The following is a 54,639-nucleotide window of genomic DNA, read 5'->3' on the forward strand; positions in this document are numbered from 1 at the left end:
AAGCCAAGCCCGAGCTTAGTATTTCTTTTATTTGGATCAGACTTGAATAAAATTTTAATTTCATTTTAGGGCCAAACTAAACCCGAACTTAACATTTTTTGTTTAGATCAGACTTAGATAAAATTTTAAATTTATTTTTTGGATCGAATCGAGACCAAACCTAAAAAATAAAATTAAAATTTTACATTAACCAGCAGTAGTTAGTGAGATTTTGGTTAAGCCACATAGCGACTCCCCCTCTGCTTTGTTTTTCGTAATTGATTAAAATCCGTACGAAAATGGGGACAATTTCTGACTTCCAACATCGCTGTAATATAATTTGAAATTCAAAACTCTTAGACGTAAACGGCTATAATTGTATAGGGACTAAAATCGCAGTAAAATAAATGGTAATTGATTTTTGTGCTTATTCATATAATTTTGGAATAATAATAAATGATAAATTAACTCTTTTCCTTATAACCTTGTTTCATATCTTAACAAGTATAATTTTTTTGAATCAATTAACTCTTCAATATTACATCAATAGCAACAAGTACAAAAATATTCAAAATTGTTATCAACAAGATTTGAATCAATGTTCTAAGGGAAAAGAGCAAGCATCTTAACCAACTAAGCTAAACTAATTAATTGACATATTATAAAAATACTGTTATTATTTTAATTATATTACTTACGTTCTAACGATTTATTGGACCTATTCCATACACGTGTCAAATCAAAAAAAATAATACAATAATTCTGTAAAAAAAATCCGGTGTTTACTTCAAATAAATAAGTAAAATAATGATTTGAATGTTTCAAAATTCAATTTTAAACTGAAAAATCGAAATTTAGGGGCAAAAAAGGATCTTTTTCGACGAAAATTGTGGCAAACCGCCTTCGGCTATTTGTCAGCGCGTAGATCTCGAAAATTTATTCGAAATCAAAAAAAATTCGTCTCAATCGGAAAACCGAACGAAAAGTTATGGCCGTTCAAAGTTTCCAAGCTAAAAAACATAAACTGTTCATGCCACGTCAGCAAATCGCGTACTAGGGGACGCGATTTGTGTCCACGACAAATTATTGCCGACGTGGACGCGATTCTGGCGTAACTCGACATCATACGACATGGACGCGATTTCGCGAAAAACGGGTCATTTCGGTAAATAATTACATAAAGGGCCCATTTCGGTAAATTTTGAAAAAAAATGGCTTCTTTTAGTAATTTTCCCGTGAAAATACATAATAAATAATAAATTTAATAAAAGTATAAGGACTAAATTTTAAATTTTTGAAAAGTAAAAAAGCTTATGACTTAATTTAACCTAAAAAAATTTTAAATTTATATTTCATGTATCAAAATATTAATAATGAGTTACAATAAATTATTTTTTTATATTGTATTATAACTTAAGTTGATATATTTCATATATTATAACATTAACCAATTTTAGTATCATTTAAATGTATATTATTTACAAAAGGCTGTCGATAAGTGGTGTGCCCAAGTTCTTTCGTCTGCCGATAGTGGCACCCCCAAGTTCTATCGTTTGCCTATAAGTGGCACGTTTTGAAGGGTTTTTCTTCTATTCAATTATTTAGGGTTTTTTTAAGAAAAAAGCTATTTGTCTTATAATGCCGCCAATGGAGGAGGAGTTGGCAAATCTCAATATTGTCGATGATGAAGAAGAACCAGTTCAGGCGTTTGATGATGAGGATTATGCTGAAGAAGATTTTAATTTTTGCCTCATAGGGAGGGTATTGACAGATAACGTATTTCACTTTTTATCAATGAGAAACTTGCTTACAGAATTGTGGCATCCAATTGAAGGGATATCTATCACAAAAATTGAAGATAAAAGAATTTTATTCAGATTTTACAACAAGGTAGATCTACATAGAGTATGGGATGGTATGCCATGGTTTTTCAATAGACATCTTATCATTTTCCGCTATTTATTAAAAGGGGAAGACCTTGTACAAGTTTCTCTAAATTTTACGACATTCTGGGTACAAGTCTATAATCTTTCATTAGGACTTATGCCAGAAGGGTTTAGCAAGGTAGTTTGGAAATTTTATCGGGAAATTCATAGAATATGATGTCGCATCAATAGTAAAGGGGGTTAGAAAATTCATGCGAATTAAGGTTTGATTAAAAAGGAATAAGTGTCTTATATTTGGGCAAGATAAAGCTACATATGTGAACTTTCAATATGAGAAACTATCTCCATTCTGTTTTCTTTGCGGTAGGCTAGGGCACGGAGAAAGTTTTTGTCCAAGTCGTGTAACTTTGAAGTCATAGGAAGTAGCATTTGGGTGGGATATTTCTTTAAAAGCCCCACTGATGAGGGCAATAACAACTAGTAGCAAATGGTTACGAGAAGAGCCAGTGGAAGTAGGAAATTCGAGAATGGATTGGGAGGAAAATAGGAGAGTGAGATACATGAAAATCTTTACGTTCAAGGCCATAATAAAGAAAAGTCAAATTCAGAGTCGGAGGAAAAGCCGATCAGGTTAGTAGATGGAAAAAAAAAGGCAGAGAGTACATTAGTCGGGAACTCCAAACCAATGCAACCTCAACTCGGAGAATATGGAGACAAATTATGAATTATCGACGATCGCTAATAAGTAGGTCAACCAGTCACAATGAAAGCCTTCAGTTAGAACAAATTATGAATTATCGACGATCGCTAATAAGTAGGTCAACCAGTCACAATGAAAGCCTTCAGTTAGAATATCTGTGGTCTAGGGCAACCACGGGCAATTAGACGTCTTAAGCACAGGCTGAGACAAGTTAAGCCCCAGGTATTGTTTCTTATTAATACAAAAGTTAATGCAAGGAGTATGGAAAGAATAAAGAAGAGTGGTGGGTTCGGGAACGGAATTGATGTTGGGGCAAATGGGTCGAGAGGAGGTTTGTCTTTAGGATGGAAGGAGGGTATATCTGTTATGTTAAGAAATTTCTCCCATTAACATATAGATGTTGAGGTAAATAAGGAAGATGGAAAGGTTTTATGGCGGCTTACTGGTTTTTATGGATCCCCGATGGAGAATCAAAGGAAGGATTCATGGAATATTTTAAGGCAGCTAAAGAGAATTTGTAACTTACCATGGATGGTAATAGGAGATTTTAATGAAATAATGCTGTCCTTTGAAAAAAGGGGAGGATGTTTGAGTGATAATAGACAAATGGGTGCTTTTAGAGATGTTTTAGAGGAATGTGAGTTGGTTTCACTGGTCAATGGTTTATATGGGAAAGGGGCAAGCTTTCTAACAATAACGTAAGAGAAATATTAGACAAAGGAGTTGAAAATGTAGCCTGGTGGGAATCTTTCCCAGATTACATGGTGAATCATCTACAACACAGTTTTTCAGATTATTGCCCAATTTTAATTTATACAAGAAAAGGAATGAGGGACATGACAGTACGGGGGGAGGTTCCATTCCGATTTAATGCTGATTGGAGTATGGAAGAAGGTTTTGAGGAGCATATTTCAAACATATAGAAGGAGGATGAAAACATACTACCAAGGAAGCTTGAAAACCTTGGGAAATTGTTAAAAGAAAGGGCAATGACAAATATGGGCAATAAAGATAACAAAAAGAATGCACTAAACAATAGACTGAGTGAATTAAATGAGAAAGATCCAGAGGAGGATACATTGGCAAAAATTATGGATGTTAAATTGGCATTAAACTTAGAAACTGACAAAAAGTAATTATTTTGGGAATAAATGGCAAGAATAAATTGGCTTTGAATGGGAGATTGCAACACAACTTTTTTTTTTTATAATTGTACCTCAATCAGAAAGAAAAGAAATAGAGTGACTACTTTAGAGGACGATAATGGAGAATGGGTGCGAAAGGACAAGGCCTTAATTGAAATGGCAACAAAGTATTTCAAGGGACTATTATCATCAAAAGAAGTAAAAGATAGTGATAAGTTAATGGTAGGAGTGCAACCATGTATTTCAGAAAGCATTAATGAGAAGTTGATGGTTGAACTCAAAATTGACGAAATTATTGAAGCAATGAAGTCTATAGCTCCTCTTAAAGCTTCAAGTAAGGATGGATTTCAGGCATTTTTCTATCATAAATATTGGCATATAATATGGGGTGATGTAGTTAGCTATTATCTGGATGTGCTCAATGGTCGTAAGGATATGGAAGAGATTAATAGAACAAACATAGTCCTAATACCCAAAGTTACTACGCCAAAAAATATGGGTCAATTCAGGCCCATAAATCTTTGCAACGTCATTTATAAAATTATATCAAAGGTTGTCGTTAATAGGTTTCGCAAATTTTTGGACCTTTGTGTTTAGGTGTTCGTACCCAAAAGGCAAATTACCGATAATATTCTTGTTGTATATGAAACCCTGCATTCATTCAATAAGAAAAGAATGAGTGTTGTAGGGTCATTTGCTTTAAAACTAGACATGAGTAAAACTTATGATAGAGTTGAATGGATCTTTCTTAAAAGAATGTTGCACAAATTAGGGTTTTATGAAGCATGGATTTATTCGGTCATGAAGTGTGTTAAAAGCGTTTCTTATTCAGTGGTGCTAAACGGAGTGAAAGGAGAAGAATTTTGACCCACAAGGGGACTAAAGAAGAGAGACTCACTGAGCTCATATCTATTTTTAATCTGTGCAGAAGGCTTCTCTACGTTGTTGAATATGGCTAATAGAGAGGACAAAATTAAAGGAGCAAAAGTGGGAAAGAGTGGAATGGCATTAACACATTTATTTTTTACAGATGATAATATTTTATTTAGAGAGGCTACAGATAGATGGGGCAACAACAATGAAAGAAGTTATAAATAAATATGAAGAAGTCTTGGGGCAGATGGTAAATTTTGAAAATTCACTTACTAATTTCAATAGTAACGTGAACAACAAAATAAGATATCAAGTAGGAAGTGTGTTGGGGGTGAGGATTTTGAATAATCTAGAGAAATATTTGGGCCTCCAACAATGGTGGGATGAAGGAAAAAACATGCATTTGTGGAACTTAAAGAAAGATTCTTGAAAAAAATAAGTCGTTGGAGCGTACGCAATTTATCTTTAGGAGGTAAAGAGGTATTTCTCAAATCCATTTTACAAGCGTTACCAATTTATACGATACAATGTTTCATTTTACCTGTGTCCTTATGTCGTGAATTAGAAAATATTTTATATAAATTCTAGTGGTGTAATTTAAAAACCAAAAAAGGCATTTATTGGTGTAAATGGATTACTTTGTGTGTCCCAAAGGCGCAAGGGGGATGGGATTTAGGGAGCTTTCAAATTTTAATTTAGCCCTGTTGGCAAAACAAGGATGAAAACTAATCTCAGAACCCGATTCTTTACGTGCATGAATATTGAAAGAAAAATATTATCCCCAAGGGGATTTTATGAATGCGAACTTGGGGTCTTACCCTTCTTTTACTTGGTGGAGTATTTTGGGAGCACGCAATATTCTAGAACAAGGTACGAAATGGAAAATTGGTAATGGGCTGATGGTGAACATATGGAATGATGCGTGGCTGCCGAGTCCTGGGGAAGGAAGAGTAAAAATTCAGCATATTGATATCATATATACATCAGTAGCAGATTTGATTGACAAAGAAAAGGATTACTTGTAAACAGGACATAATAAAGGACCTTTTTACAGAGGATACATCAGCAGCGGCTGAACTTTATATTTTAGTCCCTGAACTTTAATTATCCTTAATTCGACTAATTTACTTATCCATAATTCAATTTACCTATATAAATAACCTCGTAGATATTTTTATTTAATAGTTATGGACTCAATTTACGAAAATAGGGTCTCAAAACCGTATTTTTCAACACCATTAGAAACTGAGTCGTTACTATTATGAACCTAGGGATGGCAATGGAGCAGGATAGGGATAAATATTGCTAAATCCACCACTGTTCCCTAGTTGGCACGCTCTATTCCACTACCTACCCCTCTCCACTATGGATTTATAATATTGAAAACCACTATCACCTCCATGGATGTTAGATACATCCATCTCCGTCCCACCCAACCCCGCTTCAATTTAATTTCTGCTACTTATTTTTAACATTTTCAATCTTTTAAAATTAAAATAAATATTTAAACATAATTTTTCAATTTTTTTAAATATATAGTATATGAACATTTTTCTATATTACATTATTCATTTTTTACTTTTTAATAGTTTATATATATAAGAATAAAACGATAATTTCATATAGTGGAACGGGTCAAGGTAGGGCAGGCAAGTACTATAACCGCTCCATTCCCACTATCGAAAAGAAAAAATCCACCATGCCCTGCATCCACCATTCAAAAGAAAAAAAGTTTACTTCATTTGAAGCGGATCGAATTGAAATCCATCGGGCAATTCGAGTTTTGCCATCTATGAACCCAATTAGGTCAATTTGCAAAAATTATACTATTTTGAATATTTTAGAATTACTAATTATTAATATAAGATAATATCAACTTATTTAATGATTTTAATACTATAATACCCGATTTTGGCCCGGGTAAAAGGCCCAAATTACAAACAGGCCTATGTGGCCCAAAACCCGAAGTACAACAGGGGCCCAAAGCTCGGTGGCCCAAATCATTTGCAGAAGCCCTTTGCGCCGCAGCCACAAGCGTCCCAATACCTGCGCATCAAAGAGAAACAAAAAAGGAAACACAATCAAATATTTGAAAATCAAATAATGAAGCAGATATGTTTCTTCTTTAGATTGGTTTCTGCTATTATGTTTTCATTTGGCTATAAAAAGCCATCAAAAATATTGTAAAATGGGGGGATTGACATATACTCGATACAAAAAAAAAGCAATAAAATACATCAGTTTTCTTTAAGGTGATTCTCAAAGTTTTTATTTTTTATTTTTATTTATTTTTTGATTTGTTCTTGAATAAAAGAAAAAGAAAAGAAAGAAATTCTTACCTTCATACCAGCGTCGTCGAAACCTCGTTTACTCCGTCAAAATCGGGGTTTGATGAAGTTTTGGGTTTGAAGGCGACAGAAGAGTGTGAGAGGATTTGGTTTTTTTATGGTTTAATGAGAATGGAAAAGATTCTGATTTTAGGGTTATAGATAGCTTTTATATTGTGCTTTTGGGTAATTTGTGCATTTAATTCCTCTTATTTTGTAGTGTTTTCAAATCATATTTTATTTATTTTAAATTTCAGCTTACATTTTTGTTTTTGTTTCACTTAGATCCTGAGCAATGTGCAGTGTTTTGGGGGCGAGGAAATATTTCCAATCTGCCCCCATGTAATTTGTATATTACACTTAGCCCCTCATCTTATTTATAATGCTATTCTTTTCTTGTTAATTTAGATTCAATTGTGATTTAATGTGTTTTAACATTTGTTTTTTTATTAATTTATTAATTATTTTTTATTATTATTGGTGGTATATTCGGCCATATTTTCATTTTTTATATACAGTATCCTATTATACACTATTATTTTGAGTTTTACTTATATTATTATTGTATTTTTTATTTAACTCAACATAATATATGCTTTTTTGTGGTTTTATTTTTATAATATATTTTTAAATTCATTTTATATTTAAGTACTTTATATTTAAGTATTTATACAATAAATATTCTTATAATATTTTTATACGGGTACAATTTATATCAAATTATTTCTTATACATGCATAATAAATCATCGATTACATGTTATTATATTATTTCCATTTATTTCATATATAATTCATTTCTTCTTAAAATACTCCATTATATACTTCATTTATTTCAATCTTTTTTATACGTACTATTATATATACTGTTATATGATTTTTTCAATCCCTATGCATAACTGATTTAAATATATATATATATATTATTTTATGTATTTTGATGTATTTTGTATATAATATCTACTTTTAAATTTATTTGGAAACTGTATTTTTAGATGGTATTTATTTTTAACTATATTTTTATTTATTTCAAATTTCCATATATGTATATATTTATATATTTTCTTGTTTTCATAAATGCATTACGTATTTTATATATAAGTTTTATAACCCTAAAATTTTATGTATAAGTTATGTTTACGTTTTCATAATTTCCATGAATATATTTTGTACCTTTTTTTCTTTTTCTCTTTATATATTTTTATTTCCTTCATTTGCTTATTGATTTGTGTTTTCATTTATATTTTATTCATTTGATACTTTACATGTCGTTTTTTATATACATTAATTTCGTTTATTTCTATGCCATTGTTGTATTTATTATTGTATTTTACACTTAATGTAACATTACGTCATTTTTTACTCGATTTTAAAATTTTCAAAATTGAGATAATACTTGAATTTAGGATTTTCAAGAAAATTGAGCCCTAACGTATTGAGTTCCAATTTTCTTTGTTAAATCTAACAATCGAGAATTACTCTTTGATCAAACAAAATAAAACTTGTCATCGGGAATTCAATATGTTGTGTCCTAACGTATTGGATGTGACACGTTGATTTCTCGAGATAAAGATTTTTTTTTAAAAAGAAGAAAATATTGAATGTTTGGGATTTTAGGAAATTGTGCCCTAACGTATTAGGCTGCGATTTCTTCATAAATTTTAAACAAAAGAAAATATCATTAGCCCGAGCCCGGCCCGGCCCGGCCCATTTTAAAATAAACATTAAAAAATTATTTTAAAAATAAAAAAATAAAAAAAATTATTTTAAAAGTATTTTAAAATTAAAAATTAAAAATTAAAAATTAAAAAATAAAAATATATATTTATTATATTGGTAGGGCCGAACCAAAAAGTGGTTCGAGGCTGGCCCGCTTTTTAAACAGCGATTTTTTGCCCAAGCCCATATTTTGGGCCTATATTTTTACCCGAACCCTCCCATATTTCGGGAGGGCCGTCGGGCCAGGTCGGGCCGCCCGGTCCATGGACAGGTCTAGTTCCGATTTTATTTGTTAAATCTAACAATCGAGAATTAATCTTTGATCAAACAAAATAAAACTTGTCATCGGGAATTCAATATGTTGTGTCCTAACGTATTGGATGTGAAACATTGATTTCTCGAGATAAAGATTTAAAAAAGAAGAAGGAAATATTGAATGTTTGGGATTTTAGGAAATTGTGCCCTAACATATTGGGCTGCGATTTCTTCATAAATTTTAAACAATTAAATATTTTCTTAAGTTTTATTACACGAATTTTTTGGACCAACTCATCTTGAAAGGAATAAAATATTGTGCCCTAACGCATTGGGTGTGATATTTTCTTTTTTTAAAATGAGGAAGTCTTAATAAATAACTTAATTTAATTAAGGATCGTATTTTTCAACTCTCGACATTAAGACATTTATTAATCAACTTGGTACCAATTTTTGGGCGTTACGAGGGTGCTAATCCTTCCTCGTACGTAACTGACTCCCGAACCCGTTTTCTAAAACTCGTAGACCAAAGTTGTTTTTAGGTGATCCAATCACACCTTAATAAAAGATTGGTGGCGACTCTAAATTTTCATCGACAACTAATTTTTGTTTTTTTCCAAAAATAAAAATGGTTTCGACAAATACATCACTACTATTTATGTTATCTTATGTTCAAGACTTTATTGTTCAAGACTTTATTGAAAAACACTTTTTCCAAAGTTAAAAAATAAAAATTTCAACTTTTAAACTTAGATTAAAATTTTGGTTTAAAATTACATTTTGATTTGATAAAATGCTTTTCGACCTTACTAATAGAGGTGATTATGGGCCGGGCCGGGCCCAAAAAATTTTAGCCCACGTCCTAGGCCCGGGCCGACCCGAAATATGAGCCTAAAATTTTGTCTAGGCCCGGCCTGAAAAATTCCTAAGTCTGAGCCCGATCCGGCCCGACCCATTTTTTTAATAAACACTAAAATTTATTTTAAAAATAAAAAAATAAAAAAATTTTAAAAATAAAAAATAAAAAATATATTTATTATATTCGGGCCGGGCTAGGCCCGGACAAAAAAAGTGTGCCGAGGGCCGACCCATTTTCTAAACGAGCCTAATTTTTTTGCCTAAACCCATATTTCGGCCCTATATTTTTACCCGAATTATCTCATATTTCGAGCGGGTCATCGAGCCGGGCCGGGCCGCCCGGCCATGATCACCTCTGCTTACTAATAAAGAAAGTTTTCTTTAACGGCGGGGTTCAATCTAAGAGATGATATTTGTTCCTTTCTGTGGAAGTTTAGAGGTCCTAAAAGTCAAAGGGTACAAAACTTCTTGTGAGTAGTTGTCAATGACCGAATTTTGACCAAAGGGGAGCTGAAGCAATGTAGGAGGGGGTTGATTGATAGCCTCGTTTGCTCGTCATGTGGTGAGCAGACCGAAAGATTGCAGTGTTGGTAGCAGTATCATTACTGCGTCCATCCCACATATTTTGGGTTTGTTTTTTTAAGAAAATATTGAATTGAAAATTTAAATTTTAGTCATTTAAAGAAATAAAAACCTATTTAAATTTCATAATCATATAAATTTACATAATGCATAATTTAAAATAAATATTATAAATTTAAAAATGAGTTCAACTAGGCACAAACTTTGAATAATAAAATTTAAGATACATTTTCGAATTTTTGACAAATAATTTAATTCTTAAATTCGTTTAATTGACATTGTATAAATAAAATTTATTTATTGTTTATTTTCCAGGTGCAATTTTCTTTTTAGTTTTTCAGGGTTTAGGTTTAATTTTCAATATTAGAGACGATATGAAAAGTAAATATATATATATTTATTAATTTTCAAATTCTTTTATCACACAATATTAAGACCAAAATGAGGACAATTTCTGACTTCCAAAATCGCGGTAATAGAAATGGTAATTTGAAATTCAAAACTCTTAGACGTAAACAGCTATAATAGTGAGTGCGGCGCGCTTCTCTTTCACTCTTTGTTTTTTCCTCTTCTGCGACAGTGTGCTGTCTCTCATCTTCTTCTGTATCGTTTCTAGGGCAAAAGTCAAAAACCTCAAGCCACCTCTTTGTTTTTTCCCCAGTTTTTTTTTTTGCAAAACTCAAATAAAAAGACCCTTTGTCTGTCATTTCTGTTTGGTTTCCTAGAAAATGGCGGAATCAGAGTTAAGCTATGAAGAAACGCGTAAAAGGAGATTGGAAGAGAACAAGAAGAGGATGGAAGAACTGAATCTCAAAAGCCTCTCTCAGGCTTTGAAGAGCAAGAGCGTCAAGTCATCTCCGGTGAGTATGTTATATTTTATGCACACTTATTATTTTTATTATTTATCTATAACTTTTTTGAGCTTACAGAAGTTCAAATCACGCAGGCAAAGCCCCGAACACCTCGGAAACAGGTGGAGTTGACGGCAGTGAGACGGTCTAGTCGTGTTGCTGACAAACCCAAACCGGACTACAAAGACGTAAGCTCTCTCTCTCTCCGTCTCATGACAACAGTCAACAGGATTGGAATTTTTGGAAGGCCCAGTTTTTACTTCCTTTGATTTTTCATTAACTTTGTAATAACCTCACCCAATCTAATTTGAATATAAAACTAATCTGAACTACATATGATTTCAACAGCTAACTCGAAATGTTCTAAACCTAAACTCATCACAACTTCAAATATTGTAGCTTCAATCTCAGATATACTAAACTAGAAATAATTCGAACAATTTAAAAGGCTAAGACAACCAAATTTGAAACCGACCAAAAACTCGAAATGATCTAAACTTAAAATGATAGGGCTTGATCATAATTTGAAATGTTATAAATATATAATGACTTAAATAATTTGAACCAAAAACAGTTCGAACTCAAAATGACCTAATATTGAAACAACCAAATTTGAAATTGACTCGAAATCAAAAGGATGAAATGACAAGAACCTAAATTGAACTGACCAACTTGAAATGTTTTGAATTTGTAATGACCTGATTGAAAAAACCAAGGCCTTAAGCTTAAATTATGGTTCCAAATTAATATTAATTGAATTAATCAAAATTTTTAATCCTTTAATCGTCAACCGAACTGAAATTTATATGTTTTTATTTTTTATTTTGGCTAAAACAAGTATAAAACATATAAAATAAATAAATAGATCATGTTCATTTGACCAAATTAACTGAACTAAAACTACATATAATTTGTATTATTAATTATCAAATTCAGTTAATTCGGTAAATTACCCGATTTCGAACCGAATTAATTGAATTTTCAATAAACCATTAACCGACCTCCGATCGAATTAGATCAGTTAACCAACCAATTAACCGAATTAGATCAATTTAAGCGGGTAATTCAATTTTAGCCTAAATTTGAACACCTCTATTTGAACTTGAAACAACTAACCTAAACCAAAATGATATTTTTAATCCAAAATTAACAAAACCTACCCAATACACAGTTCTGTTTACTATATTGGTTGTTAATGTTTCAATGACGACGGCACAACTGGATTTCTGACCCAATTTTCTTGATGGTTGGTATGGCAGGTTCCTCTTGAACCTTTTGAGAGACTCAGAAGGTTAAGCTCCAATCGGATATTCATATATATATTGTGTGTGTGTGTGTGTGTGAAGATTCTTGCTTTCTCAGATTGTTCCAGTCTTACATAGTGTACTAGTGCAGGGGGTACAACCGAGGCCACAGCCACAGAGATCTATTTAATCGAGTTTATGCTTCGGCTGAAGAAAGAGCTTATGCAATTGAAAGAGCAGAACACCTTGAATCTACATTAGATTCTGAGTACCCAAGTTTTGTGAAGCCCATGCTTCAGTCACATGTAACTGGAGGGTTTTGGCTAGTAAGATATCTTAGCTACTCTTTCATTTTTCTCAGTCTCTTGATTTTTGCCCTCCTTCAAAGTAAAGATAAGCCCATGAACTAGTATCTTGGAATGTGACATATTGAATAGGGTTTACCGAACCAGTTTTGCAAGAAAAACTTGCCTCATCATGACGTGATGGTAACTTTGGTGGATGAGGAAGGAGAGGAGTTTGTAACCAAATACCTTGCAGACAAAACAGGTCTTAGTGGTGGTTGGAGAGGATTTTCAATTGACCATAATCTAGTTGATGGGGATGCTTTAGTATTCCAGCTAGTAGCTCCTACAGAGTTTAAGGTGACTAACAATACTCCCCAAACTTCAATTTCATGCTTTAACATTGATCAGCCACTATAATACTACATATACTACATAATTTCTAGCTATGTCCTCAAACATGCCACTTTTGGCTCAAGATCATACGGCAAAAAGCTGTTTTAATTATGTCAACCACTACTGTTCCATAGGTGTATATTATCAGGGCATACGAGTCAGACGACAATGGAGGTGGAGAGGACGAAAAAGGAGGAGAAGATGAAAGGGAAGAAGAAAATAGAGAAGATGAAAAAGAAGAAAAAAGAGAGGATGATGGCAAAGAGGCAGATGTTGAGCCAGATGTCCAAAACAGAAGATCTAAACGAATCCGTGCAAGTAATTAATACTTACCAACTTTCAATTTACATATTATATCTGCTACGGATATTTTAATTCTTTTTCATATATTGTATCTCATATCTATGTTCATATATATTCTGATTTGTAACTGGTTTTTGCAGGGAAGTAGTAGATCTTCTCCAGTCAAGGCATGAGACAGTACTGATATCTTTTGTTTTCAGTTGAAAAAGAACATGCAGACATTTAGCTGATGATTTTGTATGGTATTTGCTACCTAAGGGTGATAAAAAATATAAGATTATCATCTTACCTTTAGCAATGCTATTGACAGTATTTGTCTAAACCTTTATTCAAACCATGTAACCATTTTCATGGAACTTATTATGTTTGAGGATGATTTCATCATCTTCACATCATAACTTAGCCATTTGCTGTTCAAAGGTTGGATCGATGCAAACCACCACCTGTAATATAAAATGGCATTAGGAGCTTAGTAGTTGATTTGCCTGAATGAGGACCAAGGTTCATAAATGATTTGTGCTCACCTTGCCACTGCTTCTACCCGAATGAAGATGCTCAACAGCATCTGGAACAGAATGCAAGCCTAAAAATCTTTTTGGATCTATTGCAACCTATTACCATTGAATGCATGTTAGGAACTTGAATCCCATCAATATTAAGCTACAAAATAATATCCAGTGTATTCTAAATTGACAACTTTGTTTACCATTAAGGTTAAAAAGCACTTTTCAATTTATATCATGATTTCAAACTTAAAAAAAATTGGTAAACCTTTGATTTTAGCTTTTACCTTCTGAAAAAGTGTTTTTAATAACAATATGCCTAAAATAAATGTTTTATTTTAAAAAAAATACTTTTTGACAACAATGGTAAAAATTGTCAAATTTTTTTAAAGTAATTTTACATAACAATTTTCAACCGCTCAGAAGTATTTCTAGCATAAAACAATTAAAAGTACCTTAAGCTTCCCCGAAGAGTAAAGATCAAATTGTCTAGCCAGGTGTTCTTTCCATAAATAGCTATATTGTGGCAGGAAAAAGCCAGCCTGATTGCAAAACAGTAAAAGCACAAGATTTCCTCAGTCAAGAAGACTAGATAACCTAAAGCAGAACAGCAAGTGTCTTCCGTGAGGATGCCCAAGAAAAATGAAGAGTGAGAACAACAGAATCAAAAGACTGCTGCTAAACAGCTTAAAGTTAATAATTGACAACAACATACCACAGATTGGCTTTTGGTTAAAAGCTTCTCGACAAGACCAGGATAATTTTTTGGCTTCCACCCATGCTCCCCTTGATACTATATATAAAACAAATAGTTTAATCAGAAGCTTTAAATTGCAAATATGAAGATTGACTACATTGGATTGAGGTAACTTAATAATTCATTAGGAACAATATTAATGTTGGGAACATTTAGTTATCTACAACTACTATATCCATAACATGGAGAACCATAGCAAATAATTCAAGCTCCAAAACTCAAAGAAAATTAATTTAACAAATGATCTATCTTAAAATTACCCAAAAATAATCATTACTGAGCCAAAAAAAAAAAAAAAAGCATAATGTGCAAACACAAAATAAAAGGTACAAAAACTAAAAGCCATGTGTCAAAAGCACAAAGAACTATAGCAAGTTAATTTAGAAATTTGTAAGTTCATTCTGAAAGAAACAACCTGAGAGATCATTCCTATCACAATGAGCCGTCCACGGATAGCCAAAGCATTCAAACACAAATCAAACATGTCACCACCAACAGATTCGTAGACAATGTCAACTCCTTTAGGAAACTCGTTTTTCAGAACCTGCCAATCCACAAAGTCTTAGATTTCATCCATTAATTCACGGCAATCAAGAACTTAGTCATGCAAACTGTGATGTGATCTGAAGTTGGGGCATTGATGATGATTAAAGGATGGCAACTAAGATCTACGTCCATGGAAGAGGGGTTGAGAATAATCTCAGCTGGAAAAGATATCAAGTAGACTACAATCCCTCTTAATTAGAGTTCAAAATTCAAATGATTGAAGGATATAATATTAGAGATAAAAGATACAGCATAGCTAATTATTAGAGAATCTTAGAATTAGTAGTATTGAGAAAAAAACAGCAGCAATTATCTGATCAAATTTTATGCACTGAAAAATTATTTGTATCAAACCAATGAAGTTAAGAATCCAATTGGTGTCCCAAATAAAGAAAAGGAGGAAAAACAAGAAGTTCAGAATTTCAGACATACGGTTTTGATGTCTTCAGTTTTGTAGTCTATGACTCGATCAACCCCCAAATCTTTCAAAAGCCTGGCCTTCTCTTTTCCTCCACAAGTGGCAACAACTTTGTTTCCTGCCAGTTTTGCAAGCTGCACATATAGTTATGATTAATATTTTTGTTTACTGCCCAAAAAGGGTGGGGTAGGAGTATACAAAAATGATATATAAATGCTAAAGTCATATAACAAATACAACCACAAAATAGAGCTACTTGCACTGGAGGAAGAAATTATGATGATCATATAAATATAAAGTATATCTCGGAATCTATTTGGGTAAATAAATAAATATCAAAAGTCAATATGTATAAGACTAAGATAAGCAATTAAGAAAAAACAGAAGTACAATAAGGTAATGATAGAACTCAAAAAGCTGGACTTTATTCAACAAACAATAGGGAAAACATTAAACATGCATCCATAATTATTCCTCCAGATTAAAGTTGGCCACTATTACATAGAGCTTGTACAAATTCAAGCAATAAATAAATATCGTATTTTAGGACGAACCTGGACTGCAAATTGTCCGGTCCCTCCAGCAGCAGCAGTTACAAGGACAACTTGCCCAGATTCCATCTGACCGACCTATAAAGTTTTTTTTGTTTTAAAAAAGAAGAAGAGGGAAACGGAAACACTTTCAGAGAGAAAAAAAAAAATTGAATGGAGGACTACAATGTACACCAAGAAAAACATGAAGAAAGATGAGATATGGCAAGAAAAAATAATATGACATAGGATGATGGGTGAAAAGTTCATGAGAGAGAAGGGGTTGGGGAGAATGGAAAAGTTCACATCTAAATAAGAAAAAATGGAATAATGAACCTTTTCCAACGCGATTGATGCTGTTAATCCTGAAGTAAGCATAGCAACAACTTCTGGATCAGGTCTTCCAATGGGAAGTATGTGCTTTGACGAGACCTAATCATGTTCAACATTCAATATTTATTCACTTATCAATTTAAATATGATTTAAGTAGAAAGGCATGTAAAAAAAATTTGAAATAGATAGATAAAACAAGATGTTTATAAACATAATAAATAATTAAAAAAAAGGATATCATACCGTCATGAATTCAGCATAACCTCCATAAACCATGATTGCAGCAGGAGTTCCAACTTCCAAATTACTTACAGAATCTCCAACTGCGGCAATTATTCCCACAGCCTGTAACAGCAAAATAACATGAAGTTAGTTAGACATTTATAAGTTTGGCCAAAAAAATCTAGATATCACATGCAGAGATAATTTGAAAAATAATAAACCATAAGATATCAACATAATTGAATTATAGTACCACATGTTGGCATTTAGTTAATATTCTTCCCGCACCTCAAATCCAGCATCAAATGGAAGAAGGGAACTCAGGTCTTTCTTGTTTCCTAGGAAATACCTGCCCGAGCTAAAGTTCACCTGTGTGTAGCATGTTATTCAGTAAAATAGATATAATTACACATTAAAGAGCAGTTATTGATATATAAACCTAATGGAAAAAAGGCAGAAAACGGTACAGGGATAAATGATTAATGAATAGATGGTAAGACCAACAAAACAAAAAAGAAGAAATCGTGATACTTGTTCTCTTTCCTATGTCCACACCATTGATATCTAGGGGAAAAGATAGAGAAACCCAAATGCTTTTTTTAATAGGAAAATGATGATGAATATGAACTTGCCGGCCATCTCCCTTCTTACTTTCCCAAGCTTTTCCATCCTATAGACGCAAAGAACCCACAGCCAGTAGTTCCAAGCGATCCCTTCTCCCCTAGGCTTGAAGGTGGCCTAAAATTAAAACTTGAAGAAGGAATTCCTTTCTTTCATCCATCTCTTATCTTTCATGTTCTTTCAAAATATCTACAGCCAACCTTTCTTAGTCAATAGATATCCTACATCCTTAAGCTCAATTTAACCCTTTTTTTGTTCCACACAATCCAACTGTCAAGAACATGTTAAGATGCCAAGATCTCTCCTTATATCTTCAGTCTATATGATTTTGGTTATCATCCAAGCATCTGCAATCATTTGCACCTCTCTTAAGTAACTTACTTATCGACTCCCCATCCTTTTTCATGCAAGCCACCTAAGAAGTCGTACACAATCTTCACACAAAATATTTAATTAATAAAACTCGAAATCAAATTAATCATTAAAGGATACTAGAAAACTTACATCACTTGCATTTACCCCAGCATAAATGATTTTCAGAAGGACGTGCCCTGATTCAATTGGTAGTTTCAATGGTGCACGTACTATGTGGGTAGCATCACGAAAATTGTGAGTCAATTTATGCACAACTCTGGATAGGAAGAGAAAAAAGGCAGTACTCAGCAGCTACAAGAAACCAATAAACATCCTACCTTTTATGTTATTAGCAACTGATACAAAATAAAGTTGACCAGAAAATATTTATATATGCTTGCTTCTGAGTCGAGAGTTTGAGATTAATGAGCAGATGCAGAACTAGAAACAAATAAGAAAATTGATGTTAAGAAAGTATTGTATTAGTTAATTGACCAGGGCCTAGGCCATAAATGCTGTAAAAGCAGCAGACGGTACATAGTTAATAAGAGCCCCTCATTGTTTTCCCTGCAGGGGCAAATTTAGCAGTTCACCCTGTCTACATTTTCTGAAATATGCAGAAACTATTTATTGTATGTCACTTGCCCATCTGTTTCTACCCTAGTATTTAATACACTTCACCCATCCAACTATCGTTTTTCTTCTTCTTCTTCTTCTCTTTTTTTTTTGGTGCTCTGCTATTAGATTAGGCAGACTTCTAAAATGAGGAGATATAAGATTTCAGGATTCACTGGAGGAAATGGTTAGAATTTCCGCCTATTGGCATTTGAGGACAACAGGAAATAACCTTTTAAGTTTTTTTATTTTATCACAAGAATGTTTCAGAATAAACATCCCATTGAGTGATTTGAGTTCACAAGTTTGACAAACAACTTAAAAGTGGGAGGTTTTGGCAGCTGCCTCTATTGAGGCAGATCTTGACACAAACGAGGTAATTGAGTTCAAAAATGTCAGCTGAATAAAAGCTTTTAGATTCACACATGTTGTCCCAAAAATGTAGTTTTCTGAAACCATGCAAGAACTTAATCTAAAGTTTATACTGGCCAGCCGAAGAATCGTGCCCGTTCCTCCCCTCAGGTAATTCTACTTAAAATTCTCAGAACTGAAGCAGTATTTTGACATTTTACTTACACTTTCTCAAAACTCTGAGGAAGTTGGGCACCTAAAGGAGCTCGGAATGAGATTTTTCTCCTGGAACTTGAAGAAGAACGCACCAGGTATTTCACTTCTTCTGCTGGACCGGGCCAATACTCCATGCCTCTGCGGTTTGTAATCCATAGGCAAGAACCAGCTCTGCTCTCATCCATGATAAGGTCGAAAGCACCTAGAAATGCATAAGTGCAAAGAAAGTAATAATGAACAGACTTAGAGAAAAAATACTCTATTCTATTTTTCTACTAATTAGTTTACAATTATAAAGAGAGGAATAACACAATCAAGGAAACAATCCCTAACTTCCTAAGAATCAGTGGCTGAGATTAGTTTCTATTTACAAGGGAACTCCTAATAATAAGGTAAGTTTTCTGTCCTTAATCATAGGGATTTCAACACTCCCCCTCAAGCTGAAGTGTAGATGTTTATCAAACCCAACTTGCCAATAAATTCTTTAAACATGTTTCTGTTCAAACTTTTAGTTAACACGTTTGCAACTTGTTGTCTAGTAGGTAGGTAGGTGATGCACACTTCTCTTAGTGTATTTTTTCTTTTATAAAGTGACGATCTATTTCCACATGTTTGGTCCGATCGTGATGCACAGGATTATGTGCTATGCTGACAGTTGCCTGGTTGTCACAGTACATCTTCATAGGTCTGGTATAAGGCACTTTTAGTTTCCCCATATGTCTTTGTATCCAAACTCCTTCGCATATACCATGAGATAGTGCTCGATACTCTGCCTCTGCACTGCTGCGTGCTACCACAGACTGTTTTTTGCTCCTCCAGAGGTTACCCCAAACATAACTACAATAGCCACTTGTAGAGCGTCTATCACTAACAGAACCTGCCCAGTCTGCATCAGTGTAGACTTCCACATTTTGGTTCGCAGTTTTCTTGAAATACAGACCTTTACCAGGAGTTTCTTTTAGATACCTTAATATTCTATATGCAGCTTCCAGATGCTTCTCCCTCGGGGCATGCATGTATTGACTGATAACACTCACACTGAAGGCTATGTCTGGACAGGTGTGAGATAGGTAGATGAGTCTTCCTACTAGTCGTTGATATCTCCCCCTGTCGATTTCTTCTCCATCCTCATCAGTTCCCAATTTAAGGTTAGATTCCATAGGAGTTTCGGCTGGTTTGCAGCCCATCAAACCAACTTCTGATAGTAGATCAAGAATATATTTCCTTTGGGAGATGGAAATACCTATTTGGGACCTTGCTACCTCCATACCAAGAAAATATTTAAGATTCTTCAAGTCTTTAAGTTCAAACTCTGTACCAAGGAATTCTTTCAACCTCACAATTTCGCTTGAGTCATCTCCTGTTAATATTATATCGTCCACATAAACGATGAGGATGCAGCATTTTCCCTTTTCCGAGTGCTTGTAGAACATGGTGTGGTCTGCCTGTTCTTGAATGTAATTTCTGCTAGTCATAGCTTTTGCAAATCGGCTGAACCACGCCCGTGAAGATTGTTTCAGCCTATACAAGGATTTCTTCAACTTGCACACTTGGCCCTTGTTTTCTTCAAACTCGAGTGGGAAATCCATGTACACCTCCTCATTTAATTCCCCGTTGAGAAAAACATTTTTTACATCCGATTGAGTCAAGTGCCAATCAAGGTTGGCAGCAAGAGATAGGAGGACTCGAATGGTGTTTAGCTTGGCAACCGGTGCAAACGTCTCGTTGTAGTCAAGACCATAAGTTTGGGTGAATCCCTTAGCCACAAGTCGAGCCTTGTACCGGTCAATGCGGCCATCGGGTTTAAATTTCGTAGTGAAGATCCATTTGCACCCTACTGTTTTTTTCCCTTTAGGTAGATCCGAGACTTCCCATGTTTTATTGTTTTTGAGGGTCTTCATTTCTTCCATCACAGCTTGTCTCCACTCAGCTGATTAAAGAGCCTATTCTATATTTTTTGGAGTTTTTACAGGATCAACATTAGTCACAAAAATTTTGTAAGACTTAGATAAATTTCCATAGGACACAAACCGAGAAATAGGGTGTTGAGTGCAGCTCCTTGTGCCCTTTCGAACTGCAATTGGAAGATAGATGGATGGTGACGGAGGTGAGACTTACATTTGAGCAGGTCCTCGGTTGGGGATGCAATTGGCACTGCTGTATCAGTTTCAGGAGAACGATTCCGTCGGGAGTAAACTTGTATTTCGGGAACTTGTTTTTGCTGTTTTCCTTGATCAAGGGGCCGTTGCACTTCGATGGAGGTATTGGTATTGGGAAGGACCGTGCTAACTTCTTGCTACACAGGGAAAACAGTATCTAAATCTGGGATTGTGCTAACTTCTTGCTGCATAGGGAAAACAATATCTAAATTTGGGATAGCACCTTGGTTGTTAGGCTTGTTTGTGATAGTAGTGGTAGGATCAGGAGGTATAATGAGGAGAGTATTAAGGGTCTCATCTTCATTGAAAGTCTCTCCCTGAAGATGAGATGCTGCAAAGTATGGTTCATTTTCAAAGAAGGTAACATCCCGAGAGACAAACATTCGGCCAAGGTTGGTGAGTAACACTTGTAGCCTTTTTGTGTAGGGGAATATCCAATGAAGATGCAGGTGTGGCCTCGAGATTCAAGTTTGGATTGATTTGGTTGATGGTTATGGACAAAAGCTTTACAGCCGAATATTTTGGTTGGAAGATTAGAAATAGAAGAAAGGCCTTTACAAGGGTATTTAGATGTGTTTGAAAATTGAGGACCTTTGATGGCATTCGGTTTATGAGATAACAGGCAGTGAGGACAGCCTCTCCCCACAAGTATTTTGGAACATTCATGATGAATATTATGGCTCGAGCCACATCAAGGAGATGTCGATTTTTTCTCTCGGAGATCCCGTTTTGTTGAAGAGTGTCAGGACAAGAGCTTTGGTGTATAATGCCTTGGTCAGAAAGGTATGAGCTTAGGACAGAGTTAAAGTATTCTCTCCCATTAGTGCGGAGAGTATGTATGGTAGAGTTGAACTGGGTTCGAACCATTGAATGAAAATTTTGGAATACTTTGGGTGTTTCAGATTTTTCTTTGAGGAGATAGACCCAATAGACCCTAGTGTGATCATCAATGAATTTTATAAACCACCTAACCCCCATAATATTTTTCACTCGGCTAGCTCCCCATAGGTCACTATGGATTAATGAAAATGGTTGGGACTGAATATATGGTTTTAATGGGTATGGCACACAGGTATGTTTGAATAATTGGCAAATTTCACACTTTAAGGAATTAATACTTTTATTTCGAAATAACAACGAAAGATGTTTTTTCAAATACAAAAAATTTGGATGCCCTAACCTACGGTGCCATAACATAATAGTGTCCTCTTTTGAAGTGGATAGAGCCAATCCCCCTTGTGTACTGTCTTTATTGCAAACATAGAGTCCATCATTAACTTTAGGAGTGCCAATCATCCTCCCCGATTTCTGTTCCTGTATCACACAACCAATTGCAGAAAATTCAGCAAGAACTTTTTCATCCTTAGTAAGTTTACTGATTGAAAGTAAATTACAGGACAAGTTTGGGACATGTAGGACTTTATCGAGAGAAAAATTCTCTGTTATTTGTACTTCTCCTACTCCAGCTACAGGTGAGTAAGAACCGTCAGCTATGCGGATTCGGGACTTGTTATGACAAGGAGTGTAGGTGTGAAACAACGTGGAGTCACCTGTCATGTGATCGGAGGCACCCGAATCGAGAATCCAAGGGGATTGATTATTAGATTCAAAGGCAATGTTGAGGGCAGTACCTTGAGTGGTTAGAGATCCATGAGTAGTGGAAGTACCAAGTATCTTATGGAGAGTCTCAAGTTGGGTTTTGGTTAGGCAAACATCGAGAACATCATCCGCAGTAGTGGAGGATAACAGGGCAGTCTTATTATCCTTTTGTTTTTTTCAGGATAGCCATGGAGTTTGAAGCACTTTTCCTTTGTATGACCAACACGGTTGCAGTGGCTACACCATGGTTTGGTTGATCCAGAATCATTTCCAGCACGTAGTTTTTGTGGCTGTGGACCTTTGGAGATGAGGGCAGAGGTCTCAGTAGGACGGTTGCCAATCGGTGTCATAAGTTTAGGTTCCTTTGAATCTCCCATCATGACAATACGACGCTTTTCTTCTCTTCTAACTTCTGCAAATGTTTCACCGATGGTTGAGAGAGGTGATCTGCCCAGAATTCGGCCACGGACCTCATCTAACTCACGGTTCAGTCCTGCTAGAAACTCATAAAGACGTTCATTGTTGAGATGGGTCATAAACTTGTTGTGTTCTAAGCCTTCACCCCAATCTGCCTCATAGTACATATCCAGTTCCTGCCATAAAATTTTCAGATTGTTGTAGTGAGTTACTTCGAGTATCCCTTGTCGGATATCCTTTAACTTAGGCTTGATCTCAAATACTTGGGAGGCGATTCCAAGATCCGAGTAGTTTTCTTTGACTGCATCCCACATGTCTTTTGCAGTTTTGAAAAAAAGATAGGTGCGGCTTATATGGCCTTCCATCAAATTAATTAGCCAAGCCATTACAATTGAGTTGTTGAGTTCCCAAGTGGCATAAGTAGGGTCAGTTGTGGTTGGTCGTGGAATTTCTCCATTGATGTACCCTAATTTGCCACGACCACGAATCACCATAAGGACCGATTGAGACCATTGCAAGAAGTTCTTCCCATCTAGCCGATGATTGGTGATTATAAGGGAGGAATTAAGTTCACCTTGAGTGATTCCCTGATTGACATTCTGAGTTATTTGTGATGTCTCAGTTTCAGACAGAGTTTCATTGACATCACCCATGGGAGGACTAAACCGAAGGGATTTTTAGGAAGGGAGATTAGAGACGAATGAGTAGGATCGAATGAATCCTAGAGCTTTGATACCATGAACAGACTTAGAGAAAAAATACTCTATTCTATTTTTCTACTAATTAGTTTACAGTTATAAAGAGAGGAATAACACAATCAAGGAAACAATCCCCAACTTCCTAAGAATCAGTGACTGAGATTAGTTTCTATTTACAAGGGAACTCCTAGTAATAAGGTAAGTTTTTTGTCCTTAATCATAGGGATTCTAACAAATAAATTAAAAATTTTCAAAAGTAGAAAAAGAGAACCTTGAGGCTGAAAAAGAAGTGATTTGACATGCAAAAACTAATTTTAACTTCAGTGCTTATGTAACAGAAAGTTTGTCAATGACAAACCTCTGAAAAAGAAAATGCCAAGCAAGTGGAAATCCAATAGTCTTTTTTTTTTTTTCTATCTGACGGAGCTCTTTTTTTATTGAGTCTCAAATAGCTCTGATAAATCCAGAGGGGAATGCAGTACGCTGTTTACTCTCCTGTCCAATTAATTAAAGCATATTGCTTTTAGCACAACCTATGTTACCGACTCTTCATCCTCCCTAGACTATTTCTGTATCAATACATGTATCCAACATGTATTTGGATGTGTACAAAGCATGATTCTTGTATATGAAAAAACTTTAAAAGCATCAAATATCTGACACGGGTCCAAATTTGGGAATGTCAAGCACAACAATGTAGACAGGACTTGGAGAAAATATTGCTCTAAATAAGACTTCAATGAGCAGAGACTATTCTATAAAAGATAATATACCTTTCACCACATTTTCCATCTGCACATAGCCACCCAGTAGGGTAATATATTTGGCGCCTACTTTTTCTCCCATCTCTGTTTGAACAAACTACATCCAAATTCAAAGGCAAGTTATATAGATAAATAGTTTGCAGACAATATCAGCCCCCAACCAAAAAAACACAGTAAATATTACTAACAAAATGAATACTTTTATGACATATCCAGGAGGCTGTGATGATTGAGAACATTCAAAATTCTGCAACCTAGAGATTTACCTCAGGGCAAAGAACGTTCACACGTATTCCTTGACGTCTGTAGGGAGCTAGTGATCTAGTAAACATGACAACACCGCCTGAAAATAAGATATTTTAAGCAAATGATCAAATTACATTAATGTCTTACAAGCAAGAATTATGTCGATAGATCACTTGTCTCGGATCTTTGTTCCATAAAACCCATTCATAATTTATCCATTTTCCCTTTTCCAGCACTAATCTCAGGAAACAATCAGAGACAACACGAACTGGAGGTAATGCATAAGCAGTCATCCGTTCTTGATAAGCTAACTAAAAAGATCAATGACCAAAGTCACATCAATAAACCCGCAAACCTTTTGTGGCAGAGTAGATGGGATCAATGTACATTGGGTAAAGACCTGCAGAGGACCCCATATTGATTATCACCCCTGGCTTTTGCAGAGCTTGCATACTCTTAATCTGTTCAAAGAATTGAAACAATTATTCATTGCTGTACCTAGAGACTGTCGGAAACCAAAATTGCAGAAAGTACAAAGAGTTGAAGAAATACTGCGAGGCGAGTACAATCAATAACTGCAACGAGATTGACATTAATAGTATGTTTCCATGTCTTAGTGCCATCAGTTTGATCCTTCCAGAAAAGTGCTGTATTAGCGATGCCAGCATTATTGATGCATATATCCAGTCCTCCATATGTTGAGACATGCTTGTCAAATGCTAAATTTAAATCTCCTACCCAAACAAGAAGCAATGTTTTTTAAACATAAATTGTAATTATCTGAAACAACTACATGAAAGAAACCCTACGAAACCTTACTTAAGCTAGTAACGTCGCATTTAACAAAAATAGCAGAAGGAAATCCTAAATTTTGATGGAATTTGGAATTCTCTTTCTCAACTAAAGAAGCAACTTCCTTCCCTTTCTCTTCCGAGAAATCTACAATTGTCACAAATATCCCTTTCGAAGCCAAAGCTAAGCACAAAGCTTTACCTGCACATAATTTCGAGAACAATCTGAATCAATTACATCATCTGCTTCACAATCTTAAGTTCAAGAGATTCATAACAAAACCAAAGCAACCGGTTTATGAATTCTCTGAAGTTTATTTCCATTAGAGATGCGATAATTAAAACTCCTGATAAATTGAAATAAACAAAGCTTTACCTGCACATAATTCATTAACAATTCAAAGCAATTACATTATCTGTTTAACAATCTTAAAGTTCAACGATTCATAATAAACCAAAGGAATCGGTTTATGAATTCTCAGAAGTTCATTTCAATTGTAGATACGTTAAATAAAACTCCGGACAAATTGAAATGAACAAAGCTTCACCAGCACATAATTCAACAGAAATTCAAATAAATTACAGTATCCATTTCACAATCTTAAAGATCAAGCTGTTCATAATAAATCAAAAGCAATCGGTTCATGATTTCTCGGAAGTTCATTTTAATTGTAGATTCCAAATTTAAAAAAAAAAAAAACCTCCAAAAAATTGCAATCTCCAACAAAATATGAAGAAACAATAAGCTTATGAAAGTTTTTACCAATTCCGGAAGCACCGCCAGTGACCAGAGCTGATAAGCCAGGTTTAAGCTCCATTTTTTTTGTTTTGCTCTCTTTTGTTATTGTTTTTGGAATTAAGTAAAAAAAAAGAACGTATCCCTGATTATTAGGAAATTGTTTATTATGGCACCTTGCTGCTACTTTGGAAATATAAATAATATTTAAGAAAAAAGAATATAAATATTTATTTAATGTATTTCATATTTTGTCGCTATTGCTCGAAGGTATCGTTCGTCGGTGATGAAAGCAAAAAACAGATTCATTGACGCCTAAAAGACGTGGAAACACCAGCCATGTAGTCTTTACCGTCGGTTTTTGATTGAGTGACGACATCGTATTCATCTGTATGAAACCGATTAGCGCGATAGATCATACCGCCTTCAACGGCGCGTGATATTTGCCACCAGCTGATAATTTTACATGAGCATTGCGTATTTGGATATTTATTTTTTTATAAATATAAATATAGTAGATTTCGATAATATTATTATATGAGTTTTTTAATATTGAAATATTTATTATTTGAATATTTTTTTTACAAATAATGAATTTGGATTTTGTTATAATTATAACTAACAAGTTTGCATTACAAACTCATCTTATGATTTATCAATCTTGCGAATTAATGATATCTATAAGATCAAGATTCTGTTGGCCAAGACATTATAAGCCTTTTACCTTATGAGCTCAATTGTAAGAGCCACTCTTAACAAGAACAAAGTATCTATCATCCATACATTACATTTATTTATTATCTTACATGACAAATAATACCTAAAAAGAGGGTCGTCTACAAGACAAGTGAGCTTTAAAGGATAGAGAACTAATAAGGGAACTATACGCGACGCCTCATAGACTCTTTTAGGCCACCTTGCTCCAGTCGACCAAAAAGACAAAGAAGGATATGATTAGTCTCTCGTTGAAGGTTTGGCTCGACTTTGTTCGCTAAGCTTTTCGCATTGCCTTTGTTAGATGCAGATTGGTTACATGGCCTATTCATTCTATTTTGGCTCACTATGGTGAGTCTGCAACTGAGTGAGCAGCCAATTTGTGATATTTTGAGCATTCTAGTAAAAAACTCCACGACTCTTTGCCCATTGTCATTACTTCAGGCCTGTATCAAAATATTTAAATAATGGATATTTGAATTTGTTTTACTTTTACGAATAACAGTTTTGAATCTAAATATTTGAATCCATTATGCATTTCAGTTTTTAAAGTTTTTAGTTTAAATAAAATTTTATACTTATTAAATGCGATATTTAATAGATTCAATTTTTTAACGAATACTTTTATCAAATCAAGTTAGGTGATGTCCTAATTTAATACGGATAATAAGTGAAATTAATGGAAATAAACTTATGAGAAATTAGTGAAGGCTTCAAGGTGTATACTAATGTCATTTTCTTTAATGTTCTATTCGTCCCCACTTATATTTTGATGTGACAAAGAATTACCGGCAAAAGAACCTTGAGGATACAATGAAGACTAATGACTATCCAAGTTTTACACTGACGGAAATAGTCCACTGAGCATTGAACGGAGCATGGCAAGAATATCAATTTCTATAAAGAACTTTTGCATTAAATCTTTATAGAACAATTTAGGAATATTAGAATATGGAGGAGAATAGAAAAAAATTTTTGATGTGTTTTGGTGATCAAACAAATAAAGTTTGACTCCTATAAGAGTTCTCATGTCTCTTCATAAAGATATAACTATCCAAATTGATAGCCACATCTTTTAGCAATAAACACAATTATTCAATAAATATCTATTTGAATTGTAACAACCCTTGCTTGACTCAATTGTCGGGTCTGAGCGTCAGGATTCTACATTCGTTGTACTACAGTTAATTAGACAACATATAAATCACTTATACATGTAACCAAAAGTTTATTACATTCAAAATTATTATAAACAATCAATTCTAAGTCTTAATTGAGCTTATGAAAGCTCTTTTATCAACCCAAGTACAAAACACGACCAAATTGCAAATAGTTACAGGATTGACGTCATGACATCATCAATTCCACATCGGGACGTCGCCAAAATAGTACGTTAGGTCACGACGGCACGATATCACTTACTGTCAATCGACGTTGCAACAAGAAAAGATGCTTGTCTGGACGTGGACTCTGTTTTTGATAAAAATGAATCATTTAGTACATTTTTTATACTTTTATACCAAACATGTTCACATGATCAACAAATACCAATTTTCTTTAACTCAAAACAATACCAAAAACATGACAAATAGTTCAAGCATCTATATTCAAGTTCTTAACAAGTCAATCACTATAACTTCTAACAATCAAGTCATGCAATCTCCAAACCTTACCTAGGCTAAACCATCTTGAAACATACCTGTAACAACCAAATTTTCAGTGGTACCGAAAACGGTGATTTTGAAACTTCATTCTCCGATGGTCAAGTCTGTAAATATTACAACTTAATATTTACGAGTTAATTATGGTATTATATTGAATTTTGATTTGACGAATTTGTTAATTGTATAGTTAATTAAGGTACAAGTGCTGGAAAATGAGGTATCGAGATCTCATTTTCGTAAATCAAGCCTGTAAATATTTTTATTAAATATTTGTGGAGTTATTGTATAGGTTAATTGAATTTTGGATAGGTAATTTTGCCAAATTAGTGACTGATTAAGGTATAAAGACTAAATCGTAAAAGCAATAAAAGTCTAATTGATATACACTTTTAATTAGCTAAAGGATCAAAGAGAAAATTAACCAATTTTAATTGATGGATAGTGGAATTTTCTGTTAGCATCCATTAAGTTTTAACTAATTAAGGTTAAGATTAATTAAGTATAGTTAATTAGATTAATCTTGATTAATTAGTGATTAATTTATGTATATATATGTGCTAAAATTAATGGAAAGAAAGAGAAAGTTTATCTTTCTCATTTATCCTTAGCCAAATATTCATCAAAAATGGGTGGGAAGTTTCACTCTAAGGTTTCAACATTTGATCCTTCAATTGGTAAGTGAATTCAAGTTTGTTTCTTGTAATCTTTTATGTTTTTGAGATCTCGGGTTCTTGGTTTAGCTAGCCTAGGGATCAATTTGTGAAACTATTAAAGTTTAAAAAAGTTTTCATTGTTAAATCTTGAAGCTTTTGGTACTAAATTGATAGATTCTGAGCTTAGATATAAAAAGTGACTAATTTACAAAGTGAAAGTTGTTAGTTTTGAACATATTGACTAAAGTGTAAATATTTCGAAATTGAGGTTAAATTTCTATAATTTTAGATATAAGAAAGCTTTATAAGGATGAAATTGAGATCGGTTTCAAAATCGAAGCTCAAATTTGAAAGTTAATTTGGTTTTAGGGACTAAATTGAATAAAATGAAAAACTTTAGGAAACATTCAAAATTAAAATTAAATTTTCATATGCATATATTTAAGTGTTGTAGGATATTTGGAATTGATAAATTAAATTAAATTATCATATAGATCAATATTTGAATCGAGTCGAGGTTAATTAAGGAAAAGATAAAATTGATGACTAGTCTCTACGATTCAACTTGTTTGCTGAGTTTTGTTGGGTAAGTTCATATGGTGTAATTATGTGTATTGGTAATATAAATGTGATTGAAATATGAAATTTCTTGTGAGTAAATAAAGTTTTAAAGTTGTTCGATTTGGTACAAAAAGGTGAGAGATGAATTAAATTGTAAAGAAACGTTCTGTTTTGGGATGATATGTATAAGATGACTCTATAGGGATTTAAATAATGCAAATACAATGTTAATTCCCATGTGAACATAGTAAACAATTATGATACGATTGACATGCCAATAAGCTTTTGTGATTTGTAAAAATGTGACATTGATTCTCGTACAAGTAGTGTTTCCAAATTTTCAAAGCGAAAACCATTGCAACAAGTTCTAGATCATGAGTAGGATAATTCTTCTCGTGCGGTTTAAGCTATTGAGAAGTATAAGCAATCACTTTTCCTTCTTGCATCAGTACACAACCCAAACTATTAACTAATGCGTCGCTGAACACATAAATTTCTTTTCCAGATTCAAGCTGAGTTTAAACCGGAGCTTTATTTAACATTGTTTTCAACTGTTCGAAACCTTGCTGACACTATTTTTTACCAAACAAAGTTGACATTTTTCTATAATAACTTCGTTAACGAAAGAACTATCAGCAAGATCCTTTTGCGAATCGCCGATAGTATCTGGTCAATCCCATAAAGCTTCATACTTTATTGACATTCTTTAAAAGCTTCTAGTTAACAATAATTGAGACTTTACTTGGATCAACTCGAATGCCTTCAGTTGCTATCATGTGGCCCAGAAATCTCACTTATCGTAACCAACAGTCACATTTGCTAAACTTGGCATACACAACTTTCAAATGTTGATCATGACCATTTTCATTCTTCGAGTAAATCAATATGTTATTTATGAACACAACAATGAACCGATCAAAATACAGATAAAAAATTATGTTCACCAAATCCATAAATAAGCTTAAACGAAACTACCAAAAACTCATAATGTCCGTATTGAGTTTAAAAAGAAGTTTTCAACACATCCTATTCCTTAACTCTAAGTTGATAATAGCCCGATCGAAGATCAATTTTAGAATACACGGTTGATCCTTTCAGTTGATCAAACAAATCATCAATTTAGGGTAGCATATACTTATTCTTTATAGTGACCTTATTCAATTGTCGGTAATCAATACACAATCTTATTTTTTTTCTTTATTTTTTACTAACAACACTAGAGCTCCCCAATGTGTACACTCGGTCGAATAAATCCTCGATCTAAAAGTTCTTGTAACTAAGTTTTCCATTCTTTCAATTCAGTTGGAGCCATTTTACATGGTGCAATAGAAATCGGTGCAATACGGGGTGCTACTTCAATAGTAAATTCAACCTCTCTTTTAGGCGATAAACCAAGCAATTCTTCGAGGTATACGTCTGTAAATTCTCCAACTGTTAGAACTTTATCTATTTCAGATTGTGACACTCTAGTATCCACAATATAAGCTTAAAACGCTTTACACCATATTCTGATCAATTCACGAGTTGACATCATTGATATTATATTAGTCAAACATTCAAATCTGTCTACCTCAACATTTATCAATTCACTATCCACACTCTGTAGTGATATTCTTTTTTGTTTACAGTTAACCGCAACATCATAAATAGTTAACTAATCCATACCGAAAATTATAACAAACTCATCAAACAGCAGCAACATTAGATCAACTAAAAAATCTCGGCCTTGGATTTTTAATGGATGGTTTATACAAATTTTATTGACAACAACACTTTGACCTAAAGGGTTGGTTACCTGAATATCAAAATTTTTCAACTTTACCCAAACATCAAATTTCGTCAACTCTACTAGTATATCTCTTCCTATTACTAATGAAGTGAAAATGTATGAATGAGTTGATCTAGAATCAATCAAGGCATGCAAAAATATATCAAATAGGGAGAAATTACCAACAATAATGTTAGGAGAAGTAGCCTCCTCTTTGGCCCTAATAGCATAAGCCTTAGCAGGTGCACGAGCCTCATACCTCACTGACATGCCTCTAGTTTCACCTCGATTGGCACCAATACTACCACTAGCTCCCAGTTTTCTACCATTCGTAGAGCTAAAATCGATTTTAAACTTTGTTCATTGCTTTCGTACGACCTTTTCAAGCAATCTCTTCTTAAATGTTCTTTGTAGTCGCATAGAAAACAAGCCTCACTTTTCAATCTATACTCACCATTTGATTTGATGCGGAATCCCGGATCTAGACACAAGAGAAACACAAATTAGAAATAAAACGAGAATAAATAAAATTAGTTAAATAATAATAATAAATAAGAAAAAAAGGATAGATTTGCCCTATGGAACCCTTGGTTAACTTGTAACCAAAAAAGCCAATGATTGAGCGGCTCCCTACGAAACCCCTAGAAGAAGAACCTCTAGAAACACCGATGAACGGGAAAGAAATTTGAATATTGTAACTCCGAAATACCCTCGAAAGTAACAAACTCCAAACTAAATAGCAAGAGAAGAATCACTCTACTCTCAAAAATTTGCCTCACACAAATTTGGAAGAAAACAAATACTCTCTTTTTATTCGACCCCCCAATGTGTAGAAAGCAAGCCTATTTATAGGCAAAATACAAGAGTAATTGAACCCTAATAAAACTCTTTAAAATTATCTAAGAAAATAAATAAATAATAACCTAACCAATAAAATTACTTAACTCATAAGTGATGTGTCCCAACCAATGAGAATTAAGTAAATAATAATAATAAGATACATAAAAGATTAATCCACCAATTTATGGGCTTGCACTATTCCAAGATTGGTCCAGTGAATTGCATTCCCGTATTTGTCAATGTCACGAACATGATGAATTAAATTTGTAGCAACAAAGTCTTGGACAAAAGCATTCATCTTTGATTTTAATTGTCGTGCCTTGCTTCGAGTGATTGGACCACTAGGAAAAACAACCCCTTGAGTGTCACCTCCTTGGCTCATATCATTCTCCCCCTCTTCAAGAAGATTCGTCCTCGAATCTGAACCTACATCAAATTCAAAAGGAGAAAGATCAGAAACATTGAAAGTAACACTAACACTATACTCACCAGGAAGATCAATGCGATAAGCATTGTCATTTATTTTCTTGAGTACTTGGAATGGTCCATCTCCTCGTGCATCAAGTTTATTTTTTCTCTTAGAAGGAAATCGTTCCTTCCTCATATGCACCTATACCCAATCTCCAGGTTCAAACAAGACTTGCTTTCGCCCTTTATTAGCTCGATGTGCATTGGACTCATTCTTTTTCTCAATGGATTTACGAGCCTTCTCATGGATCTCTTTCACTAAATCAGCTTTCCTTTCACCATCTAAATTAGCAATCTCATTTAAAGGTAAAGGAAGTAAATCTAAAACAGTAAGTGGATTAAAGCCATATACAATCTCAAAAGGAGTAAAACTTGTGGAAGAATGAACAGGACGATTATAAGCAAACTCAACATAGGGTATCCATTCTTCCCAAGATTTAACATTCTTACCTATTATGGCTCTAAGCAAAGATCCCAAAACTCAATTTACCACCTCGGTTTGACCATCAATTTGAGGGTGGCATGTAGAAAAGTAAAGTAGTTTAGTACCTAACTTACCCCATAACACCTTCCAAAAGTGACTAAGAAATTTTGCATCTCTATCGGAAACGATAGTCCTTGGGATTCCATGTAATCTCACAACTTCACGAAAAAATAGATCGACAACATGGGTTGCATCATCAGTCTTATGGCATGGAATGAAATGAGCCATTTTAGAAAATTGATCCACAACCACAAAGATGCTATCTCGTCCACGCTTTATCCTTGGTAAACCTATTACAAAATCCATTGAAATGTCAGTCCAAGGTGAACTAGGAACAGGAAGAGGAGTATATAGACCATGAGGCATCACAGTGGATTTAGCTTGTTTACAAGTAATGCAAGTAGAGCAAATTTTCTCAACAAGTTTTCGCATGTTAGGCCAATAAAAATGCTCATGTAAAACATCAAAAGTCTTAGTGACTCCAAAATGACCCATAAGACCACCACTATGAGCCTCTCGAACCAACAATTCTCGCATTGAACACTTTGGTAAGCATAATCTATTATTTCGAAAAAGATAGCCATCATGCTTATAAAATTTGTGAAATGCACTATGTTCACATGCGTCATAAATGCTTGCAAAATCAGAATCAGTGGCATATAAATCTTTGAGATACTCAAAACCTAATAACTTAGTATGCAAAGTACTAAGTAAAGTGTACCTCCTTGATAGAGCATCAGCCACAATATTATCTTTACCTTTCTTATACCTTATAACATAAGGAAAAGATTCAATGAATTCAACCTATCTCGCATGTCGCTTGTTCAACTTACCTTGTCCCTTTAAGTGCTTAAGTGATTCATGGTCAGTGTGAATCACAAACTCCTTTGGTAAAAGGTAATGTTGCCAAACTTCTAATGCCCTTACCAAGGCATACAACTCTTTATCATAGGTCGAATAGTTCAAATGTGTTCCACCAAGTTTTTCACTAAAGTAGGCTAGTGGTTTACTATCTTGCATGAGGACGGCATCTATACCTACACCAGAAGCATCACATTCAATCTCAAAGGTCTTTTCAAAATTAGGTAAAACAAGAATAGGAGCATTACACAATTTATCTTTAAGTTCATTAAATGCTAATTCTTGCTTATCTGTCCAATGACAAGATACATCCTTTTTAATAAGTGCAGTCAAATGCGAAACAATTGTAGAAAAGTTACGAACAAACCTACGGTAGAAACCAGCTAACCCAAGGAAAGACCTTACCTCAGAAACAGTTTTAGGGATAGGCCATTCTTTAATTGCCTTTACCTTCTCCTCATCCATATGGATTCCTATAGAACTTATCACAAAACCCAAAAAAACAAGCTTATCCATACAAAAGGTGCATTTTCCAAGATTAGCAAAGAGTCGTTCATGCCTTAACACATCCAATACTAATTTAACATGCCCAACATGATCATTCAAAGTTTTGCTATAAATCAGTATGTCATCAAAATACACAACGACAAAATTTCCTAAAAAGGTCTAAGTATGTGGTTCATTAATCTCATGAATGTGCTAGGAGCATTAGTTAAGCCAAATGGCATGACTAACCACTCATACAAGGCCATACTTAGTCTTAAAAGCAGTTTTCCATTCATCACATTGTTTCATTCTTATTTGATGGTAACCACTTTTTAAGTCAATTTTAGAGAAAATGCATGCACCGTTAAGCTCATCCAACATATCATCTAATCGAGGAATTGGATATCGATACTTTACCGTAATCTTGTTGACAGCACGACAATCAACACACATTCTCCAAGAACCATCTTTTTTTGGGACGAGAAGTACAGGGACCGCACAAGGGCTTAGACTCTCACGAATCAACCATTTCTCTAAGAGATCTTCAACTTGCCTTTGCAACTCCTTAGTTTCTTGAGATTGCTTCGATAGATCGGTCTATTCGAATACTCGAACCAGGCACAAAGTCAATTTGATGTTCAATCCCTCGTAAAGGAGGTAATCCCTTAAGCATTTCAGAAGGAAATACATCCTCAAAATCCTGCAAAAGATCAACAAAACAACTAGGCAAATGTGTATTAGGGTTAGTCAAAACAAAGTTTTCCCTAAACCTAATAATTACAAATGTTTGTTTTGTACAAAGAGAAAATTTGATATCTCGAATCCTAGCGAATAAACTCACTCTCTCATCTCGTGACTTGTGTGTGCAATCACTCACCAATGTTGGACCTTTAAGTTGGCTTTTAACACTAATGGTCTCTTTACTCTCAGCCTTTTTCAATGATTTTACCTCACTTCCTTTACCCATCTCACTAGCAAGTTTGAGTTGATCATTATAGACTTCTTGAGGAGGAAGTGGAGCCAAAGTAAACTTCTTTCCAAGGAACACAAAGGCATATTGGTTAAGGAAACCATTATGATTTACTCGTCGATCAAACTGCCATGGCCGTCCAAGTAATATGTGCCCAGCTTGCATTGGAACAACATCACACAAAACTTTATCAGAGTATCTACCAATGGAAAATGAAACTAAGCATTATTTAGATACTTTTACCTCCCCACTATCATTCAGCCATTGCAAGCAGTATGGCCTTGGATGCTTCACACAAGGTAGGCCAGGTTTCTCAACAAGGGAAGAACTCACCATATTGGTGCAACTTCCACTATCGATGATCAATGAACTAGGTTGTCCACGAATCAAACATCTCGTGTGGAAAATGTTATCTCTTTGTTCGCGCCCTTCCTCTTTAAACTGGACATTTAAAGCCCTTTGAGCAACAAGTGCTTTCCCACCATACTCCAAGTATTCTTCATACTCATCATGAGTATGCACATCATCAGCATCTTCCAAAGGAGGCATCTCATCTTCGTTATCAGACTCAAAATCAACCTCGCCATCTTCTCGAATCACCAATGACTTTTTATTAGGGCATTCTCGAGCATAGTGACCCCTTCCTTGGCATTTGAAGCAGGTAATATCTTTTGGCTGCTTAATGGCACTAGGAGAAGTAGAAGAAGAAGATGGAGCTCGATTATTAGAAGTAGAACCTTTAAATGAATTAGGTATACCTCTATCTTTGGAGTAAGTTCTAGGCTCATTTGGCTTGAACCGTGCATCTCTCCTATTCCACAATCTATCATCTTGTTTTCGCCAATTTCCTCTCCAAGCAGGATTAGAAACTGAACTAGCACCCCTCGTTGTCCCTTTCTTTTGTAATTGCTTTTCAATGGTAAGTGCGGTTTGAAGCATCTCTTCAACATCCATGTAGTGTTGTAAATCAACTCGATTTGCAATCTCAGGCTTTAGGCCGGCAAGGAATCTAGCCATAGTCACCTCAGCCTCTTCAACAAGATTGGCTCTAATCTGAATAGTCTCCATCTCTTTGTAGTAGTCATCCACAGATCTATCTCCTTGAACAAGATGTTAGAGTCTTTGATGGAGGTCTCGATAATAGCATGGTGGAACAAACCATTTTCGCAAGATGCGCTTCAATTCAACCCAAGTAGTAACAGGTTGCTCTCTATAAAGAATCTTGGTTTTACATAATTGATTCCACCATGTTAGTGCATAATCAATGAACTCAGCGACAGCGTATGTTACCTTTTTCTCATCAGAGTAATTGTAACAAGCAAAGACTGCTTCCATCTTTTCCTCCCAATCAAGGTAAGCATCAGGATCATTCTTCCCTAAGAAAGAAGGAAATTTTGGTTTGGGGGTGTCATTGTTTCGTTCCAACCTTTCTCTAGGTACATAATCAGACTCAAAGTTATCATAAAAAACATGGTCCTCCCTTCGTTTAAAAGTTCGATCTCGCGAATTTGATCGGCTTATAAAGGCTTCGTTCAACTTCTTGTAATTATCGGTAATGTATCTCTCTTGAGTTGTAAGTTTTGTATCAAGATACTCCCTTTGCTCTTGTAACATCTGGGTCATGCGATGTTCGAATTGAGTTTGCAACTTTTTCATCTCTTTTTGTAACAACTCGACCAAAGGATCGTTCTCTCTTTTTTGCTCATCGTCTTCATTTTTACTAGTTTGGGATCTAGTGAGCGGCATGGTATCTGTGAAAGATCAAACAAACAGGAACAAGAAAGAAAAAATAATAATAACCTCACTCGTTAGCTCTCAAAAGAATAACTCTCTGAATGATTCAAAACTTGTAAATATGTTTGGAGAGGATTACTAATCAAGATCAAATAACGGAGGTGCAAACTTCAAAGAAACAATGAAGACCCTAATTGCTCTAAGAGGCCAATAAATTTGACGAGGCAATTTGTAATGGAGGCTACACGGATGAAGGAATTGTGCGTGCATTTAATATCTGCTAACACAAGAAGAAAAAAAGTGTTAGAAAGCATAAGAGAAACAAAAAACGTAGACCTGCAACGATCCCTAACTCTAGAGTCAAAGAAAAGCTTTAATAAGAAGAAAACTTAAGAAAACTCTACCCAAATTTAAAAAAAAAAACAAAAATTAGAAACGTTTGGTGTCTTAAGATTTTCAAAATTTTAAGCTTTAATTATACTTGAGTCAAGAAAAAAAGAAGGAAAAGAAATTCAATTTTGGGAAAAAGAAAAATAAAAATAATAACAATAATAGGAAAAGAAGAAACCTACGTATGAAAGGTAGGCAACTTTTTTTTTGCGATTTTTTTGCTATTTTTTTAGCTTCAAAAATAACACCGAATAGCCTGAAACTGATACCAACTGATGCGGAATCCCGGATCTAGACACAAGAGAAACACAAATTAGAAATAAAACGAGAATAAATAAAATTAGTTAAATAATAATAATAAGAAAAAAAAGGATAGATTTGCCCTATGGAACCCTTGGTTAACTTGTAACCAAAAGCGCCAATGATTGAGCGGCTCCTCACGAAACCCTAGAAGAAGAACCTCTAGAAACACCGATGAGCGGAAAGAAATTTGAATATTGTAACTCAAATACCCTCAAAGTAACAAACTCCAAACTAAATAGCAAGAGAAGAATCACTCTACTCTCAAAATTTGCCTCACACAAATTTGGAAGAAAACAAATACTCTCTTTTATTCGACCCCCCAATGTGTAGAAAGCAACCCTATTTATAGGCAAAATACAAGAGTAATTGAACCCTAATAAAACTCTTTAAAATTATCTAAGAAAATAAATAAATAATAACCTAACCAATAAAATTACTTAACTCATAAGTGATGTGTCCCAACCAATGAGAATTAAGTAAATAATAATAGTAAGATACATAAAAGATTAATCCACCAATTTATGGGCTTGCACTATTCCAAGATTGGTCCAGTGAATTGCATTCCCGTATTTGTCAACGTCACGAACATGATGAATTAAATTTGTAGCAACAAAGTCTTGGACAAAAGCATTCATCTTTGATTTTAATTGTCGTGCCTTGCTTCGAGTGATTGGACCACTAGGAAAAATAACCCCTTGAGTGTCACCTCCTTGGCTCGTATCATGATTTCTTCTACAATGTCCATAAATTGGTTAATCTGCATTACGAATACTTTCACACTAATTACCGACATAGTTTGGGGTCGTCAAATTCTCTGTCTTGGTACACTTTTCCTAGAAATCCCTGACGGAGTAGAGAAACGACTTTGAAAATCTCTTAACTTTTTAGATAGAAGAGTCGGGAAAGATCTTTCATACTCCACTTATCGGAATATCAAATCTTGGATTTGGCTTACTTTTTCTCAATACGCATATCTTTCATTTTTTTAGCCCCCTCAAACAGAACAAAGAACTCTTTCAATTCCAGAGCTCCCACTAACATACGAATGTCTTCGTTCAGTCCCTACTCATAGTCAGCCACTAACATGTCCCCCTGTTTCAGTTCTATAAAATTCTCTTTTCTTTTTCTTTAGTTATAACTAGCTGATATATTTCTTTTTAAACTCGGTCTGGTAGAATTCTCAATTTACTCAATGTCTCAGAGTTATCGATGTCAACTTTACCCACCATTAATAGGCTTCATCTTTAAGAAAAAACACATCACACCTCAAGCAATCTTCCGGAGTACACAATAATTCATCAAGAACTCTCATCTTTCTTGCTTTGAATTCTTCTACCCCTTATTTACGGAGTTTATCAATTAGAGGACGATTTATGGTTCTTGAATTCAGACCTTGAGGAGAAAAGGGTGCCATAAGAGGCACTATTGGGAGATGATAGTGCATTTGAGGTTATGGAGCTAAAGGGGTAGCTTCCATAAATTGAGTGAACTATTGGTTCATCATCTTTAAGAAGACATCTCTTGCCTCACTCTCTAAACCTTGCAAAAATGGCACACTATGAGCAGCTCTCCGTTTGAAAGCAGAAATATTACTTTCTACCTCATCAGATACGGCTCGATTGAATTTGTCCGACATGGTTTATCTATATGATAATAGATTCAATTCAGATCAGAAGGTATCACATTATCACAAGTTATTATGGCATGTATTTCTAGACTCAACATGCGCTACATTTCAGTTTTAGAACTAACTAAACTGTAGCTTTAATACCACTAAATATAGTATCATGATGCTCAGACTCGACGATAGGATCGAGCGAGGTGTGTTACATGAATAATTATGACTCTTTATTTATAATTAAGTAACATAAATTTTGGTAACAAGAGATATAACTAGTCACTATGAATAGTTACAACTTTTGGTTAATAACCAAGTAACATTTATTACTTAAAACTTTTCATTTGCAATTATTGGAACACTATATATACTTACAGTTGAACCTTCACTTAGCGAAACATGTTAAAAAAGTTAATTGAAATTGCATGGTAGACTATGCTTTGAATCAACTATTTCATTTGATTAACCGAACGAATCTCACACAATGATTTCAACATCAGTCAATGCATAATATATAGATACACTATTATGGCCATGTGTTTGTAACCTCTTTTTATGAGTGCTTTTACAGCCAAGCCCTTAAGCCCCCTAGAAGTGGCCACACTTCCAACTCACATAGGTAGATCCTATCAAGAGTGTGCCCGTAATTATAACACTCTAACACATTTATGTTATGGGTCTATTAAGGGTATATTACTCATCATTCCTCTTACAATTACAGGTACCTAAAACTTTTTTTCCTGGGATGATATATTATATATTATTTTATAGTGCTGGCAGCCACATACTGATGATGTACTTTGTCTCATTGAACTCAAGATTTTACATTATCCCAAGCACTGATTCGAGTTTCTTATTAGAAAATGTGTCCATATTGTAGTAAACATATAACGATTTTCTATGTATTTGAACGATGAATAAATAAATAAAGTTAATTTTACATTTTACTAACATATCCTTTGTGTTTTTGTCTTTCGTGTTTTGCATACATAACAAAATTGTAACAAGAAAATATTAGTTCATTGATTGTTTAAGTTCAAACTGATGATAAGTGGCACTATAAGAACTTTTACATTGCGAGAAAAACAACTTACTTCAGTAGATAATCTAAACGAGTTTGTAATCTCATAAAAGAATCAAAGTGAGCATTTGATTCAAATACTTAGAAGGATTATTATGTCATCTACAATTCCAATGGGGGAGATTACTAGTCTTGGTTATCAAAGCAATTGATTCCATGAGTAGAGACATAGATGTACTCATTAGAAAAATGATACATTAGACCGGACCCAAGTTGAATTAATTCTGAATCTATTTGTGAATCAATTCACTTGTGACGTTCATGGTGTGACTTACCTAAATCTTGAGTTAGTCACTGACCATGTGTATGTAACTCATGTGCTTTGATAGAAGTGGAGGCTTATGCTCTAAAGATGATCGAGTCGATAGTCGGTATATTGGGTACATGACTTGTGTATAGTATGTTTTTACTAGCAACAATAGAATTCGTAGCTTGATTAAAGAGTAAACGATATCCTTTCCTTGGCATTGTGTGGATTGATAAATATAGAACGTGGCTACGGGTTGCTTGTTCTTGAAAGAGAAATTTATCACAGCCATTAGTTGACAGCGATCATATTAATAATTTAGAATACATAATGGTGACAATGAGATAAAACATGATTGTATTGAGTGAACGGATTTAACTCAAAGGAATGGAAGATATCATATGAGGGTAACACACACATCGCGAGGTCATTGGACAAAGCAATTGATGAATTGCTTTCGTAAAGAGTATACAATAAGGAATTTTCAATAATGGTACTTCTTATGCACTGACTCCATGATTAAGTAAATTGCGAATTATTGGAACATGCTTCTGAACATGCCTCTGCTAGCTCAACAAAAACTCGATCGAACTGTATTTGAATAAGAAAAAAATCTTACGACTTTGGAAATAATTTAATTGAGTCAATTTATTCGATGTGGAATTAAATTAGGTGGTCGTGAGAATTGTTCAACTATAGAATTTGATTAAAGAATTTTCTTCAAAAATTAATTTGGAAAATATCAATGATTTTTAGGAAATTTAATTTTGGTTAAGTAAAATTAAATTAATCAAATTAATTAAAATATATATGATATTTTTAGAAATCAATTTTCAACTCAGACAATTAACCCAATGGGTAATTAAACTTGAAAATTAGACCCAAGATTGAAGATTGGACCTGAGACCCAAAACTAATTGAACCAAGCTAGTTGCATAAAACTGGACTGATGGTCCAATTAGTGGTTGGACCGGATTGGTCAAGCAGTCATTGGCCCAGACTAAATCGATAGTAGCCAAACCAATAGTTGCACCATCAACTAGGCATTCGCATGCCTAGCTAGTGCGACACCATTCGAATGGCCAACGCCTGCTACAACCACGACACCAGTGGCCTCGAGAGGAGGTGTTGACTCGACCAGGTTCATTCGGGCAAAATGATGACAATTCGAAATGCTGGGGGAGTCGCGCCGACGATGGCGCAGTTGGGCACGGAGGCTGCGATGGTAGTGATCTGGCAGCCAGCGGATGGTCGATGGCGATGGTTCTTCAGGGGTAAAGCAGTGGAAAAATCATACTCCTAATAGGACTCTACCGAGTAATTTGATTTCAAGTTAATTTTTCCAAAGATAATATTATTTTAATATTTATCTAAATAGTATTTTATTAATTTAATATTAATATGAGATATTAAATTTAATTTAATATTTATCTAGATAGTATTTTATTAATTTAATATTAATATGGTATATCAAATTTAACTTAATATTTATCTAGATTACATTTTATTAATTTAATATTAATGTGATTAATTCTAATCCTAGTTAAACTCTTTCTAAACTCTCCCTATATAAAGAGAGCATGGGTCATTATTCTTATACACTTGTGTTCAAGAAATATTGTACAGATAAAATTCTCTGAAGAAATCATTTCAGAAAATTTCTTTAGATATTCTTGTTATTTACAACTTGACCTCAAATGTTTAGAGAAATTACAAAATTACCTCACTGGAAATTTTGTGAAAAATTTTCTAATTCGAAGTGAGCTTACAGTCGACAAACATGAGCTTGGAGATAGTAGAGAAGACTACTCGATCGAAATGTTCATCCTAGACGAATTATAAAGGTACAATTTTGTTTAAAGGGGGTTTTGGTAAACAAAGTTTTAGGCCTTTTTTAGCTTATTTGGGAGGCTTGGGTAGTCAAACCCTCTAATTGTAGTGTTTGGTGAATGGAGGTTTATAAGAGCTTATTGAGCTAAAACCTCTAAAACAAAAAACTCTAGGATAGTCAACTTTTTTCACAACTGATTGGGAATAAGATATGTGGAATGACATATCTGACTATGCTTGCTCAAAAATTACTCCATTTGACACATGCTCTCAAACCTAATTATCACTAAGAATATAATTTACAATTATATTGATACATTATTAATATTTATCAGTTTTCACAAGGGTAATATTACAAATAAGGAACTTAAGAAATTTGTTTATTTAAATTTTCAAAAATATTCACTAATTAATTTACATAATGGATGTTTTAATTCCTTGGTAATAGGGGTGTGCAAAATTCGGGTAAAACCAAAAAAAATTGGTTAACTGACCGAATTCGGTTAACGGTTAATTCGGTTCGAAATCGGTCGGTTAACCGAATATTTTCAGTTTAACTGAAAAAATTAATAAATAAAATTATAATATATAAATAGGCCCACTATTCACCTAAACCCAATCCAAACCCAAGTATTCAACCCAACCCAACCCAATCATAAAAATTGCAAATAGTTTAATAAATAAATATAAAATTCTAAAACTAAAACTAAAACTAAAGTCTAAAAGTCTAAAAATAATTTAATTATGTACTGATTCAATTCGGTTAATTCGGTTAATTCAGGTAATTCGGTTAACTCGGTTAATTTTTAACCAAAAATTTCGGTTCGGTTAATTTTTTTTGAAAAAATTTCGGTTCGGTTAACGATTAAAAATTTTGAAAGGTTGGTTAATTCGGTTAATGTTATTTCGGGTCGGTTAACCGAATGAACACCCCTACTTGGTAATAGGGTTTTATTTCAATAATTTCACCTAATAAAGACTAAATATTATAAACAAATAAATACTTAATAGTAAAATGTGTCATGCCCTTATTTGTCATTTGACACATATCAACTTTCAACTATCAGCTAAGTTTTACCAAACACTTTTAAATAAACAGTTAATAGAACCATTTAGTTAAATCAGTTAATAGAACTAGTTGGTTAAACCAGTCACTACAATCAGCAATCAACTATTAGTCAATTGCCAAACAAAGCCTAAGTGTTTATTACTTTAGTAACACATCCAAATTCTTGTTTTTGGAAAAAAAAATTAAAAGGTTTTCCCTTATACCTATTTTCTGTCGCGTTTTCCAAACTTGATTTTCCCATATTTCCATCATGGGTGACTCAAATATTTTGAGTTTGTTATATTTATTTGTGTCTTGAATGTTCACAAGACCAACACCCTCACCATGTGTAATTATTCATTATTTCTCAAATGAATGCTATCAAGGATATGTCATTTATACAATTACCAAATTATAGTGATAATTTATTTTTCTTAAGATGACAGTTTCATATGTGACTACTTTATTTCTTGCTATCCAAGAAATTAATTTCACAATCACCAAATATATAGAATCATATATCATGTTTTTTTCACCAAGTAAGTTGTTATAAAGGGGCCTCATATCCCTTGACGAAACAAGACAACATATTTTCTTTTTTCATAGCTTCTTTTCATAGTCAATAGATGGCCTTTAAAACTTATAATGTATGCATACTCAAAGAACATTATTTCTCAACAAACCAAGGGTGTTTTATATATTTAGTACATAATCATATTAGAGGACCATCAACTGTCCAATCATTCAACTATAACATCACATAGTTATACCCTTTATCATGGACATTATTAGTCAATTGTGGCAATAGTCAAAACCATGTCCACCACTTAAATAGATCAAATAGCATTAATATTGTTATTGCCTTACTCACGAGATCTTTGATTCATGGCTTCTAAAGTGAATTTCAAAAGTTCACTATAATTTATAAAACTATGAGATTATATATTATTTCCAAGCGATATATACATATATATAATATAAAATACAGTGTGCACCATCATAAGCATGCACAATACGATCTCGATCTTCAAATATATGATTATCACATTCACATTTTCATTAGAAGATTTCAGACCCGAATAATGATTTTGTGATGTGAACTAATGTTTTGCACTACTCTACCTTAACTAAAAAAATTAACCATACATATTATATGTAATGTATTTCATTTCTAGTCAAAACCACTTCTAGCCCAACATGTATAACATAGACTAAAGCATGTGCAATCATATATAAATCTCATTTAGCTTATGATTATTTTAAATCAACCAAGATAACTCATATTATATGATCATCTATAAACTTTGGTTCAATGTATCATATAGCAATGAATATACTCAAAATAATGTCTCATGAATAACATACAAATTCTAGTTACTATTAATATCATGATTTGAATAAAATAAATAACTTCATATCTCAAGTTAAATATATATCTTGAAAAACAAATACTTTTGTACTAAAAAGTTTCACTCACAAATTGGATAAAATTAATTAAATTTCAATTCTCCAGAATTTTTTCTATTTATAATGCACCAATAAGTGCCTAAGTGACTCTTGAAAATGACATCACTTTTCAAGTTGCACTTTTTGGTTTCAAGAAATCATTTCGACCCAACCTTTTGAAAGTAACTGTTAGATTCAATAACACAACTTTTTGGTTTGGGAAGGCTCTCCCAAATGGTTTATATTGGATAGAAGTTTGTTCAGCTAAAGTTTGAACAATGTCATCACCGTTCAAAGCAAAAGTATTGTTTCGATCCATTAATAGATCATTTCTCAACCATGCATTTTCATTCCATCTATCTTCCTTCCTTATTTCTAGCATGATATATAACATATTAACCACTATCACGCGTGTGCGTAAAACAAACAATTTTAAGGGTGCAGTTTTAACTACAAACATACAATTTCAATTGTAATATTTATAGTATCTGATGGAACATCGGAGTATTCCAAGGGGTTGAACCCAAAAGAGTCAGTGATTAAGCAATTCCTAAACTATGAACATGCAATCAAAGGAATCTAGCTAACTACTCACTAAGTATTATATTACGGTAGGCCATTCACAAGTTTAATTACACTAATTAATTACTTAAAAACAGTGAAAGACGAAAACAAACAGCGGTTGATAGATGTCCATGTTGTTCATTAACTTTTGAATTAGGGATCTAAATAGCTAACATTCCTAAATTGAATCCATTTTACCTTTCGGTCTCATCTTTACCAAATTAGACAATTTAGTCCAATTTATCTCTTGACCTTACCCAAATAAACTGGGGCTAATGAATTGGTACCCAATAAGATTACCTCTCGGTCTCACTTATCTTAATTTTCCCTTAGGGGGGTCAATCTTAAGTTTTGAAGTTTAATCAATTTAGTCCAGATTTACAATTTAGTCCTTAACTCTAAAAATCAATTACCCAACATTTTCATCAACCAACCGCTTAAGATTTAGTTACTCATGCTAATATCTAAACTCCAAAACAACAAATGAACATGTAAAAGTAGCATTAACTTAAACTTGAAGCAAAATGAGTAAAAATCCAATCTTTCTTGCAAATGCTTGGAGAAGACAACAATGACAGCAAGATAGATGAATAAAAATACTAAAGCAATGATTTTTAACAGGCGTCTAATGTGTCTCTTCTCTATCCAGCCAAAATTTGGCCTTTTTAAGCAAGCATAATACCATATTTTTGTTGACCAAAATGCCTCTCAACCTGTGTTTTTTAGTAGTGTGGAAGTTAGACAAAGACTACCCCTGCAGTCATTTTTTGTCCCCTCACGACAGTGATATCCCAATACCCTCGTCAATCTTGAAATGAGGGGTCTTTGGGAGGTAGAGTATCGCGATACCCATGGCTGGTATCGCAATACCCTAATTCTAGGTGATGTTTTCACTCACATTCGAGTCTCTATTGACTCACTACAACACTCAACCAACTGTTAGGTTCCCTATGGGGCATTTGGCCATTTTGAGTCTCAAAAGTGGTAGAAAACACATTATTTCACTTCTTAAGGTAAAGAATGAAAACTAAGTAAAAACATGACAAAAACATATAAATTGCTCAAAAACAAGCTCTTTAAGCACACTAGGGAGCCAAATTTGACATATCAAATTACGACAGATCACATATATTATATAATTGTGTACCAATCATAACTATGCATGTAAAATATCATGTATATAATAAACTAGAATTTGACCTTATCAAAATTAATCCAAGAGACACTTATATTGTTTGCATAATATAATTAATCTTATTAAAACATAACCATAAAATTCAATTCATGTAGCAATAGGAAACCAAACTTTGGCGTACCTCTTATTAATATAAAGATTTTTTCTAAATTAAAATTTAGATCACTAACCTCAATGTTGTCACATTACTTATAGCCAACCTCGTAGTACCATGCTCATAGGGTCATGTGAATGTGTGGTAAATATATGCGCCTTTATTAATTTCTTATTGTAATAACCCAAATTTACCCGGCCCAAATTAAATAATAATAATAATATTTTTAATTACAAATCCAATAGTCCATTGACCATTTACATCCAGACCCAGTACAGTGGCCCAAATGCCTAAACACTAACCCAAAAGACCTAACTAAAACCCAAACCCGCAAAGCCCAATACCCCTAGCCCAATCATAACGCAGCCCAAAACAGAAAAAAAATCAGCAGCAGGGAACCCTAGAAGGTCCACCGCCGCAGCCGAGCTAGGCCTCCTCCTCGCGCGTGCTGCGCATACGCGCGTGTGCGCCTTCGTCCACCTCCGTACGTGCCACACCCACGCACACTGTGCCACGTCCACCACCTCCATACGCTAGCTGGCCTCCGTACCTGCAAAGAAGACGAAAACAACACAGCAGAGAAAAGAAAAACGATTGTATTTTTATTTTTCTCTTTTTCTTTTTCTTTTTACTTTCGGCCTATAAAACAAAGGGCAAAGGCATTGTATTTTTTTTACGCATACAAAATACAAAAATTGGAATACCAAAAGGTGATTTTCTGGTTCTTCTTTGTTCATTTTACTAATTATTCGTGTTCTTTCTTTCGATTATTTGTTTTTTGTTCATAAATCGGGAAGGAAGAGAGGTGATTAAAGAGGAAAACATACCTGGTGATGAGATCTTAGCCCTCTTCGTTGCCATCGGAGAACGGGCTAGGTTCGAAAGCCACTTGAATATCCCCTATACCCAGAACGGCGCAGAACCTTTCTTTAGTTTAGGTTTTGTTTATTGTAAATGATAGGTTTTAGGGCTTATTTTAGTTTTAAATGCTGGAATTAAAACGTTGCCGCTCAGAGCCAATACAATGGCACTGAAACGGCACCATTTCGTAGACCCGATCCGAATGGTGACCTGACCCGGGGAGGATCCGCGCATATGGATCGATTGGTCTATTTATTCGATAGGTCCTTCCATGTTTGCTGGAATTGCGATTTAATTTCTTTAATCGTTTGTAATTTATATCGTGTATTTGATATTGTATTCATTTAGATCCAATTTAAACGGCGTCGTTTCTGTGATGACTTGGATTGTTATGATGTTTGTGTTTAATTGCTAGTTTAGTCCCTCAATGTTGAAACAGATTTCGATTTAGTACAAATTCAGTTTTCTTTTTAAAATTCCACAATATTTTAAATTAATTAAATCCTACTTTCGTATATCATAATATTTAACATTACTTGTAACATTTATTTTATATAGTGTTTAAATTTTTATAGTTCAAAATATAATAAATCATTATTTTTGTTTATTTTAATTCATTATATACCAATATTTGGAGTCAATTGTATTTTAATTTTGTCTTAATTTATTATTATTCTATTTTTATTTAAGTCTCGATTTAAAATTTGTTGATTATTGTTCTAAACTTCAAAAATGTTTTGCATATTTAATCCTCGATTTCAAAAGGCTTTTAATAAATCAAATTTTACAATAATTCATATTTTTAATATCATTTTAATATTGGCTAATATCATCATAATTGTTGCTATTAATTTTAAATTTGTTTTCTCATATCTAATGTTGTCTTCGAAAGTTTTCTTTAGATAAATTAATTCATATTTTAATTCATCATTTTAACCTTATTTTAATATTCAACTTATTATTGTATTTTAAATTTGTTTTAAATCTTCATATTAATTATTATTTTTATTGTTTTAATTAACGTATCCCTAGGAATTCGATTATTGATTTATTGGATGTTTAGTTATTAATATGGATGAATTATATGTTTGGTTGCTCTTTAATGTAAATTTAGATTACTATTTATCTTTTGCATCATATATTTCTATTCAATTATATTGTTTGTAAGAATTGCATTTCATTAAAACATTATAATCGCTTCATTTCAAAATTCCTAAAAAGGCTTGGTGTTTAATAATTCTCGAGAGAATTGTGCCCTAACTTACTGGGCTTCAATTCTTCTCGATGAATTTATATCATCAAGTATCCATTTTATTTAAGACGTACAATTTTAAAATAAAATTCTTTAGATTTCAAGATGTTGGATCCTAACTTACTGGATACGACATTTTGTTATCTCGATTTTAAAATAAAGGCAATATTTGATGTTCAAGAATTTCGAGAAATTGAACCCTAACTTACTGGATTCTGATTTCTCGATTGACTCAAACAATCAAATATCCTTCTTAAAACATGTTTTAAAAAATTTTTAAAACAGGGACGAACCTAACTTCGAAGATTGAACTGTTGCACTCTAACTCACTGAGTGTGGCGATCTATTTCTTTAAAATGGGCCCGTCCACTTAACCAATTCAATTATTTAAGCTTTCATTTCATGGGATTGTATTTTAAAATCTTTTCAAAATTTTGACATTAAGACATTAAACAATTAATTAGGGACCAATTTTGGGCGCCACGAGGGTGCTAACCCTTCCTTGTGAGTAACCGACTCCCGAACCTGCCTTCTCAAAATTCGTAGACCTAAAATTTCTTTTGGTGAACCGATCACACCTCGATAAAGGGTCGGTGGCGACTACAATTTCCTTTTTTGGTCGACAACTAAATTTTTTTTTGTTTTCAAAAAAGGTGGTTTCGACACTTATGATTTGCAAAAATAGAACCTTAAAATTGTTGATGCGTGGGGATAAAAATAAACTTATGGGAAATTAATGAAGGCGTTAAGGCATGTACCAATGTCACTTTTTTAAGGTTCTATTCGCTCCACCTATATTTTAGTGTGTAAAAGAGTTACTAGCAAAAGAACATGGAGGATACAATGAAGCTTAATGATTATCTATGTTTTGCACTGACTGAAATAATCCACTGAGCATTGAGCGAAGCAAGCAAAAATATCAATTTCTATAAAGAACTTTTGCATTAATCTTTTATAGAAAAATTTAGAAATATTATAAGATGGAGGATAATAGAAAGAAACTTTTGATGTGTTTTTGGTGTGTCAAACAAATAAAATGTAACTCCTATAAGAGGTATCGTGTCTCTTCATAAAGATATAACAACCCAATTTGATAGTCACATCTTTTAGCAATAAACACAATTATTCAATAAATATCTACTTAAATAATTATAACTCTTTGTTAATAATTAAATAATCTAACTTTTGGTAACAAGGCATAACTCGTCACTATTAATAATGACAACTTTTGGTTAATAATTAGGTGATATAACTTTTGATTATCTATAATTTATCATTTATAATTATTGAAACACTATATATTTTGAAAATATTTATATATAAGACATAAATGCTAGTATGGTGCTCCAATATGATATTATTATCTAAATTCTCTTAATGTAATTTCATTTTTTACTTTATTAAACTTTAGTTTTGATTTTTGAAGATTAATGTTGTTTGTACTTGAACCGACCAATTAAATTAAAATTGAACAATAATTAAAATATCGATCTAATTAAAGAAGTTAAATTAGCTGAATTATAACTATAAATTAAATAATTGAACCTGGTTTTTACTTTTAAAATTTTTATTTTTTTATTTTTAATAATTTATTTAATTAAATTAAAGCAACTGATAATATGAATTAAATAAAAAAAAATGAGTTTAACTAATTGTATAAAAAAAACACATCCTCCTTGAAAATTGCGAAATCTTATGTGGGATGAGTGGATGATGGATGGGCAAAATAGGTGAGTGGGCAGGCCATCACATCAAGACTTTGTTTTACGAGCCAAGTGATAAATTTTTAAAATTTTATTAAAAATACCTGAAAAAAACATGTTAAACGTTAACAAATATGGGTGGTTAGCAATATCAGATATTTTCAATAATTTTTTTTATTGCGGTTAAGGTTGTTGATCATTTCAAGTGAAATTTAAGTTTAAATTTTATTAGTCGGGTTGATTATTTGAATTTTTATTATTATTATAATTCACTAAAATATATATGAAGAAGCAGTTAACTAAAAAATTATTTCATGGTTTTGTTTTTGTTTGTCAAATAAAATAATTAAATTATAATTTTGTAATTATTATAGGCTTCTATCGTTATCTCAATTAAAAAATTCATGTATAATTTTTGATAATAATAAAATTTTAAATTTAATATTAATAAAATTAAATTAAATTATTTAATATTATTTTTCTGCCCCGCAAGTTGTAAGTCATGCTATTTTCATAATTTTATTATTTTTGTGTTATTTATATAAAACCTCAAATCCTTAAACTTTTATGAAATTTTAATTAAAAATGTTTTTAAGTATTTTTGTTTCATAAAAATAATATTTGGATAAAGTTAGATTTTTTTTCAAAGTTAAAAAGATAGATAATTTTTCTTTGTAAGTAAAAGGTGATATTTAAAAGTAAAAGATATGATAGGTTTTTTTAGATAATTTTTTGGGTTAGAGGATCCCTCATCTCATCACATCCTCAAGAGCTTCAAAAGTAGGTACCATATTTTGAATTAAAATGGCATGTACATAGACAGTTCAAATGTGTTCTCATGTATTAGGGACTAAAATGTAAACTCTTGAAATTCTATCTATTTTGAGTTACTTGAAGTATTTTGGTATATATGAAATGAATTAGTGAAACTATAAGTATGTTTGCAAATATGGTTGGTAAGATGTATATATGTTTTAATTAAACAGCATCTAGCCATAACCGTTTTGGCACCAAATGTAATAGCCTTATACTGGGTCTGTACGATTGGACCGGGTATAGGGTTGTTACATAAAGTTTACATCGTTTGTTAATTTGCTCCTTATTTTGTTTTTTAATTAAATTTGACTAACAACCTTTTAAAAAGAGCTTAATTACTTTTTTTAACGAAAATATTGACTAAGATGTTAAATTTTTAAACATGGCAGCCCACATGTACTTCATGTAATTTTTTATATTTGTTTTTAAATTTTGAGTCTTTTTTTAACATTTTCATAAATTTTAAATTATTAGACAAATAGTTCCATGTCTGAATAAAATATACGTAGACAATCACGCAAACAGAGGCGATTCTAGGGGGCTGGCTTAGGCCTCGGCCCCTTAAAATGAAAAATTACCATTTAGGCCCAAATTACCGAATCCGAATCTCGGGTATTACATCACATAACACTTAGCAAAAATCTCAAAACAGTTGCCATGTACTGCTTAATAAAACATATTTCTTTTTAATTTTTTTAGCTTCTCAATTAAGGAAACAAAGAAAAGTATTTTTTTTTCAATACATCAAACTTATTACAACTTTTTACACACAAAAGACAAATTCTTTAAGGTAATTCTACTATACGCCCAATCCCTAAGTTGTTCTTAGTTTTTATATTCATAGTATCCCAGCTCGTCGTTCCCATGACATACTCCTGGCTTGTCCCTCTAGGTGCACAAATACATACAGCAACACCTGAAACAAGAACAAACACTTATAAGTTCAAGAGAACTTAGTGTTTTAATATAGAATACCTTGGCGGGTACTGTTCAACTGTCGGATGTATGCCTGTACACCAGTTTCCATACTAAACCTATCATTTATGTTTTGGGCGGACACTCTCATAATATCTGACTTGCATTTATACGCCAACCACCATACTTAACGTACCAACTTTCTTTTCACTACTTGATTGACCTATAAATGGCCTAGTTTAAGACAGGGCCATCATAGAGGGTTCGATTCCTATCAACTTCAGCAAGAAATCGTAGGTGATGTTTGGCTAAAGCGACGAGATCAACACTAATGGCAAGCTTTTGTGCCTATTCCCATTCTAATTCTTGTCCCCTTTCCATGCTAAACATAAACAAAGATTTTGCTTCAAAATTGACTCCAATAACTATAACCTGAATTAATTATTACAAAGCTATATCTAAAGGCAGACAATCATTAAAGCCTAGGGAGTCTTCCTCGCTCTAAAGTTTTTGAAAATTTTAATTAAATTCAAAATTTTTTAAATTTCTCATTAAACCTTTCAAAATTTTTAAAAATTTCAGTTAGACACCTCAAAACTTTTTTGTAGATTTTCATTGAGCCTTTAATTCTTTAAAAATTATAAAGATATAAACTATAAAAATTAAAATTTCATTCGGGCTCCCCTAAAAAATTGTTCTGGCTTCACCCCTACACGCAGATTACCACACCATATCATTAAAAAATTAATATTTTAGTTAATATTTTCGTAAAAGAATAATTTAACTACTTTTTAAATATTAATAACCAAATTTAACTCAAAGAATAAGGACCAAATTAATAAAAACATAAATAATATACCTAAAATAAAATCCAAAATGAAATTTCAAAATGTATGTGGAGCTAAGCTCAACTGTACTGGTGTCCCAAAAAACATTATTTTCAAAACCTTAATTAGATAAATATTCAAATACAATTAAAAAGTAAATACATAATCTTATCCAATATGAATAAATATTCATGGTGTTTATCCAATCAGTATCTTTCATTGCAAGAGGTCCAAAATAAAATAAAATTAAAAATTATACAACCTTGTTAAACAACTAATTGACTTGTGCAATGCATAACAACTTTTACTTTGATTAATTTATATAATTTAAAGGATAAATTACTATAGTCACTCAGTTGTAAAAAAAAATCATTTTAGGCACCTAAAATAAAAAAAAGTTTATAATTTAAACACTCACGTTATATAGTTCGATTATTTTGATCACTCTTATTAAAATCACAAATAGCAAGTTGATGTGACAGTTAAAAAATCGATATAATAACAAGTTTGACCCTCAACTTTTACATATTATATCAATTTAATCATAATTTTAAAAATTAACCCTCAAAATTTACAAATATTCTCAATTTGATGGTACTAATTTTAAAAAATTCAAAGAAATATATAAAAATACATAAATATTTTTCAAAAATATAATAATAAATTTAAAATATATATGAATAAAAATAATATTGTTGACAAAAAATATTAATATATAAAAATTTTAAAATATATAAAAATAAATAAATATTTTCAAAATATAATAATAAATTTAAATTTTTATATTAATATTAATATTAATATTAATATTAAATAAAATAAAAATCCCCCACCTCATTCCTCTCCCTCTCCCCCTAAGTTTTCTCCACAAATTAAGATTTCTACTCAGTTTCAACTATGATAGTATCATCATCTAACAGGAAAGACAACAAGCAAATTTTTAAATTCCCATAAAAGACTTGATTCAT

At 33.1% G+C, this 54,639-nt stretch overlaps 2 protein-coding genes and 1 long non-coding RNA gene across 3 annotated transcripts; 1 reads left to right on the forward strand and 2 right to left on the reverse strand.

The window, feature by feature from the left end:
- Positions 1-6,460: 6,460 nt before the first annotated feature.
- Positions 6,461-7,083, reverse strand: LOC128035969 (uncharacterized). The gene is made up of 2 exons (XR_008192665.1): positions 6,923-7,083; positions 6,461-6,629 (listed from the first exon to the last, which is right to left on the reverse strand). It is a non-coding gene; the product is annotated as an uncharacterized LOC128035969 (long non-coding RNA).
- Positions 7,084-10,806: 3,723 nt separating this feature from the next.
- On the forward strand, positions 10,807-13,820 carry LOC105782649 (B3 domain-containing protein At3g19184). The gene is made up of 7 exons (XM_012607521.2): positions 10,807-11,183; positions 11,270-11,362; positions 12,434-12,465; positions 12,570-12,744; positions 12,856-13,062; positions 13,233-13,416; positions 13,542-13,820. The coding sequence occupies exons 1-7, from the start codon at positions 11,052-11,054 to the stop codon at positions 13,547-13,549; spliced, it is 831 nt and encodes a 276-aa protein (XP_012462975.1). The 5' UTR covers positions 10,807-11,051; the 3' UTR covers positions 13,550-13,820.
- Positions 13,466-26,474, reverse strand: LOC105782647 (uncharacterized). Its single transcript, XM_012607518.2, has 18 exons — positions 26,306-26,474; positions 25,571-25,744; positions 25,304-25,485; positions 25,107-25,212; positions 24,772-24,848; positions 24,515-24,602; positions 18,878-19,070; positions 17,837-17,963; positions 17,000-17,080; positions 16,733-16,834; positions 16,492-16,587; positions 16,180-16,254; positions 15,640-15,759; positions 15,077-15,205; positions 14,620-14,697; positions 14,360-14,446; positions 13,926-14,012; positions 13,466-13,844 (listed from the first exon to the last, which is right to left on the reverse strand). Exons 1-18 carry the CDS (start codon positions 26,358-26,360, stop codon positions 13,794-13,796), a joined length of 1,908 nt encoding a protein of 635 aa, XP_012462972.1. The 5' UTR covers positions 26,361-26,474; the 3' UTR covers positions 13,466-13,793.
- Positions 26,475-54,639: the final 28,165 nt, after the last annotated feature.

The sequence above is a fragment of the Gossypium raimondii genome, chromosome 13 (genome assembly GCF_025698545.1).
Source record: "Gossypium raimondii isolate GPD5lz chromosome 13, ASM2569854v1, whole genome shotgun sequence".
Lineage (NCBI taxonomy): Eukaryota > Viridiplantae > Streptophyta > Magnoliopsida > Malvales > Malvaceae > Gossypium > Gossypium raimondii.

Coding starts and splice junctions, on each gene's coding strand:
- LOC105782649 (XM_012607521.2), top strand. CDS start 11,052: ATGGCGGAATCAGAGTTAAGCTATGAAGAAACGCGTAAAAGGAGATTG. Junction 11,184..11,269: donor AGAGCGTCAAGTCATCTCCG/GTGAGTATGTTA, acceptor CAAATCACGCAG/GCAAAGCCCCGAACACCTCG. Junction 12,745..12,855: donor TAACTGGAGGGTTTTGGCTA/GTAAGATATCTT, acceptor CATATTGAATAG/GGTTTACCGAACCAGTTTTG.
- LOC105782647 (XM_012607518.2), bottom strand. CDS start 26,360: ATGGAGCTTAAACCTGGCTTATCAGCTCTGGTCACTGGCGGTGCTTCC. Junction 17,964..18,877: donor CCTCAGAGTTTTGAGAAAGT/GTAAGTAAAATG, acceptor CTTCCTATCCAG/AGTTGTGCATAAATTGACTC. Junction 14,698..15,076: donor TGATAGGAATGATCTCTCAG/GTTGTTTCTTTC, acceptor TTTTATATATAG/TATCAAGGGGAGCATGGGTG.